Here is a 72,089-nt window from a genome sequence, read left to right on the forward strand (position 1 = left end):
CACACATTAAATGGGGAAATTCAATATCCTTGACTACGCATGGTATTGCAAACTTCCCAGGATCACTCTTCTTCGTCAATGTGATCCTGTGTTTCATCTTCTCTCTGACTTGATGAAACATTCTCCTAATGTCCTCCTCAGTTACCTTTGTTTCTCTGAAGAACATCCACAACCGGTGTGTGAAGTAAGCTTCATCAAAAGGTTTTTCGATTGGGATTCTGAGGACTCGTTTAGTGAAACCATCCATCTCCTTATCGTTAGCTTCCCTCTTAAGGTTTTTAGGAATCTTCTCCTTTCTTTTCCTTAAACTTCTCCCTTCAGATTCTTGTTCTTCTTGAACAGATTCTGGTGAACTATTTAAAGGGTTGGGTTTTGGTTTGGGTGGGTTTGCTAATGGTTTAGGTGGTGGTCTGAGTGCATTGATGTAATCATTATCGATTGAGGGTAACCGCACTCGGTATGTCAGAGGTGTCTGCCGATCGATGGGAGGTATGTTTTGACGATCGACGTCTGACTCACTCTGTCGATCGATGGTTGGTTCAACCGATCGATCGATTTTTTCATAGAAAGGGGAGGGTGGGTGAGGATGCTTAGCTGCGAATTCTTCATGAGTTAGAATTCGAACCGCATTGCATTCAGTCGATTTGGCAGATGACGTCGATCGATGACTGGAGTAATCCGTTTCATCGATCTTCATCATAGTCTGTCGATCGATGCAAGTTCTTCGACATCGGTCGACACCATTGGGATCCGCCGAGACTCATGGAGCTTTCAATTTCGAAATCTCCTTCCTCAAGGTTTTCATTTCTCACCACTTGCCAGAATTCATCATCTATGATGGCATTTACATGGTGTTTTCCTTTGTCGGCTCCTGCCTCTCTAGCGAAAGCTTCTTGCCTCTTTATAGTCTCGCCCGTCTGAATTACTTGGGATTCAAGTTTTCTCACCTGAGTCCCTAAGGTCTCGATTTTGGAGTTCAGATTGTTGTAGGCGGAGTCTATCTTACCGTTGAAATCCACGGTGATTTGTTGTTGTCCCAACAGTACTCGATCAAGCATTTCTTCGATCTTGCTTTCCTGAGTCTGGGGTGGTGGATTTTGGTAGTAAGAGTTCGAGTAGCTCTTGCTGTTGTTGAAGGGTTTTTGAAATTGTGAAGTTTGGTTACTTCTCTGGCTATTTCCAAAGAAGTTTCTGTTTCCACCCTGGTTTCCAAATTTTTGGAATCCGGTACCTCCGATGTAGTTCACATTTTCTTCTCCTTCCGTATCTGCTGCTTCTCCTTCAGCTGAACAGACTTGCTTCCTAAGAAGCTCGTGCACCACATATAACTTAGCTCTTACTTCGTGCATCTGTTCCTTCCCGATAGAGGCTACAGACTTCTTCCGTTCAGAGTCAGTGTTTTTGGTGCTGCTGCTGTTAGCAAGGTTTTCGATAAGTCTCACAGCTTCCAACAGATTCCGAGTAGTGAAGTTTCCTTCACTCGCCGTATCAAGGGCCATTTGATACTGTAAGGCGAGACCTCGGAAGAAAGTGCTTAGCAGCTGCACTTCGTTAAATCCGTGGTGTGGACAGTCTCACTGGAAGAACCTAAATCTTATCCACGCATCTTTGAAGGACTCTCCAGCCTTCTGCGAGAATGTGGAAATTTTGTTCCGAAGTTCTTCAGCGCGCGCCTCATCGAAGAAGTTTCGTAAGAAAGCATTCTTGATGTCGCTCCAGGATGTTAAAGATCCTGTGGGTTGCTGCCTAAGCCAGTGCATCGCTTCTCCATTCAGCGTGTATCTGAAGAGCTTGCACAGCAAGTAATCTTCGGGGAGTCCTTCCATCCGAATGGCTGCGATTAGATCCTCGAACCATTCCAAATGGTCCATAGGATGCTCGTGCGGTAACCCAGAGTAGGGTATCTGCGACACGAGAGTGTAGTATTGAGGCTTCATTTCAAAATTCTGCTTCTGGATCTCCGGAAGTCTAATAGTGTTAGTGATGGTTATGTCGGGTTAGAGTGTACCGGTTAGGAGATACGGTATCTTGGAGTATAAGTTAATAGATAAGAGATAAGTACGAAGTAGTTGTGACAAGTATAGATCTAATATGTTGAGATCTCGATTGTAACTAATATATATGTACATTGTACGTGATCAATACAACTCAGAACATTCACAACATCTTCTTCCTTAGTTTACATGGTATCAGAGCCTCTCAGAAATAAAATATCCATCGGAAGAAAGTGTTGAAAAAAAAAAAATACAAACATGTCCAAAGAAGTTGTTAAAGTTTCTAGTGGTGAAAACAACGTGAGTGTATTGTCACCGTATTTCCTCTCTCACTCAGATAATCCGGGAGTGTCCATATCTCCGGTCTTGTTGCCAGGAGAAAACTATGGCGAGTGGTCGTCTGAGTTGGAGAACGCGCTTCGTGCAAAGCGCAAGATTGGTTTCATTGATGGTACCCTGAAGATGCCAAGTGAGATCGATCAACCAATTGAAGCGGAGATGTGGAAGACCGTGAACTCTATGATTGTGGGGTGGATCCGAGCTTCCATTTCACCCGCGGTTCGCTCTACCGTGACTTTCACGCCAGATGCTCATAAGATGTGGGGTGATCTGAAGAGAAGGTTTTCAGTTGGTAACGCGGTGCGAGTACACCAACTGAGGTCAGAGCTGTCAGCATGTAAACAAGGTGGTTCTAGTGTTATGGACTACTTTGGTCGTCTCGTTCTGAAGTGGGAAAAACTTCACAATTACAAACCAGTTCCGAGATGTTCGTGTGGAGCATCAGAGAAGTTTGTAGCAGAGTATGAAAAAGAGAAGGTACATACATTTCTGATGGGACTAGATGACGCACGCTTTGGCAATGTGTGCACTAATATCACTGGAATGGAGCCGCTACCTGATCTCGACTCAGTTTATCAAAGAGTCGTTAGAGAAGAGAGACGTCTTCTGTCTTCTCGTGTGGAAACTAAGCAAGACGCGGTGGGTTTTGTTTCGAAGACAGAAGCTGGAACTGATGAGAGTGCAACAATGAATGGTCTGATCGCAGCAGTGGCTCGCAGTCGTGGAGGATCATTGGTGTGCTCTCACTGTGGACGTTCTGGTCATGACAAGAAGGACTGCTGGCAACTTGTTGGCTTTCCATAATGGTGGACAGAGCGTAATCAAGGTGGCGACCGTGGTGGTCAGGGCAAGGGAAGAGGACGAGGTCGGAGTCCTCAGGCTCGTTCTAATGTGGCACAGGCTGCGGCTGGTACGGGGGTTCCTGGCTTCTCTGCTGAGCAGTGGGCGTCTTTGAGTGCTCTACTCCAGCAACAAAAGCCAACGCCGATACCTGATAAGCTGAATGGTAAGCGACAAACGGGTGAGGTGATCCTTGACACTGGTGCATCTCACCATATGACTGGTGAACTTGGTTTACTCACTGATACAGTGGACATAGTGTATTGTCCGGTTAGCTTTGCTGACGGAAGCCAAGTAAAGGCTTCAAAGAGTGGTTTATTGCGACTTTTAGATACACTTACTTTAAAAAATGTGTTGTTTGTGCCTAACTTGAACTGCACGCTTCTGTCAGTTGCGAAACTGCTTTAGCAAACCGGGTGTCTAGCCATGTTCACTGACACTCTTTGTATCTTGTAGGACCGTTTTACGAGGACCCTGATTGGAGCCGGTGAAGAACGGGATGGAGTTTATGTTTATCGGGATGTTACTTTAGCACGAGGATACAGAGTTAAGGCCGCTGAGGACAAGACACTGTGGCATCGGAGATTAGGGCATCCCGCCTTTGGTGTTTTAAGTTCTTTACCTTTCGTTTCTGGTGTTTTTGACAATAAGGAGAAATTTGGTGGTTGTGACATTTGTTTTAAATCCAAACAAACTCGAGGAGTGTTTTCTGAGAGTATTAATAAAGCTTCCGTTGCATTTGAATTGATACATGTTGATCTTTGGGGTCCTTACCGCGAACCATCGTCATGTGGGGCTGTCTATTTCCTTACAATCGTCGACGACTTCTCTCGGGCGGTCTGGATACATTTGCTTCTTGAGAAGTCAGAGGTCAAAACGGTTTTACCCAACTTTTGTGCCTTGGTGCAAAGACAATTTGGACGATCAGTTCAAACTGTTCGAAGTGATAACGGAACAGAGTTTATGTGTCTTTCGAAGTACTTCTCAGCCAATGGAATCATTCACCAGACGTCTTGCGTGTCCACTCCACATAAAAATGGTAGGGTTGAACGCAAACATCGACACATACTTAACATGTCGAGATCGTTGATGTTTCAAGCAAATCTCCCCATCAAGTTCTGGGGCGAGTGTGTTCTTGCAGCTGCGCATGTGATCAACAGGACGCCGTCAAGCCTGCTGCATGGGAAGACTCCGTACGAGTGTCTGTATGGCAAATCTCCACGGTATGAAGACATCAAGGTCTTCGGGTGCTTGTGTTTCGCACACAAGACATCTCGTGACAAAGATAAATTCAAAGAGAGAAGCAGAAAGTGTGTCTTCGTGGGATATCCGTTTGGAAAACGTGGCTGGAAGTTGTATGATTTAGACAGTTGTGAGTTCTTTGTCTCACGTGATGTCGTCTTCACTAAGACATCATTTCCGTATGATGATATCGGAGCAGTTGCCTCCGGTGACGACACCACTCTGCCGGTGGCTCAAGAGACAAATATCATATGTTGTGAGCCGCCGCTGTTGGAGCCAAGGGGGAGTGTTGTTGTCGAACTAGACGTTGATGTGACTCCAACAGTGGAGCATCCAACTGAGGTCGAGACCACTGAAGCAGCAGCCAAGCCTTCTGATGTTGTCGTCGATGCAGAGAGAGAGGTTCAGTGACAGAGAGTGTTCAGGTGGAACAACTGGGGGAGAGGACATCGAGTCTCACAACCGTCCACAAGACTCAGAGAATATGTAGCGTACAACTCCCAATGTCTCGATAAACATAACACCACTCCTGCTTCGCCTGCAACACCAACAAGGTCCTCAGCGACGGTCCAAGGTACGTCTTCATATCCCATTTCTGCGTATGTCTCTGATGCAGTGTTCTCTGAGAAACATCAAGTGTTCCTTGCAGCCACATCCTCAGAGAAAGAACCAAGAAACTTCAAAGAGGCTATGCAAGATCCACGCTTCAGAGAAGCAATGTCAACTGAGATCGTAGCCCTGGAAGAACAGAGGACTTGGGATGTGACAGACTTGCCGTGAGGAAAGAAAGCGTTGTCTTGCATGTGGATATATAAGTACAAGTTTAACGCTGACGGTACGGTAGAAAGGCCCAAGGCTAGACTTGTAGTTTGTGGTAACAGACAAGTAGAGGGGGTAGATTACGACGAGACATTTGCTCCTGTCGCGAAGTTAACGACGGTTCGAACTTTGTTGGAGGTTGCTGCGGCTAAGAACTGGGAGGTTCATCAGATGGACGTGCATAATGCATTTCTCCATGGAGACTTAGAGGAGGAAGTTTAGATGCAGATGCCTCCTGGATTCGAGTCAGGTGAGTCTGGTCAGGTGTGTCGCTTGAAGAAGTCTCTGTACGGACTGAAACATGCGCCGAGATGTTGGTTTTCAAAGTTGACGGATGCGTTGAAGAGGTTTGGGTTTAAGCAGTCATACTCTGACTATTCTCTCTTCACATACATCAAAGGAGATAGATCACTTCGAGTACTTGTGTATGTAGACGATCTGATTATAGCGGGGAACGATGTGAAGATGGTGACAAAGTTCAAAGCGTATCTGAGTGACTGTTTCAAGATGAAAGACTTGGGGAAAGCCAAGTACTTCTTGGGTATTGAGATTGCGAGAGGACCACAAGGGATGTTCTTGACACAGAGGAAGTATGTACTTGACATAGTAGCGGATGCAGGCCTGCTTGGGTGCAAGCCAGTTGCGACTCCAATGGAGAAAAATCACAAACTCCTGTCGGACAAAGGACCGTTCTGTAAGGATCCAGCTCGTTATAGAAGGTTTGTGGGAAAATTGGTCTATCTGGTTATAACGAGACCAGAGTTGAGCTACGCAGTGCACGTGCTGTCTCAGGTTATGCAACACCCGAGAGAGGTGCACTGGGATGCTGTTGTACGAGTGATAAGATATCTGAAGGGGTGTCCTGGGCAAGGCATTATGTTGAAGTCAATAAGTGATATGCGTCTACGTGTGTTCTGCGATGCGGACTGGGCGGCGTGTCCTAAGTCGCGACGATCCCTGTCTTCGTTTGTTGTCTTGCTAGGTGACTCGCCTATCTCCTGGAAGACGAAGAAGCAGAACACGGTCTCTCACTCTTCAACTGAAGCAGAGTACAGGTCAATGGCAGCGGCATTGCGAGAGCTCAAATGGCTTAAGCGACTCTTGCGAGACTTGGGAGTGCAACACTCTGCTCCAATGGAAATGTTCTGCGACAGCAAATCAGCTTTGTATATTGCAGCCAATCCTGTGTTTCAAGAGCGCAGGAAACACATAGAAGCTGACTGTCATAGCGTTAGAGATGCAGTTCAAGACAAGTCGATCGTAACCCGACATGTTCGTACAACAGAACAGCTAGCAGACATCATGACTAAAGCGTTGGGAGCTCCTGCGTTTCACTACCTGATGGGCAAGTTAGGTGTTCGTAACCTCCACGCACCAACTTGAGGGGGAGTGTTAGTGATGGTTATGTCGGGTTAGAGTGTACCGGTTAGGAGATACGGTATCTTGGAGTATAAGTTAATAGATAAGAGATAAGTACGAAGTAGTTGTGATAAGTATAGATCTAATATGTTGAGATCTCGATTGTAACTAATATATATGTACATTGTACGTGATCAATACAACTCAGAACATTCACAACATCTTCTTCCTTAGTTTACAAATAGCTGATTTGTTGGAATAGTACTCATCTGGGCGATTGTAGTCGGCCAGTGGTTTCGATCGAGCGTCCTCATCTACAGGTTGAGCAGCTCTTGAGCATCAGCATCAGGGATTACAGTTCCCTGAGCATCTATTTTCTGACCTGTTGCATTACGCAGATGACCGGCCTGGTCATACAGGTTTCCGTTCTCATCCTGAGTTAGAATAATAATGTTTACCATTTTTGACGACACGGTATCGATCGACGTACGCGGTGTAGTATCGGTCGTTGTCGAACGATTGGGATCGATCGATCGACGATGATGGTCTGGTGTCGGTCGACGGTTGATTGTGCGTAACGTTGACCTCTACGGATGGTGCGTTCCAGATGAGCAGGATTGTCTGAGAACAGCAAGTCTTTCTCCTTGTTGCTTCTGGTACCGCTGGGCATGCACCTGAAAAGACAAGAAAAAAGATTATTAGAAAAGGGGGTAAAGAAAAGAATAAGAATTAATAAAACTAAATCTAATGGCGATCAAAGCTCCCCGGCAACGGCGCCAAATTTGATACCACTCAAATTACCCTAAGGAGTGTTACTCTCATCAAAAGAGGTTCAGATGTAGTACTTAGGGATCGAATCCACAAAGAGCTAGGGAACAATTAAATCTAGTGTTTATTAATTCTAAAGGTTGTAAATGTTTAAATGAAATAGCAATAGTAACAAGCGAGTAAATAATAAATGTAACTTAGGTTGGAAATGATATTAGATGCAGGGCCACTATTCAGGTGTTGGAGATTATAATTCCTATAGATGCCTAACTTTTGCATGCATGATATATTAGACCTCATTCGCTTAACTCAGTGATCAGCTGTCGCATGTACCACTGGTTAACAGACTAGATCTTGTGTCTCACCGGTTAGATGCAGACACAAGAGAGTGTCGATCGATAGTCTATTAAGACGTCGACCGATACACCTTTGCCAACATCGATCGATTGTCAGTTGAGGACATCGATCGACGGGTTCTAGCCAGGCCTATGCGCGAGTATGAAATGCCCTACTAAGATTCTAAATTGGCGGTTAGCCCTCTCTAGCAATCCTAATATAAAAGATAGATTTCAGGATGGGATAACAAGGGTGCTTGAATATGCAATCCTATGATCAAGTTCTAGTTAGCAAGGCTAAAACAAGCAATGAATACAAATCTATCATGAATATCACAACAAGGCAGATCTATAGTTTGGGGCTAATCCCACAAACCTATCTGAACCCTGGATCTAACAGTTGAACTACTCAAACATAGCAAAGCAATTCATATCAATAGAGAAATAAGAACTCGTAGAATAGATGAAAAGAAAATAGAAACAAGGAGTTCCAATCATAAGTGATCTTCTCTCCAAATGAAACTTGTAACAAAACTAGGTCTAGAAAGAAAAGCTCTCTTTGCCGTCAAAACACTTGCAGTATATATTCTACTAGGTTAAAAACTCGTCAGGGCATTTTGGTAATTTGGCTTGGCCTTGGTTTTTAAGTCTGCTGAATCCAAAATGTCGCGTCTGGTGTCTCGACATCGATCGATGGTACTTGTGTACATCGATCGATATTAATCTTCATCTATCGAGGCATTTCCTGATATCGATCGTCAGCAATGATGCGCATCGATCTATTATTCTTCCTCTCGTCGACCTCTAAGTGGTCAGCTCGGGTGAAATGTCCTTTAAGCTCCAAAATGCTCCAAAGTCATAGCTTTACTCCGAAATGCACCTGAACCTGAAAACATACCTAGAAGAGTAGAAAACATAGATATATATATATATATATAGTAAAATACTAATATACCTTGGATAAAAATGGGTCAAATCCAAGGTTTATCAACTATATAAGAGCTACAAAATCCCTCAAGCAAAGGATCGACTTCTCCAAGGCTTAGAGACTAGAACTAGACAGCTAGAATTAGGGTTCTTACTCAATACCTTGTAATCTTGTTTGTTCCATCTAATAAAAGTATCTCCAAGCCTATTTCTTCATTATCATCTCTGAATCCTAACGAAATACATACAAACGCCATCGGTTTACTAGCTTATCCATTGTTCCGTAGTACTCACAAAAGCCTACACAAAAATCACCTAACAGTTTGGCGCTAGAAGGAGGGGAGTAATCTAAGCTACGTGACGATGGGGGTGGATGAGCAAGACAATCCATCAGAATTTACCCTAAGAGAAGCCGAGCTTCAACGACAGATCGACGGACTGCAGAGCCAAGTAACCGACTTGCCCAAGGCTCAGAAAACAACCGAAAATCCAGAGCTTTCCTCCGAGGTTCAGAACCTGAAGGAAAAACTTGGTGACCACTCCAAACAGCTGGAGTTAAGTGTCGAGAAACTCAACCAACTACAGACGTAGAACGCTGCACTCCGAGAACAGAACAAAGCTCCCAACACGGCGAGCAACAAGAAGCGTCGCTTCAACACTCGGGTTCGACCTATGGGAAGCCTGAGCACTCCCAACACCGGAGAAGGCACCACTAACGCGACTCTTGCATCCGGGGCGGCCAGGGCAACACGAGAAGGGATCGAGGATCACCAGATCTACGAACTAGAGGAAAGTGATTCTGAACCTGAACCCGAGAAAGAAGAACTCGAGAAGACGGCAGCCGAGTCTTCCATAACCGCCCATCTGGAGAAGATGTTTTCCAAGAGGCTCGACACCATGCAATCCATGGTGGAACGTCTACCAGGAGTAGCTCCCCTAATCCAGAGGAGCAACTCCGACTCGTACACAGATACTCCCTTCAGGGAGGAGATCGCCTCAATCGAGATGCCTCGAAAATTCTCCTTCCCCAGCATCAAGATGTACGATGGTACTGGAGACCCCGACGATCATATCGCACAATATAAACAGAGGATGCTAGCGGTTGCACTCCCCCAAGGAGTCCCGTGAAGCTACAACGTGTAAAAGGTTCGGCTCCACTCTAATTGGACCCGCCTTGCAATGGTACATAAATCTCCCTACCAGGTCCATCTCTTCCTTTGTCTGCCTGGGCGACAAGTTCGAAGAACAATTCGCGAGTAGCAGGAGACTGGAGAAGACTTCAGACGGTCTCTACGAGATCCTCCAGAATCGAGCAGAACCCCTGCGGGACTACATAGCCCGTTTCAATCAAGAGAAGGTAGGGGTCCCCGAATGCAGCATCCCTACCGCAATCTCTGCCTTCAAGAGAGGCCTACTTCTAGACGGAGGGCTCTACAAAGAGCTAACCATGTACCCTTGCAAAACCATGGAGGATGTGCTATCCCGAGCGTGGGCAAAGGTTAAGTGGGAGGAAGACGTCGCTAGCCGCTCCAAGGCTCAACCCAAACATGATCAAAGGTTCACCCGATCAGACTGGGGAGACCGATAAGAAAGATCCTCCCAAAAGGGATCCAAGGACTCCAGAAGCAGGAACCAGGGCAGGTTCCAATACCGGCCATTAGATAAAGAAGAGGGGATGTCTGTGTCTTCTTGGCCCGATATCTGCCATCTCTCAATATCCACACCAGATCTGGTAAACACGCTGAGGTAAATGGGCCAACAGGTCAAGTGGCCCCCAAAGATGAAAGCACCTGACGCATTCCGGAACCCGAGACTCTGGTGCGACGTCCATCGCGATATCGGCCACAAAACTGAAGACTGCGTCGCCCTGAAGATTGAGGTCAACGAACTGCTCCAAAAGGGGCATCTCCGAGAATTCCTTTCAGAGAAAGCCAAGGCTCATCCTAACAAAGAAGCATCAGGGAAACCCAAAGAAGACGCACCAAGTTCACCACCTCGCCAAGACCGGGTGATTCATGTCATCTCAGGAGGCTTTGAAGTAAGTGGCGTGAGTCATGCAGCTGCGAAGAAGAGAACCCGTAATGCTAAACACGGCCTACTTCTAGGTACCGACGAGATAAGCTTCACAGCGAAGGAGCAAGAGAAGATATTAGCTCCCCACCATGACGCTCTAGTTGTCTCTCTCACCATAGCAAACTGTTTGGTGAAAAGAATACTAGTAGACAACGGGTCCTCCAACAATATCATCTTCCTGACGGCGTACCAAGACCTAGGGTTAGAGGAGAATACCCTGACGCGCAAAGTAACCCCACTCATCGGGTTCAGCGGCGAAGTCAAGCAAACCACTGGGGAGGTTGTTTTGCCAATATATGCTGAAGGGATCAACCTATCTACCAAATTCCTGGTCGTGGACTGCCAATCGGCATACAACATGATCTTAGGACGACCCTGGATTAACGACATGGGAGCAGTCCCCTCAACCCTCCATCAAATAGTGAAGTTCCCTACACCCTGGGGCATCAGAGCAATCCAATGAGACCAGGAGAATTCTAGGTCCTGCTACCATACCACCTTAAAGGGGAAAACCAAGGTCTTATAGCAATTACAGAGGAGACCTCAGATCCCGCCGAATCGGGAATCAGGGGTCAACAGTAGGGGCAATTTAGGAACCCTCTACAGAGTCTAGACCCTACATCCAAAACGCTTACAGAGAGCTTATGTCGACCGCTTCGCATGGTCTCCCCTAAAAACATGCAAGGTGGCACCTGCTCATAGAGTCTGGTCCCTGCAGGACCCTCGTCCTCCGCCCACATAGATAAGATAGCCAGAAGCTTCAACAGTTATCAACCGGTGATCTCACAGATAAACAAGCGGGGCACGAACACCTCGACAAAACCCCCTTGGAAGAGAGCTCCCAGCAGGCACCAGACGGATATAGGAGACCTCCGAACACATTTGCTCTAGTGGATGAATGCGACAACATGCTTCATGGAATCGCTGAAAACCTCCATCGATAGGAGACAGTGGCCCTCGAACGTCAACAACATAGAGATCCGCAAGGGCTGGGGCATGAAACAGCTCCCAAACGAGGTCCCTAGATTCAAAAAGATGCAGAACTTTACAGAGGATGAAAGAATCCTCCAGCGAAGACGTTCGTCTCAAAAGCAAATCGAACCCCACGGGTCACACAGCAATAAGAGGTAAAACATGGCCTAACCACCGAGGTATCTCGCAAGCTGATATCCTGTACGGTCTCCGGACCATGATTTATATATAATTATTTTATCTTTTATTTTAAGCATTATGTTATTCTACTCATATGTACGCTGAAAGTCTGCGGACATAGCCTATATAATAAAATAGTTCCGACTATAAGAGAGAGTACGAATACCATAATACTGAAAGGGGCAAACGAGCTGGATCAGGTCAGAGAGACCTCCGATCCTGGCTAACCCTCAATGATAAGTGGCACGACCACACAAAAACAAAACGAGTATGAGACATAAGGTAGGAACGGGTCTGCGCAAGCCCGAGTATGCCGTCAATACTACCTAAAACCTTTGTATAGCCTCAAGCATATTGGGGTCCCAAACTAAAATACCAAAAAAGTGAAAGATACATGTATTAAAACGCTACGTGCTAAATTAATACAGGGGACACGAGGTATAATATAGGGGACACAAGGTACAAGTGCAAAAGTCCGGGAGCACCTCAAAAGTATCATGTTTCTCCAGACGTGGAAAACAGCGTAAGTCTGGCACTTGGGTGTTTACCCACACCAGCACCCTCTAAGACTGATAGTGGCTTTCTGCAGAAAGCAGAGTGCAGTACGGGAACTCGATAGTGACTAGCTTCCGAGCAGTAGAATACGAAATCCCCATAGGTACCGGTAGAGGCCTCACCTAGGGTGGCAGCATATGGTCCCTTTAAAATACAAACAGAATGCCCCAAGGTTATCGAGAACTTTTGGGTCCCCATGAAGTCTCCGGGTCGTGAACAAATTTCTTCAGGACCTGGAAAAGGTAAACCTCCAAGTTCTTTATAATGCTCGGGCCCAACTCCAATACAAAGACGAAACCCACGGGTTAGATCAAATTTTAAGAAGACCTCAGGGTCCAAAGACCATGAGTCTAAAACAAGACCTCAGGGTCAGGAACTTATCCGTTCTCTTTACAACTTAATTCCGGATTCTGAGAGTTCCGGGCTCAGATAGGCTTTAAAGGTCAGAAACCTACGGATTCCCTAAAAAGAACCTCAGGGTCCAAGGGCCATGAGTCCAATTCAATACCTCAGGGTCCAGAATCTACGGGTTCTTAAAAAAGGGACCTCCGGGTCCCAACGTCATTTAAAGTCTCTAAGCGATCCCAGGGGCTTCGAAAGAGATTCAACCCGATGAGACCTATGAGGTCCGATCGTCATAAAATCCAGAGGTTCTAAGGAATCTATACTCTCAAGATCCCTGAATCCATATCTAAAAAGCATAGAAAGGCTCAAGGTTGACAAACGATTGGATCAACGCTTGACTCTCCAGTTCTTCGAAGACGATCCAAAATCCTAAGATCATCAGACCACCTGCATTTTTTCCAAAAGAAGAGACGTGCAAACAGAAGCAGAAAATCTCAAAAGGAAAAAAATGCGAGTCCAAAAGAAAACACTTCAAAACACCACAGCAGGGCCGTTGTTCAGAACGATAAGATAAAAAGGCACGAAGGCCCGATCCAAAAGTTTTAAAGCCCCCATCAGAGATAAATACAAAAAGATATCCCTTCACGGAGTTAAAAACGCAACTAGCAGAAATATGGATCAGTTGATAGGAGGATCATCGGCAGGAGGTTCTGATCCCCCCTTCATCTCATCACTACCAGGAACCTAAGGCTTATACTCGAAGGAAGGAGGTGGAAGTCCAAGGAACTCGGCTTCACTGATCTTCACCACCTTATATTGCCCAAAGGAAGTTATAGGATCCCAACGGTCGGTCTGACTCCCGCATCAGTTCCCAACGAACTACAACCTTAGCGTCATTCACGGCCTTCATCTTCTCAGCATCAAAGACTTCAGCGGCATACCTAAGTTCGCATATCTCCTCCTCCTTATCCTCTAGCCGTCGCCGTAAGGAAACATCCTCCGCTTCCAGACGTTCCCTTTCCTCATCCAAATTCTGCACTCTGAGCTTCCAAGCCTCAATTTCCTCATCCTTGGCCAGGATAGCGTCCTTCTCTTCACAAAGCCGGAGAGCCAACGCATCCCTTTCAGCCTTAGTAGCGCTTCTGATTTTCTTCCTCCCCTTAAGGTGGAACAGTTGAGACGCCACCTGCACCAACAAAACTCAGCTCTGAGCTCAAAAAGAAAGGAGTCGCGAGAGCAATAGGAAGATTATTACCTGGAGAACATCACCCTGAAGGGAGCGGACAACCTTGCAGGTATCCTCATCTAATAACGGACGTGTGAGACTCATAGGGAACACCTCCGAGTTCAAACTAGCCAGAGCCTTAGAGCAGCTGCGAGAGGCGGAGAAGCTGCTCTAAGGCGGAGAGGGAAGGCTTGAAAACAGAGGCTCTAGACCTCTTCTTAGAAGACAAAGGAGCCACAATAGGAGCTGCTTTGGGCTTACCACTTCGGGTAAACTGAATATTACTGCCCCCGGCAGAAACTGCCCGATGAATCACAGCCTTCCTCGCAGCCGTCACCTCGAGAGCTCTCTTATACTCCTCCAACGCCTCTGCACCCCTAGGGTCCGATATCATGCCTGAGGGACAAGAATCATTCAACAAAGAACGAGAAGGAAACAGGGAAGTTACAGATATGAAGCTTACCTCTGCTACTACACTGATCTAATGCTTCTTCACTCATAAGAAACAAAATCTCACGGCGATCAACAAGAATCCCCAACAACTGCTTACGTGCCTCCCTGAAGAGAAATCCGCGCGAGAAATATCTATGGAAGGAAATTCCGAATTTGTGTATGAGCATTACAACAAGGTAAGAGCCTCGGCTATGAGAGCTGTAGGCGAGATACCTAGTTGAGTCACAGCTCAAAATAACATAAACAGAAAGTTGCCTAATTGCCTAACATAAACATAAACAGAAAGTTCCTTCATGCTTCTCGCCTAGGACTCCTTATATACTCGCTCCTAGGTCGGTTTACGCTTTTCCTCTTCTGCCGTTAAGCCGTCATAGCCTAAAAATGGAGATATTCCATTTTTCCTGACCTTCGTAATTATCTTCGGAAACTTCGTATTTATCCACGGAAACTTGGCATTTATCTTCCCTTGCGAACCAAGCATAAACCATTCTACGGTTTATGAACTTTTGGTTAAGAAATCGTAAATGGGCTTCGAGTCACGTCTTTGGTCTCTTTGGGCCGTCATTTGACTCAAGGCGTTTATTACGGCTTCTTTCGATAAAAACGAACTTTCTACGGTTTTTATCGTAAAGTTCGATAGATGACTTCAAATGACGAGAAACATGAAGTGGGTTTGCTACGGTCTTCGGGGGATAGCACTAAAGAGTAGACGAGAATGCATGGATTCGTGTCGTATCGACATTTTGTGAAAGCTCGATCGCTTCGTAACGATCAAAACATGCTCGTGCTCGGTCGCTACGTAGCGACCGAGTGGGACGCACGCTCAGTCGCTACGTAGCGACCGAGCAGTACGTATGTTGGGGAAAAATATTCCATAAAGAGATTACTCCAGCTTCCTGCCTCTGGGTCCTGGGTCCTGCCTCTGGGTCCTGGGTCCTGCCTCCGGTCACGGGTCCCTGTCCCCGAGTCTGGAACCTTCCTCCGTCTTCCAGGCTAAGTGATTTCTCCTGCCTTAAGATAAATGGAAAGCTTCCATTGATCAGGTAACCAGCTTAGAGAAGAAAGAATCTTCCTAAATCCAAGAGAACGAGGAAGTATTCCAATATGATAAGCCGCCCTTGAAAAGAATGGAAATATTCTATTATCTAAGGATATATGGAATATTTCCAAACCCTAAGAGAAAGGCACGACTTCCACTATAAAGATAGGTTTCTAAACCTAAAGAAGGGGGAACACGTCCATCATCTATGAGAGAAAACATCCAGCTCTAGAGCTCACGAATTCGACAGCCGCCAAGGCTATATTTCACCCCGAGAAGAACTTCTCCTACGAGAAGTCTATGACAGGCTGATCCCGGCGATTACTACCATGAAGATGATGTCCTATGCTCTCTGTAGCACATCTACAACTCCACATTGATGTGTTGTGATTTTGCATAGTTTTAGCTTTGTTATTTCATATATATTCATGCATTAACCTTACATTTATTTGCATTTAGAGTCTATTGCATGTACATTTTCATCTTGTAGGTGTTGGATGAATTGTTTGGAGTTTTGAAGGTGATTAGAGCACAAAAGGAGCTTTCGAGGAGTCTTGAACCGAACGTGTGAAAGACAGGCATGGATGAAGGTCTTAAAGATATCTTTTGAAACTTGTCTTTTGGGAAGACATGGTAAATTGAGTTAGCTTTACAATGGAGGTGGTTTCAAGTCGTTTGGAGCTGTATTGAGGGATTTATGATCAAAATACTACACACATATCAGTATGACATTCCTAGCGGCCACCCTAGCAACATCAACAATAGCCTTCGAATTTTAAGCCTTTAGACTCATTTTTATTCACTTAAAACCTATAAAACTCATTACTATTCATTATTCTTCTTATTTTTGGTATTCTAAAGGTGTGTGCAACATGGAGAAAGTGGAGAAAACTTTAATGAGTGAGTTTTATCTCTTTAAAGCTTGCAACATGGGGGATGGGTTGTCTATCATGAGTTTGGTGGCTCTTTTGGCCTAACTTTCTCTACCTTTTCTGAAGAGGCAAGACTACTTTGGCCATATGAAGGGGCAAAAGGTGTTCTATAATGGAAGAAAGTGGAGAATAACTTTTATGAGTGTGTTTTATGCTTTATGCTTTCACATGATGGATGTGTTGTCATCCTCCTTTACTTAGGCTATAAAAGAGACTGCAAGGGGAAGGAGGAAGACACACAATACACAGAGTACAATACAACAAAGAGTAGAGAGTGAAAGTTTTATAGTTTCATATTTTGTATTTTGAGAGTTTGAGAGAAAACATTTGTTCTTGAGCTGTTCTTCATTGTTCATCATCTATTCTTGAGTTTTAATTTCGTTTTGCTTGTTTAATCCTTGTTTATCTTTATTCTCTGTTGTATCTACTTGAATATGCTTCAATCTATTATGAGATTAAGTGTTTTCATGGAGATTAGTGAGTAGTTTCCTTAAGAATTCATGGGTTAGGGAGATTAGAGTAACTTAGTGAAGATCTATGGTGTTATTGTATTAGATCCTTGTATGAACTTGCTTGTTGAGTATTTTTAATGCTTGTTTAGTCTTGATCACTCTAAACCTGATTTCTAAACACTTCTCATCAGACATGATTAGATGAAGTGTTTGAATCAACTCAACTAAGCTCTAGTGAGATTAGCCAAGGACACTTGATGTTAAAATTGCTAGATAGTTATTAAACTTGAACTTAAAGATTGCTTGATTGAATTAAGCCAAAGACATTTGATGTTTAATGATTTCTAAGCAAATGGACATTTACCTAGACATAGGACTTGTCTAAAATTGTGTTTAGACTTAAGAGATTACTTTGATTGAAAGCTTGTCACCTAGATTGGATCTTAGTTACTTGAAGTCAATTCCCAATACCCATGGATTCACTTGTCTAAATTGATTAAAACCTTGTTGTATTGCTCTGTTTGCTATTGTTACTTGTCACACACTCACCACTATTGAATCTGCTTAGCTTAAGAAATGACTTGTACTCTCACTGATTCACATCACTAGGACTGGTTCGACATTCACCCCACTATACTACAACATTTGCAATAGGCAGAAAAACCTATTATCAAATTGGCGCCGTTGCCAATCCTAGTCTGATTGTGACATTGAGTTTGAGTCTTTGCTTGAGACTGAGTTTTACTTTGTTTTAAAGTTACTAATTCTACTTCTTCATCTACTTGTGATCGCAGGTGCATGAACCTAAGAAGTAGAGGCACTACACATCTTACTCCCTTGACAGATATCAAAACACTTGAAAGAGAGAACAGGAGAAGGTTAAGACAAGAAGAGCAAGAGGCTCAGATACAAAGATCAGAACCTATGATGGAACCAGTTCCAGAACAACCTCAAGCTGAAGAGGGCAATGGTCAAGGAGCTGCCAACCTTCGACCTAGACAACCACAACGCCAAGCTAGGGCCATCGGTACATATGATCAACCTAACATAAATGGGAATAGGTTGGGCATTAGGGCACCGCCAGTTGCCAACAACAATTTCGAGATCAAGTCCAGCCTCATCAACATGATTGAAAACAACAAGTACCATGGACTTGCCTTGGAAGACCCACTAGATCACCTTGACAGATTTGATAAGTACTGTGGCTTGTCAAAAACAAATGGAGTTTCAGAGGATGCTTTCAAGCTCAGATTGTTTCCCTTCTCTTTGGGAGACAAGGCTCACACTTGGGAGAAAAACATCTCAAGTGATACTATCACCACTTGGGATGAATGCAAGAAGGCCTTCCTCAACAAGTTCTTCTCTGCTACAAGGACTGCCAACCTTAGAAATCAGATCTCTGGTTTTCAACAAAGAGGACTTGAAGGATTTTCAGAGGCATGGGAGAGATTCAGAAGCTACTTGTCTCAATGTCCCCACCATGGCTTCAACAATGAGAGCTTGCTAAGCACTTTCTACAGAGGAGTCTTGCCTAAATTCAAAAGCCAGCTTGACACTGCAAGCAATGGAAACTTCTTGGGGAGGACTGTCGAAGATGCATTAGAACTCTTGGAGAACATGGCACAGAGTGACTCTGTCTACAATGATGAATATGATAGAAGAGACAGAGGTGGTGGAGGAGAAGATATGACCACAAAGAGAGAGCTGAAAGCACTTCAAGACAAGATTGACATGCTACTATCAGAAAAGACCAAGAAAGAGGAGTTACATATGGTTGCTGAAGTTGATGGAGTAGAATGCCAAGAAGATATGTACTATGTCAATGCTCAGGGTACATGGTACAAGAAGGAGCCTGACTATCAATACCAGAACAACTACCAACAGAAACCCTTCTACAACAACCAACAGAAGCCATTCAACAACTACCAGCCAAGACCATTCTACAACAATCAGCCTAAGCCATTCTACAACAACAACCAAGGTGGTTACCAACCCAAACAGAACTTCCCTCCGGGATTCTCACCAAAACCAAGTCAACCTGCACAAGACCAAGCTGGATCATCAACACAACCTCCACAAGAGAGTAGTACTGAAGCTATGCTGAAACAATTATTGGAGGGACAAGCAAGAAGTGAGAAACAATTAGGGTATGAGCTGAAAAATCTCCACAACAAGATTGATGGGAATTACCATGATCTAAACAACAAGTTCAAAGCCTTGGAGAACCAGTTTGTCTCTATGACAGCCAGCTCAAGTCGCCAACAAGGTTCCCTACCTGGAAAGCCTGAACAAAACCCAAAGGAGACAATGAAGGCAATCACCCTAAGGAGTGGAAGAGAGTTGCCTCCTAAAGTTCTCATTAAGGATAATGAGAAACAAGGTGGGGAGGTGGTCATCAATGTAGATGATGATGTGGTGATTGTGGATGAGAAGACTAATGAGGAAATCTTGGAGAAGATAGTTGAAGCTAAGGGCAAGAGAAAGATTGGAGAGGAGAAAGTTGAGAACAAAAATGAGGCTGCTACATCAACAAAAGAGAAATTGTTCACTCCTCCTCCCTATGAGCCAAAGCTTCCCTTTCCTGGAAGATTCAAGAAGCAACTCCTAGAGAAGTACAAAGCCTTGTTTGACAAGCAAATGAGTGAAGTTCAACTCACCATGCCCATAATTGATGCATTTATGCTGGTTCCACAATACAGCAAGTTCTTGAAAGATGCTGTAGAACAAAAGAAGAAAGAGATGGAAGGGATGGTGATTCTTACTCATGAGTGCAGTGCCATTATTCAGAGACTGACTGTCCCAAGGAAGCTAGAAGACCCTGGTAGTTTCACCCTGCCATGCGCCATTGGACCTTTGACATTTGAGAGATGTCTATGTGATTTGGGAGCAAGTGTCAGCCTCATGCCACTATCCATTGCCAAGAAGCTTGGGTTTACACAATATAAAAAGTGCAAGATCTCTTTGGTGCTAGCTGATCGATCTGTCAAGCTCCCCATTGGCATCCTAGAAGATCTTCCTGTCAAGATAGGAAATTGTGAAGTGCCTACTGACTTTGTAGTGCTTGAGATGGATGAAGAGCCTAGAGATCCTTTGATCTTTGGAAGACCTTTCTTGGCAACTGCTGGAGCAATGGTGAATGTGAGAGATGGCACAATTGATCTCCACCTTGGAAAAGATCACATTCTCCATTTTGATATCAAGGAGATGATGAAGAAGCCCACAACTCAAGGAGAAATATTCTACATTGATGAGATGGATGCCTTGGCTGATAATTTCCTTGAGGAGTTAGCGATTGAGGACTCTCTTCAACATGCCCTGACCATTGAAAGAGAGACCCAAATGATTGAAAACAAGGATAGTGATGAGCTAGTAAGAAGGCTAGATGTTCACCTTGAGAAGGATGGAGAAGATGAGTTCATGGAGTTGCCACAAATGACTCAACATGCTGCCTCAGCAGACATTCAAGAGAACCTCCATGAAGCTGATTGGAGTGAGCTCAAGGCACCAAAAGTGGAGCTTAAACCTCTTCCCCATGGTGTAAGGTACGCTTTCCTTGGACCTAATGAGACATATCCTGTCATTGTGAGTAGTGAGCTGACTGAGAATGAATTGTCTATGCTTTTAAATGAACTTAAAAAGTATAGAAAAGCACTAGGATACTCACTTGATGACATTAAAGGAATCTCACCATCTTTGTGCATGCATAGGATACATCTAGAGGATGAATCTAAAACTTCAATTGAACACCAAAGAAGATTAAATCCTAATTTGAAAGATGTTGTTAAAAAAGAGATAATCAAATTGTTAGATGCTGGTGTGATCTATCCTATCTCTGATAGCAATTGGGTTTCACCTGTGCATGTAGTTCCTAAAAAAGGTGGCATAACAGTTGTTAAGAACGAAAATGATGAGTTAATACCAACAAGAACAATAACTGGACATAGGATGTGCATTGACTATCGAAAACTGAATGCAGCCTCTAGAAAGGATCATTTCCCTTTACCATTCATTGATCAGATGTTAGAGAGGCTAGCTAACCATCCCTATTATTGTTTCCTTGATGGATACTCTGGATTTTTCCAAATCCCTATACACCCAAATGACCAAGAGAAAACGACATTCACTTGTCCTTATGGTACCTTTGCATATCGAAGGATGCCATTTGGACTGTGCAATGCACCAGCAACATTCCAAAGAGCAATGATGTCGATTTTCTCTGATCTTATTGAGGATGTAATGGAGGTGTTTATGGATGATTTTTCTGTATACGGTTCTTCGTTTGCTACTTGTTTGTCAAATTTGTGCAGGGTCCTACAGAGATGTGAAGATACCAACCTTGTGCTGAATTGGGAGAAGTGCCACTTCATGGTTAAAGAAGGGATTGTGCTTGGGCACAAGATTTCAGAGAGAGGCATTGAAGTGGACCAAGCCAAGATCGAGGTGATGGCGAGGTTGGCTCCACCAAAAACAGTGAAAGACATTAGAAGCTTCCTTGGCCATGCTGGTTTCTACAGAAGGTTCATCAAAGACTTCTCCAAAATAGCTAGACCATTGACCAAGCTGCTGTGCAAGGAGATCATCTTCAACTTTGATGAAGAATGCCTAGAAGCCTTTAAGAAGCTGAAGGAGGAGCTCACCAGTGCCCCAATAGTTCAACCACCAGATTGGAGTCTACCCTTCGAAATCATGTGCGACGCCAGTGACTATGCTGTGGGGGCAGTCTTGGGGCAAAAGAAGGACAAGAAGACACATGTGATCTACTATGCAAGTAGAACCCTTGATGAAGCTCAAGCTAAATACTCTACAACTGAGAAGGAGCTATTGGCCATTGTCTTTGCATTTGAGAAGTTCAGAAGCTACTTGGTTGGGTCAAAGGTGACTGTCTACACTGATCATGCTGCATTGAGACACCTCTTAGCCAAGAAAGATGCAAAACCAAGACTGTTGAGGTGGATTCTGCTGCTACAAGAGTTTGATCTTGAGATCAAGGACAGGCCTGGAGTTGAGAATGGAGTAGCTGATCACCTGTCCAGGTTGAAGGTGGAGTGTGGAATCCCTATTGATGACAGACTTCCAGAAGAGCAAATGATGGCTATTCATGCAGTGGTAGCTGTTTGTGAGACAGGAAAGAAACTTGAAGAGGTGAAGGCAGCTGATGAGAAGGGTCCTTGGTATGCTGATATAGTCAACTACTTAGCTAGTGGAAAAGAGCCATTGAACCTTGAAGGTTATGCAAGAAGAAGTTCTATAAGGATGTGAAGAGATATTATTGGGATGAGCCTTACCTCTACATACTTTGTAGAGATCAACTCTATAGAAGGGCAGTGGCTGAAGAAGAAATTGATGGGATCCTTACACATTGTCATGGATCATCCTATGGAGGCCACTTTGCTACATTTAAGACAGTTGCAAAGGTGCTACAAGCTGGATTTTGGTGGCCTCACATGTTTAAAGACACCCAAGACTTTGTCTCAAGGTGTGACTCTTGTCAAAGAAGAGGAAACATCACCAAGAGGAATGAAATGCCTCAAAACCCCATCCTAGAAGTTGAAGTGTTTGATGTCTGGGGTATTGACTTCATGGGGCCTTTTCCTTCATCTTATAGCAACAAGTACATACTGGTGGCTGTAGATTATGTCTCTAAGTGGGTTGAAGCAATTGCAAGTCCAACCAATGATGCAAAGGTGGTTCTAAAAATGTTCAAGAGCATAATCTTTCCAAGGTTTGGGATTCCAAGAGTTGTGATCAGTGATGGAGGGTCTCACTTCATCAACAAACTGTTTGCAAACCTCCTTAAGAAGAATGGTGTGAAGCACAAGGTTGCAACTCCTTACCACCCCCAAACAAGTGGTCAGGTTGAGATTTCCAACAGGGAGATCAAGTCCATTTTGGAGAAGACTGTGGGGACAACAAGGAAGGATTGGTCTACAAAGCTTGATGATGCACTTTGGGCCTATAGGACTGCTTTCAAGACACCCTTGGGAACCACTCCCTTCAATCTTGTCTATGGGAAAGCTTGCCATCTGCCAGTGGAGCTTGAGTACAAGGCATTATGGGCTGTTAAGATGCTGAACTTTGACATCAAGAGTGCCAAAGAGAAAAGACTTTTCCAACTCCATGAGCTTGATGAGATTCGACTTGATGCTTTTGAGAACTCAAGAATTTACAAAGAAAAGACCAAGGCATTCCATGACAAGAAGATCCTGAAGAGGGAGTTCAACATTGGAGATCAAGTGTTGCTCTTCAACTCTCGATTGAAGTTGTTCCCTGGAAAACTTAAGTCAAGATGGTCCGGCCCTTTCAAGATCAAAGAAGTGAGGCCATATGGAGCAATTGTGCTTTGGAACAAGACTGGTGAGGAATTTGCAGTGAATGGGCAAAGAGTCAAGCTGTACATGGCGGCCACACCTGAGAAGGAAGGAACCTCGGTTCCACTTTCCGATCCCAAACCAGCCTAAACCAAAAAGGGGTAGTCAAGCTAGAGACTTAAAACAAGCTCACTTGGGAGGAAGTCCCATGTCTATCCCTATATATATTATTGTTTTACTTGTGTGGTTTTTCTTTTGTGTGTTTGATAAGTGTGTTTAAAATTTTCAGGTGATTCTCCACTTAATCAAAGAGAAAGATGGCCATCCAGCAAAGCTACAAGTGTTAAAATTATTCAACTCCATCTAGCAACTCCAAGCTAAGTGTCTCTACAACCATTGTAAATATATAGTTTTCTTGTTTGTTTCTTCTAGACCTCTTCTTTCACCTTGCTCTCACACAAGAGACTGTGTGAAGTAAGTGTGGGGGGAGAGTCTACTTATCTCACATGTTTTCTGTTTTGTTTACTTGTCATAAGCATTGCATATCCATTTGCATAGAAAATCCATAAAAATTTGCAAAATTCCAAAAAAAAAAAAAAAAAAAACATTTAGTTATATCATTTGCATCTTTAGGTTTGAGTCTAGATCATATAGAATGCATAGGTAAAATCCCTACAAAGGACTCATGCAATGAACTCATTGTTGATACCCTTTTGAATCATAATAAGTAGCTTGAGCTTCTTCTGAATTTCTTGTAGACTTCGAGCCTTGAAAACTCCTCTTAAGACTCATTGAATCTTACTCTTTGAAACCAACTCCGATCTTAATTGACTAAAATGAACTTAATGCTTCTTGCTTATGGTCTCTTGAGTACTAAATCATGGCTTTACACACACTTGAGCTTGTATAAACCGTTTTACCAATCTTTTTGACAACTCAAGTGGTAGTCCATACCCTAAACCCTTCCCTTCTTTCAAACCATCATTAATTGTTGAGTGAGGTCTTTTTGTGAAAGCTTGTCATGTGCAAAATCTTGAGAGTATTAGGAGCGACATTGATTTGTTCTCATCTCTTGCTAGCATTAGGACCTCTTTTGGGCTAGAATCTAGGATGGTGGTTGGAATGATGTGCTTTAATTATTTTGATCTTGAGGATTGAATTGGGAAAGATTATGTAAAGGAAATGAATCAAAAAAGTGTGTCTTAAAAAAAAAAAAAAAAAAAAAAGCTCAGATTGTGTCAATAAAAACCCAAAAAAAAAAAGAAAAAAAAAAGAAAAAAAATAAGAGAATGGGGATAACAAATTTTTGAGCTAAGATACATAGTTGTTAAGATATGAAAATGGGTGTACATTTGGGATTTGAGATGAAGAAAAGAAAGGGTAGAACTTAAAAATTGTCTAGGAAAAGGGTACAATGATGAGAACCGATTTATGTATGCATTAATTGCTCCTTTTCTTAGATAAATTTTGCATAATGATCAAACTCCTATTCTTGAGTGTAAGTCACCATAGCAAAATGTATTTGGACCCTTCTCATTCTTCACATTAAGCCATTTTTTCTCACCAAACCAAATGATTTGGACCAATTGGCAATTTGCGAGAATTCACTTATGATATTTCTTATTGAATGTGAGAGTTGGTTGATTTGAGGATTCATGATAATGAGTTAAAAGATCAAAGGAATTGATAGGCCTAGAGAAGTTAGAGCTAATAAAAACATCTTGATCTTGCTATTTGGTATGATTTTGTAAGGATATCACAACGATGGCATTGAAGAGTTTCTTAAGGTCATGAATTTCCATTTGTGTATTGAAACATCACTTCCCATGTTCTTGAAAGTTTACTTGAGGACAAGTAAAGGACTAGTGTGGGGGAGTTGATGTGTTGTGATTTTGCATAGTTTTAGCTTTGTTATTTCATATATATTCATGCATTAACCTTACATTTATTTGCATTTAGAGTCTATTGCATGTACATTTGCATCTTGTAGGTGTTGGATGAATTGTTTGGAGTTTTGGAGGTGATTAGAGCACAAAAGGAGCTTTCGAGGAGTCTTGAACCGAACGTGTGAAAGACAAGCATGGATGAAGGTCTTAAAGATATCTTTTGAAACTTGTCTTTTGGGAAGACATGGTAAATTGAGTTAGCTTTACAATGGAGGTGGTTTCAAGTCGTTTGGAGCTGTATTGAGGGATTTATGATCAAAATACTACACACATATCAGTATGACATTCCTAGCGGCCACCCTAGCAACATCAACAATAGCCTTCGAATTTTAAGCCTTTAGACTCATTTTTATTCACTTAAAACCTATAAAACTCATTACTATTCATTATTCTTCTTATTTTTGGTATTCTAAAGGTGTGTGCAACATGGAGAAAGTGGAGAAAACTTTAATGAGTGAGTTTTATCTCTTTAAAGCTTGCAACATGGGGGATGGGTTGTCTATCATGAGTTTGGTGGCTCTTTTGGCCTAACTTTCTCTACCTTTTCTGAAGAGGCAAGACTACTTTGGCCATATGAAGGGGCAAAAGGTGTTCTATAATGGAAGAAAGTGGAGAATAACTTTTATGAGTGTGTTTTATGCTTTATGCTTTCACATGATGGATGTGTTGTCATCCTCCTTTACTTAGGCTATAAAAGAGACTGCAAGGGGAAGGAGGAAGACACACAATACACAGAGTACAATACAACAAAGAGTAGAGAGTGAAAGTTTTATAGTTTCATATTTTGTATTTTGAGAGTTTGAGAGAAAACATTTGTTCTTGAGCTGTTCTTCATTGTTCATCATCTATTCTTGAGTTTTAATTTCGTTTTGCTTGTTTAATCCTTGTTTATCTTTATTCTCTGTTGTATCTACTTGAATATGCTTCAATCTATTATGAGATTAAGTGTTTTCATGGAGATTAGTGAGTAGTTTCCTTAAGAATTCATGGGTTAGGGAGATTAGAGTAACTTAGTGAAGATCTATGGTGTTATTGTATTAGATCCTTGTATGAACTTGCTTGTTGAGTATTTTTAATGCTTGTTTAGTCTTGATCACTCTAAACCTGATTTCTAAACACTTCTCATCAGACATGATTAGATGAAGTGTTTGAATCAACTCAACTAAGCTCTAGTGAGATTAGCCAAGGACACTTGATGTTAAAATTGCTAGATAGTTATTAAACTTGAACTTAAAGATTGCTTGATTGAATTAAGCCAAAGACATTTGATGTTTAATGATTTCTAAGCAAATGGACATTTACCTAGACATAGGACTTGTCTAAAATTGTGTTTAGACTTAAGAGATTACTTTGATTGAAAGCTTGTCACCTAGATTGGATCTTAGTTACTTGAAGTCAATTCCCAATACCCATGGATTCACTTGTCTAAATTGATTAAAACCTTGTTGCATTGCTCTGTTTGCCATTGTTACTTGTCACACACTCACCACTATTGAATCTGCTTAGCTTAAGAAATGACTTGTACTCTCACTGATTCACATCACTAGGACTGGTTCGACATTCACCCCACTATACTACAACATTTGCAATAGGCAGAAAAACCTATTATCACACATACTGGCCCAGGCCACAATCTCCAGCTCACCGACAGGGACACTCCATGCTCATCAAAGCATATCAAAGATCCATGCTCCATACAGCATATCAACTACTCCACCATCTAATCCGACCATGCACCCCCTAGAACAGATGGTTCCTATCACCTACGGAGCCACGTGCTCATAAGGCCATGGGCCCAACAAGGCCACGTGCCCCATCCAGGCTCCACGCCTCCATCAGAGCTACATGCTCCTAAGGCCATGTGCCCACTAGGCTACGCGCCCACTTAGGCTCCGCGCCCACTTAGTCTCCGCGCCACCATCAATACATGAACTATGAACGGCTTGATCCCTTCCTTAAGGGTACATAGGCAATCCCCCCTGAAGGATGCAACTATAAATCCCAAACAACTTCCACGGTTCCTCAAGGACCGGCCTCTGATAGGCGGGACCATCAACCGTAGATCCAGAAGACCCTGTGGCCTTCACCATGGATAGGCAGTCCCTGCCTAACGATCAATCTTCCCCGTGGATAGTAAGACACCGACAACATATACTGGCCCATACCCGTATGGCAGTATCCTGAGAGAAAGACATCCGGGTTCATCAACCACCTAAGCCGGAGAAAGCACTACGAAAACCAGTCTCTTCCCTCCTATCATTCCGTAGAACTGAGCACGAATCGCTTGTACATTAAAATCCCCTAACAGTTTGGCGCTAGAAGGAGAGGCAGCCATATACTACGTGACGATGTGATAGGTAGGAGTAACATTACATGTATCCTCTAAAAAAATCTCTCAACCCCAGCCACCTGGGGGCAAGAAATGACTTACTCTCATCAAATCTAAAGCTCGCGCAAGTGGGACCCCATAACACTTCTCTAAGGGAGTGTGCAACCATGCTACCAGCTATAGCACAATTCGACACATGAATTAGCTCTGGGTCCCTGCAGGTTCCAGGTCCCCGCCTGGAATCGCCCTTCAACAACATTTGGTTCGCCCCGCCTCCAAGTCTTAACCTCAAAGCCAGCCTCTACATTCTTTGGTCACTGCTGGTCTCGGATCTCAACTCCAAAGCATGCCTCTACAACCGTCGGATTCAATATTCCCAACCAGGGGCAGTGTAATAACCCTCACGAGCAGATAGAATTTTGGTCGAGAAAATTCTTTAAGATCAGTTTGAAGATTGATCGATCAGAATTTAAATAAAAATTGACACGGTGAATTAATCTCTCGACGGGGTTGTCTTTTGGTCGAAAGACCATCTCTTGATGGTTCTAGTCGATTGTTAATTATTTTTGTCGATTTTTATTCATTCTGGGCGAGTTTATTCAGATCAGGATGAGATTCGAAGGATGAAAAATATATAGTCGAAACAGTCCGAAAAATATCGAGAAAACTCTTAAAATTATTTCTGAACAATCACATGCCTTGCACCTTCTAGCCTAATTGCTTCTTCAGTAATTAGCTCACATGACATGCACCTACTTGCTTACCTGCTTTCTCATTAGAAGTCACATGCTGGTCACAAGCTGTGTGCTTCAGCTGCTTGTATCTTTCTTCATGGAAGAGAAATGTTCAGCTGCTTGTGCTGCTTGGTGTGCTGAAGCATGTCACCAGCTGACTAACCTCATCTTTTTCTTTTGTGGGAGCAAACCCTCATCTGAAGCAACTCCTTATGATATAAAATACCCTCTTCTCTCCTCTGGACGTCCTGAAGCAGATAGAAAACCAGAGAAAAGTTCAGAGAGAAAGAGAGAAAGAGGAGAGAAAAATCTGTTAGAAAAATTGGTTGAAAAATTCAGAAAAAATCAGGGAAGAGAAGAGAGCTTGGACGACCCTTTCTCACCATCTTGGGACTTTAATCAGTGAGTATTTGTGTGGTAAAGAGTTGGAGATTTGGTGTCCTGAATTTGAGAATCACCTATGTTCTTCAGCCTTTGATTTTAATCGGTAAAGATGTAAGTTGTTGTGTGGATCAGTTTTATGTGAGTATTTCTGTTGGACTGACTGCGATTAAGCTTTGTTCTGATTGTGTCCGACCTTTTCTTGATGTGGTACTAATCAGGTTTGGTGTGGCTTCATCTTAAAGTGGAGTATCAGTTGAGTTCAGACAGTGTTTGATTTGAACCGGTCAACTGTTTTGCCTTTGGAGCCAAATCAGTTTAGATTGTAACCAGCTGGCTGAGTTGTTGTTCTTCCTCTCTGGATTAATTTCTTAATCCATTTTGTGGATTTATATTAGTTCAGTTCATGGTCCCCTAGCATCTAGACAAATTAGTTGAAACGATTTATGTTTGAACCGAACTAAAGCTGCCTTGAACTTGCCTTAGTAGCTGTCCTGAATCTTGAACTGTGGGGTTGAACCAGACTGATTAACCTTTGTTCCAACCGTTCTGTTATTGGTACAGATGGTCAAGGATAGTGTTCGGATCAGCCGGATCCTTGTGGTGGTTTTAAATCGAGAATATTCCAGAAGCCGAGTGTGATTAGCTTGACCTCGAGTATAGTCTTCCTTAGCCAATCTCATGGATTTAAAGGTAAGTCTAGATAGATGGTTGATCAATACTGAATGTAGATGATTGTAGATGATTGATAGTCTTTGTCTCTTGATCAATATTTAATTGGTGAGGTGTTTACTTAGTGTAAACACTTAATAAATATTTATGAATGATCATAGAGGTTTATTCCAAACCTAAGTACTAATACATATGCATAGTATTAATATATGAGTATAAATCATGTGAAGTCTTATTGTATACTCACTCTCCCGAAAGTTCCCGCATTACCGTGAATTGTTCCTCCGATATGGAACAAGATCACGAAGACACGATGATGGGGTCGCACCCTGGAGACCGTGTAACTGCATGTATCGTTAGATGTTCGATCTTGGAATATCTAATGGACATGATGGTTATATTTATTTCCCCGCTAGGCTCGGTTAGCCTTGGTGGTTTTCCGGGTTTAGTCTATATATATATATATATATATATATTATAAGTATGAGTGTATGGAGGGTGTCGTTGAGATGATATTTAAGATAAGATTCACATCGATGGAATGATAGGCCTTATATATGCATTCTTATTAGTTATGGAATATATTTCCACTGCTTACAAATGGAGTTGATTGCTCGAGCTATTACTAATATACGTTGGGGTGCGGGACTTGGCTCACTGAGTAAACTAGTTACTCATGACTCATTTGTGATGCAGGTAACCAGTAGACGGGAGACCTTACTCTAGGACGGGAAGGAACAGAATTAGCCAGCAGTAGTTTTATTATCCTTGCAAAGTCATTTTGATATATCTTATGTATACGATTTGTTGACCAAAAACCTCGAGGTTAATATATAACAAATTTTGTAAGATGATTTTGATTGATATAGAAAGAATGTTTTTTTAAAGTACGGGTTCCATATGATATTAGTCCTTCTCCGGACGAACTAACTATCGGGCATTGCTTTGTTGGGTTGAAAAGCCTAGAGTTCTATCCGATAGGAGCGTTGGTGTTCTTTGGTTGTTGGTCTAAGGCGATCGGAAGTATTCTGAGAACCTCAGATCGACAATCGAGGATCATCGACCGTGTCATTTCCGGTCATCTATGGTCGGGGTTGTCACAAAAGTGGTATCAGAGCATGGTTATACGATGCTAGAACGAGACTTGTTTCAAATGTTTTATAAGTCAAAATGAGTCGCAAGGATAACTAGGATATGCTGGCTTGTTCCTTCATTTTAGGATAGATAGTCATGGGTAGTTACCTAACAGTGATATTTCATAGCAGAAGCACCGAGACAAGCTTGAACGGGTGGACCGTACTTACCGATGTTAGTATCATCAGGCTCGAGTTTGCTACCCTCATGGTGGGGTTCCCTACCGCCCTGTTAAGAGTCAGTAACGTCATGCCTTCAAGTCGTTCTTTTGAATTCTAGTGGGGGATACCAATTCATTAGAGAGATATATGGGACATATGTTATACATCGAATACATCTCTAGACTCGTGTGTTATCGATGTCAAGGTGGGTGTTGTTTGTGGTCCGATTCAGAGCGATGCGACTGCACATGATCACCTAGATGCACTTATTTTTCCAGCTTCTCAAGTCTCCAGCTTATGCTGAGACGTACAAGAAACAGAGCCGTACAAGCCTGAATTGTTCAACATTTGTTTGGAGCTTAGCGTTGGAGGAAGAGATGGTTCAACTGTAGTACAAGACGATGGACACCCATGCACCATTCTGTTGGCAACAAGACATCTTAAAGCTTATGATGGAATGAAGTAGTCGGACCACAAGATACAGAAGAAGGACTAAACCGTTCGAGGTATACTATGGCTTGACGAAGATTTGGGATGCAACACTCTGAGAAAAATATTTTCTTTAGAGAGGTGAGATTGATTTGGACAGATTTCAAGAGTTCACGAAGTAGTATTTTATACACAAGGTATGGAACCGATTGAAGATTTAGTTTATGGAGTTGGTACAGTAGGATGTTTCCGCCAGGAAGTTCAGGTCGAGTTAATCATATACAACAATTTCAGCATCGAGATATGTGGTCGAGTGAATTTCATTCATCGATTATGGTTTGGAGAATAAGCCAAAGATCCTATGGAAAATCTTTGGAAACTTAGCCAAGAATTTTGGAGTAGATAAAAGACCATGGAGTTTCAAAGCTTCGAGGAGATGTTAGAGTATGACGTGAATGTTAAAAAAGCTATTATTTCTGATGAAGTTAACCATGTCATGCAAACTGTTTATTTTCCAACCGCTGCAGATCAAAGGTCAAATTCAAGAAGTGAGTTAAGTAAGTCGTTGGGGGTGATTTTGGGTGTACATTTCATCAGATCAAGATCGAGGACCTTGAGCCGTTATGGTTGTGACTAGCAAGGACAGAATGGTCGTGATTGTCAAAGTTTGGGAAATCCTGGAACGTTTGCATCATTCGCGCTTTGGTGGTTCTTGTGAAGAGTTAGGATTTTAGGTTACCCTTCCTCATGAAGTTACCCGAACCTAGGATAACACTTTTTGAACTTGTTCATGTTTCCTTACCGTTAGTCCACATCCAAGTGTTAGGCTATTTGGATAGAGCCTACACTTTATTGTTGCCTGGACCGTCAAAACCCCTGAAAGGTCCAATCACATGTTTGCTTCTTATCCCATTCTGTGTTGTGTGCATTTTAAATTTTTTATAAATGATTGAAATAAAAAATATATATATATATATGTGAATTGTGATCAAGGTGTCGTAAGAGACCTTGCCTATGGATGGAATTTTCCGCCCATATTGTGTTTTATTCGGGAACAACACATAGTTGTAGTTCCCGAGCACTGTCATAGTAATAGAAGGGATTCACTTTTGTGAATTCAAGTCTATGATTCTTATTCTTGGAAGTATGGACTTCCAGTTAAATTAATGGCTTCCCCCATTCCTTAGTACTTCCGTTAGAGCGGTATGTTTATATCTAGAGTGAGATTGGCTATCTAGTTACCGAGCTCAATTAGGATGTCGAGGAAATAAGTATTACAAAGAAGACCCGTCACTGTTGGCCTACAATGTTACTCTACCAAGTGTTTGAGCATCGCTCATATCAGTCTGGCAAGTTGAAAACCTTTTGGGAAAACAGTGAAGAAGTGTAATATAGTAACTGGATCGTTTAGAAAGTAGAAGATGAAAAGGAGCATAGTAGAAGACATTCTGATAATCAGGAAAGAAGAAGATGTGGTTAAGGAATTGAAAGGATGGTCGACATCTAAAAGTAACATGTTCAGTATTCTTGTTGAACCTGGATTCGCTGCAATAGCCTAGGGATCTCACCAAGTTGTTCTTGCCGAGTTCTAGTAGTAGTTAGAAGATTATGAAGAGTGTCTCAGATATATCAGAAGTGTAAAGAATGCTGTAAGTGAAATCATTCTTGGAATGGGTGAGTGTGTTTATTTGAGAGTAGCACCCCTGGTCCGAATCATGTTGGCGTGATTGATCGTGCATGTTCTTGTTTTATTGTTGCACGGTTAATCAAGTTAACATTGACCAGACTGGAGATGTTACATTCACGTATGTCACATCACCTCATGTTCCAAATTTATGCTGCTGTTATGGGGAAACGTCAGATAGAAAAGGTTGAGAAGTGATAGTCGAAAGATACAAGATTGTTAGAAAAAGTATGCAGACCGCAGTTGACAAGAGTTGTGCAGAGTAAAAAATTGGGTTATCTTGAAAGTGGCTGCTCAAAAAAGAAAGGATTGGTTGGGGGAATCAAGGAAGATTAAGATAAGGTAAGAGCTAATATCTAGAACTCATTTCCTAGACTGTTCAGTAAACAGTGTACAGCTACGTTTTCAGAATTCGGGGACAAATTCTTTTGAGGGAGGAAGAATGTAATAACCCTCAGATAAAATTTTGTTCGAGAAAATTCTTTAAGATCAGTTTGAAGATTGATCGATCAGAATTTAAATAAAAATTGACACGGTGAATTAATCTCTCGACGGAGTTGTCTTTTGGTCGAAAGACCATCTCTTGATGGTTCTAGTCGATTGTTAATTATTATTGTCGATTTTTATTCATACTGGAAAGTTTATTCAGATCAGGACGAGATTCAGAGGATGAAAAATATATAGTCGAAACAGTCCGAAAAATATCGAGAAAACTCTTAAAATTATTTTTGACCAATCACATGCCTTGCATCTTCTAGCCTACTTGCTTCTTCGGTAATTAGCTCACATGACATGCACCTACTTGCTTACCTGCTTGCTCATTAGAAATCACATGCTGGTCACAAGCTGTTTGCTTCAGCTGCTTGTATCTTTCTTCATGGAAGGGAAATGTTCAGCTGCTTGTGCTGCTCGGTGTGCTGAAGCATGTCACCAGCTGTCTAACCTCATCTTTGTCTTTTCTGGGAGCAAACCCTCATCTGAAGCAACTCCTTATGATATAAAATACCCTATTTTCTCCTCTGGACGTCCTGAAATAGATAGAAAACCAGATAAAAGTTCAGAGAGAAAGAGAGAAAGAAGAGAGAAAAATCTGTTAGAAAAATTGGTTGAAAAATTCAGAAAAAAATCAGAGAAGAGAAGTGAGCTTGGATGACCCTTTCTCACCATCTTATGACTTTAATCAGTGATTATTTGTGTGCTAAAGAGTTGGAGATTTGGTGTCCTGAAGTTGAGAATCACCCATGTTCTTCAGCCTTTGATTTTAATCGGTAAAGATGTAAGTTGTTGTGTGGATCAGTTTTATGTGAGCATTTCTGTTGGATTGACTGTGATTAAGCTTTGTTATGATTGAGTCTGACCTTTTCTTGATGTGGTACTAATCAGGTTTGGCGTGGCTTCATCTTAAAGTGGAGTATCAGTTGAGTTCAGACAGTGTTTGATTTGATCCGGTAAACTGTTTTGCCTTTTGATCCAGATCAGTTTAGATTGTAACCAGCTGGCTGAGTTGTTGTTCTTCCTCTCTGGATTAATTTCTTAATCCCTTGTGTGGATTTATATTAGTTCAGTTCATGGTCCCCTAGCATCTAGACAACTTAGCTGAAACCATTTATGTTTGAACCAAACTGAAGCTGCCTTGAACTTGCCTTAGTAGCTACCCTGAATCTTGAATGTGTGGTTGAACCGGACTGATTAACCATTGTTCCAACCGTTCTGTTATTGGTACAGATGGTCAAGGATAGTGTTCGGATCAGCCGGATCCTTGTGGTTGTTTTAAATCGAGAATATTCCAGAAGCCGAGTGTGATTAGCTTGAGCTCGAGTATAGTATTCCTTAGCCAATCTCATGGATTTAAAGGTGATTCTAGATATATGGTTGATCAATACTGAATGTAGATGATTGTAGATGATTGATAGGCTTTGTCTCTTGATCAATATTTAATTGGTGAGGTGTTTACTTAGTGTAAACACTTAATAAATATTTATGAATGATCATAGAAATTTATTCCAAACCTAAGTACTTGTTCTCAAGTACTAATACATATGTATAGTATTAAATATATGAGTATAAATCATGTGAAGTCTTATTGTATACTCACTCTCCCGAAAGTTCCCGCATTACTGTGAATTGTTCCTGCGATTCGTAACAAGATCACGAAGACACGATGATGGGGTCACACCCTGGAGACCGCGTAACTGCATGCAGCGTTAGATGTTCGATCTTGGAATATCTAATGGAGATGATGGTTATATTTGTTTCCCCGCTAGGCTCGGTTAGCCTTGGTGGTTTTTCGGGTTTAGTCTATATATATATATTACAAGTATAAGTGTATGGCGGGTGTCCTGGAGATGATGTTTAAGATAAGATTCACATCGATGGAATGATAGGCCTTATATATGCATTCTTATTAGTTATGGAATATAATTCCACTGCATACAAATGGAGTTGATTGATCTAGATATTACTACTATACGTTGGGGTGCGGGAATAGGCTAACTGAGTAAACTAGTTACTCATGACTCATTTGTGATGAAGATAACCAGTAGACGGGAGACCTTACTCTAGGATGGGAAGGAACAGCATTAGCCAGCGGTAGTTTTATTATCCTTGCAAAGTCATTTTGATATATCTTATGTATAAGATTTGTTGATCGAAAACCCCGAGGTTAATTTATAACAAATTTTGTATTATGATTTTGATTGATATATAAAGAATGTTTTTTTAAAAGTATGGGTTCCATATGATATTAGTCCGTCTACGGACGAACTAACTATCGGGTATTGCTTTGTCGGGTTGAAAAGCCTAGAGTTATATCCGATAGGAGCGTTGGTGTTCTTTGGTTGTTGGTCTAAGGCGATTGGAAGTATTGTGAGAACCTCAGATCGACAATCGAGGAACATCGACCGTGTCATTTCCGGTCATCTACGATCCGGGGTGTCACAAGCAGTCACCACCAACATCAGGATTAGTGGATAGCAAGCCCTAGACGCCGCCAATGCGTCCAGGCTCATAACTCCACCCCATAGGAGAAAGACAAGACGTCCTCAAGTAGGGCACAACATCTTTCGGCCAGGTTCACAGCTTTGGTAAGTTACATAAGTAGGAGAGTGATATACCTTGGATTTGACCCGTTTTCATCCATGGTATATAAGTGTTTTACTATATATATATCTATGTTTTCTACTCTTCTAGGTATGTTTTCAGGTTCAGGTGCATTTCAGAGTAAAGCTATAACTTTGGAGCATTTTGGAGCTTAAAGGACATTTCACCCGAGCTGACCATGTAGAGGTCGACGAGAGGAAGAACAATCGATCGATGCGCATCCAGTGCTGTCGATCGACACCAGGAGATGCCTCGACAGATGAAGATTAATATCGATCGATGTACACAAGTACCATCGATCGATGTCGAGACATTGGACACGCGACATTTTGGATCCATCGGACTTAAAACCCAAGGCCAAGCAAAATTACGAAAATGCCCTGACGAGTTTTTAACCTAGTAGATTATATACTGCCTAAGTGTTTTGACGGCAGAGGGAGAGCTTTTTGTTACAGTTTTACTTTGAGAGAGAAGAGAGAGCTTTTTGTTACATTTTTACTTTGAGAGAGAAGAGAGAGCTTTTTGTTACAGTTTTACTTTGAGAGAGAATAGAGAGTTTGGGAGAGAAGATCACTTGTGATTGGAACTCCTTGTTTCTATACTATGAATTTCTATTTCTTCATTGTTATGAATTGCTTTGCTATGTCTGAGTAGTTCAATTATTAGATCCATGGTTCATATAGGTTTGTGGGATTAGCCCCAAACTATAGATCTGCCTTGTTGTGATAATCATGATAGATTTGTATTCATTGCGTGTTTTAGCCTTGCTAACTAGAACTTGATCATAGGATTGCATACTCAAGCACCCCTGTTATCCCATCCTGACATCTATCTATCATATTAGGACTGCTAGAGAGGGCTAACCGCCAATTTAGTATCTTAATAGGGCATATCATACTCGCGCATAGGCCTGGCTAGAACCCGTCGATCGATGTCCTCAACTGACTATCGGTCGACGTAGGCAAAGGTGTATCGGTCGACGTCCCAATAGGACCATCGATCGACACTCTTTTGTTGTCAACATACTAACCGTTGAGACACGAGATCTAGTTTGTTAACCAGTGAAACATGCGACAGCTGATCACTGAGTTAAGCGATTGAGCTCTAACATATCATGCATACAACAAATACGCATCTATAGGTATTATAATCTCCAACACCTGAATAGTGGCACTGCATCTAATATCATTTTCAACCAAGTTACATTTACTATTTACTTCGCTTGTTACTATTGCTACTTCATTTAAACATTTACAACTCTTAGAATTAATAAACACTAGATTTAATTGTTTCCTTGCTCCTTGTGGATTCGATCCCTAAGTACTACATCTGAACCTCTTTTGATGAGAGTAACACTCCTTAGGGTAATTTGAGTGGTACCAAATTTGGCGCCGTTACCGGAGAGCTTTGATCGCCATTAGATTTAGTTTTATTGATTCTTATTCTTTTCTCTACCCCCTTTCTAACATAATCGTTTTCTTGTTTTTTCAGGTGCATGCCCAGCGGTACCAGAAGCAACAAGGAGAAAGACTTGCTGTTCTCAGACGATCCTGCTCACTTGGAACGCACCATCCGTAGAGGTCAACGTTCTACATCGCTCGATGCAACAACTTCGTCGTCGATCAATACTCACAACCAACCGTCGACTGACACCAGACCATCATGGTCTATCGATCCCAGTCGTACGACAACCATCGATACTACATCGCGTACGTCGATCGATACCGTGTCGTCAAAAATGGTAAACATTAATATTCTAACACAGGACAAGAACGGAAACCTGTATGACCAGAACGGTCATCTGCGTAATGCAACATGTCAGAAAATAGACGCTCAGGGGACTGTAATCCCTGATGCTGATGCTACAGGAGCTGCTCAACCTGTAGATGAGGACGCTCGATCGAAACCACTGCCCGACTACAATTGCCCAGATGAGTACTATTCCAACAGATCAGCTATTCGACTTCCGGAGATCCAGAAGAAGAATTTCGAGCTGAAGCCTCAATACTACACTCTTGTGTCGCAGATACCCTACTCTGGGTTACTGGACGAGCATCCTATGGACCATCTAGAACGGTTCGAGGATCTAATCGCTGCTATTCGAATGGAAGGAGTCCCCGAAGATTACCTGCTGTGCAAGCTCTTCAGATACACGCTGAATGGAGAAGCGATGCACTGGCTTAGGCAGCAACCCACAGGATCCTTAACATCCTGGGTTGACATCAAGAATGCTTTCTTACGAAACTTCTTCGATGAGGCGCGCACTGAAGAACTTTGGAACAAAATTTTCACATTCTCACAGGAGGCTGGAGAGTCCTTCAAAGATGCGTGGATTAGATTTAGGTTCTTCCAGCGAGACTATCCACACCACGGATTTAACAAAGTGCAGCTACTAAGCACTTTCTTCCGAGGTCTCGCCTTACAGTATCAAATGGCTCTTGATACGGCGAGTGAAGGAAACTTCACTACTCGGAATCCGTTGGAAGCTGTGAGACTTATCGAAAACCTTGCTAACAGCAGCATCACCAAAAACACTGACTCTGAACGGAAGAAGTCTGTAGCCTCTATCGGGAAGGAACAGATGGACGAAGTAAGAGCTAAGTTAGATGTGGTGCACGAGCTTCTTAGGAAGCAAGTCTGTTCAGCTGAAGGAGAAGTAGCAGATACGGAAGGAAAAGAAAATGTGAACTACATCGGAGGTACCGGATTCCAGAAATTTGGAAACCAGTGCAAAAACAGAAACTTCTTTGGAAATGGTCAAAGAAGTAACCAGAGTTCACAATTTAAAAAACCCTTCAACAACAGCAAAAGCTACTCGAACTCCTACTACCAGAATCCACCACCCCAGACTCAAGAAAGCAAGATCAAAGAGATGCTTGATCGAGTACTGTTGGGACAACAACAAATCACCATGGATTTCAACGGTAAAATAGACTCCGCCTACAACAATCTGAAAACCAAAATCGAGACCTTAGGGACTCAGGTGAGAAAACTTGAAACGCAAGTAATTCAGACTGGCGAGACTATAAAGAGGCAAGAAGCTTTCGCTAGAGAGGAAGGAGCCGACAAAGGAAAACACCACGTAAATGCCATCATAGATGATGATTTCTGGCAAGTGGTGAGAAATGAAAAGCTTGAGGAAGGAGACTTCAAAATCGAAAGCTCCATGAGTCTCGGCGGATCCCAATGGTGTCGACCGATGTCGATGAACGCACATTGATCGACAGACCATGACAAAGATCGATGGACGGATTACTCCGGTCATCGATCGACATCGTTCGCTAAACCGACTGAATGCAATGCAGTTCGAATTCTAACTCATGAGGAATTCGCAGGTAAGCATCCTCACCCATCCTCCCCTTTCTATGATAAAATCGATCGATCGGTTGAGCCAACCATCGATCGACAGAGTGAGTCCGACGTCGATCGTCACACCCCACCTCCCATCGATCGATGGGCACCTCTGACATACCGAGTGCGGTTACCCTCAACGATAATGATTATATCAACGCACTCAGACCACCACCTAAACCATTAGCTAGCCCACTCGAACCAAAACCCAACCCTTTAAATAGTTCACCAGAACCAGTTCAAGAAGATCAGGAAACTGAAGGGAGAACGTTAAGGAAAAGAAATGAGAAAATTCCTAAGAACCGTAAGAGGGAAGCTAATGAGAAGGAGATGGATGGTTTCACTAAAAGAGTCCTCAGAATCCCAATCGAAAAAGCTTTTGATGAAGCTTACTTCACACACCGGTTGTGGATGTTCTTCAGAGAAACAAAGGTAACTGAGGAGGACATTACGAGAATGTTTCATCAAGTCAGATAGAAGATGAAACACATGATCACATTGACGAAGAAGAGTGATCCTGGGAAGTTTGCAATACGATGCGTAGTCAAGGGTGTTGAATTTCCCCATTCAATGTGTGACACAGGAGCATCAGTTAGTATCCTCCCTAGGATCATGGCAGACCAGCTTGGTTTGACCATCGAACCTTCAACATAATCCTTCACCTTCGTGGATCTTTCAGAAAAACGATCAGGAGGTATTATAAGAGATCTGCAGGTACAGATTTGTAATGCCCTTGTCCCGGTAGATTTTAATGTCCTAGACATCAAGCTTAACTGGAACTCTTCACTTCTGCTTGGAAGATCTTTCCTAGCTACAGTAGGAGCTGTATGTGACATGAACAAAAACAAATTGTGTCTGACGCTGATAGACCCCAACATCCACTACGACCCTATCCAACTTAAGATAAACGTTATTAATTTTGTGGATTACGGGAAAGAACTTGGCTTCATTGGCGCATGCCATTGTGGAGCAGAGTACGAATCGGAGTACGAAACAGAGTACTCAGAATCGATCGACACACTTTTCCATCGATCGATTCCAATGAGTCAACGGTGACTGATAACCATAACAACACGTCGCTCGATGTTGATCAGTCGGTTGACCATTTCGCTCCACCTAATCATTGTTACCCACAGTTTGCCTTCCAACCTCCAAGCAAGAGAGGACGTGATGATTATTCCATAGGAAGTTGGGCAGACAGTGGTTTCCATGAAAGTTTTGCAGTTGACACTGTAATTACTTCACCTAACGAGAAACATACAGAGGAATACAATGAGGATTATTGGAATGAACGTGCAATAGAAATATCTTTGCAGGATGAAAGATTTGAAACACATACGTTCACCAACACGTTTCCAACATCGATCAACGATGTGCACTCCACATCGGTCGATACCCACCTTCGTCCAGCAAAACAACCGCTCACATCGATCGACACCCATACAGGAACATCGATCGATATTCGCGCCGCAGCGAAAATTTAGGAGCAGGAGAATATTCCCTCTCCAACTAAGTTTATAGATACCTATATAAAACGTTTTGCACACCTAAAACCACCTCCACACACCAGAGCAGACACACAAGCAGTAAAGATGAACACTCTTCCATCTACATCAACAGAAAAATCCATGAAGAGCAATCATCTCAAGAACACAAGTTCTACAGAAATTACTCTGCCCTCGATCGATGCATCTGTATCAACATCGATCGATACTACTCTAAACCCTAATTTTTCTATTTCTAAATTGAATGATAATGCAAACATTGATTATGGTTTTCTAATACCTGATGAATTTGGTATTTTCAGGGACCCAGACGGCAACGCACGTGCAATAGATGGAAGGATCTTACAAGTGTCCAGAGAGGACATAGCAGATATCCTTCAAGTGGCCAATCGACCTGACAACCTATTCTAACAGCAACGTGGCACTCCAGACGTCATTCAAACCGATCCAAACAACCACGTAGGAGTCACCACAACAGAAATCAATCCAGATCTTTCATACCAACCAAAAGGTCAAGCATCGATCGACGGGGCAACTGAGACATCGATCGACAGGGTAACACCAACGTCGATCGATAAGGCTGACCCGACGTCGATCGACAGACGTTATGAATTTGGAAACCGCGCTTTTGACATGTACGGTGCCAGAAAGTTCACTTGGGAACGAAGGGACGAGTATGGATTCTACAGAGATGAGTGTGGACACGCACGAGGCGTAGCTGGTGAGATGATACCTCTCACAAAGGGCGACATCAGGAAATTACTAGAAAGAGCATCTCTTTTTGATGAAAGCCACATCTGTCTTCCAGAACATGCCACTTCTTTCACACTCACAAGACTGGCACCAAAACTCTACACCAAAGATGAAATCAACGAGATGGTGACTATTATTTGTGGAGCTCAGGAAAATCTGGGAGAGGAGCTCAAATCATTGGTAGAAGATACACATCAACCTTTGGATAGAGGCTACAATGAGCTTTTCAGAAGTATGGTAGAAATGAGGACAGAAATGGAGAGTTTACGTCGGCAACTTGAGAAGGAAGCCACGACCTCAGCATTGATCGACGCACCACATGCACCATCGATCGACGTCAGTGTTCCTACAGCCCAGATCCCTGCAGAACCTCGATGTTCAGCAAAACACAAGGATGAATGGGAAGTCTCATACATCGACACGAGGATAAACGACATGTACTACCCTCTCAACAACAACGTGGACTGGCTGAGCACTAAAATCGAGCTACTACAGCAAGATCTGGACACCATTCGCAAGAAAGACCAACAACCAGCCACATCGATCGACGTGTGTACTATCACATCTCTCGACGCTAAGATCCCAGCCATGAATGAGAGGCTGAGGACTTACGAGGACATGCATGACTGCTTCATATCACCAGTCATGATAGATTTACACAAATTGTCTAGTCATATACTTCATGCCCAAAGGGATATTGATAACATTACTAATCAAAATTTTTTGCAGGCAAACTCATCTTCGATCGACAGGCTACGAGGGCCTTGGATCGATGGCAAGAATCCTGAGGAGTTTCTTCCCTACACAACAGCAGAGGTTGACAAGATCACATCCAAGATCTACACTGCTATAGACACCATGGAGGAACGACTTGACAAACGCTGCGATGACATCTACTTTCCATTCGACAACAGAATCAGTGGACTAGACAGCCACGCAGAATGGCTACAGAAAGAAGTCAAAGACATTCAGAGGAAACTCACAGCTCAACACCAGATATCAGCATCGATCGACAGGAAGCGAGCGAAATCGCTCGATGGTAAGTCGCCGAGATCGACCGACGAACACATAATCGCATCGATCGACGCCGAGTCTACACCAACCGGCGAGTAGCTGATACACAAGACGATAGAGTCAATGCGCAAGGAACTGACAGAACTTTCAGCATACTCCTATGACAACATAGGCTGGCACAAGGTCAGCATTGACAACGTTCAAGATAGGCTACAGAACATCTCCAATGTACTTGAAAAGATGGAAGACAAATGGACAAGAAATGATGAGGCCACAAGAAGTTTCATTGCATATTGGTCCAGAATGTGCAGAGATGACGTGGATGCTTGTTTTCCAACAAGCAGCTGTTTCTCCACCAAATTGCCAATCACTACCACAGTCAAGCTAAATGACTATAACCAAGCGCTGAGTGGGAGGCAACCAACTATTAGGTATTTTATTTTGGTTTTATTAGCTAGAATTAATTTACTTTCGTTTTATTTCTTTCAGATTTAGGAGACCCAAGTAGGAGGACCTGAATATCGACCGCCGACGAGACGTCGACATCGCTCGACATAGACAACCACACGACGATCGATGTAACATTTTCCCATCGATCGATATCTAATCCGGTTAGATGTATCTTCCCTACTTGTTACATTTCGTACATCATGAACTATTCCATCTTAACTCCGGCTGAGTTACACTGGGACAGTGTAATTTAAATAAGGGGGGAGATTTACTGATATAATTTATTTTATTCTTATACAAAAGGAATTTTAATAAATTATGCTTAGCTATTGAAAATAGGGACTATAATCTTATATTGATTTAAAACATGAATATCTAATCAATCTTTAGCACCATTTTAGATTTACTGATTGCAGATAGCACTATAGATGCTAAAGCAGATCAACCTATCAACTACACACTTGCCTTGAAACGTATGAAGTAACCAAAGCTGATTTCCAACACTAAACCTGACATAACAGCTTGTCTTGGGGCTTGGTATACATGGGATTGGATTCTTCAGACAGGTCTGGAAGGTAACACCTTGTGTAGATTATTTATCATATTTTCTCTCTCTAAATTTCGACCCTCGAATAGTTAGTAATTTCTATCTATTAAAAAAAATAATATATATATATATATAAATAAGATCTATTGTTTACTTAGGATGAGTCTGAACAGGACTTGGTGGCTAAAACCATTAAGGCTTGATTCATAAATACTCCAGTAAAAGAGTTTGAAACGGGACTTGGAGGCGGCAATCTTCAAGGCTCGCTTTCGCAAAGAACTCTTGGATATATGTCAAAAAGAAGTGAACAGAGCTTGGTGGCAACCACCATTAAGTTTTGATTCATTGAAGCCTGTCCAATCTTGGTCACTGATCCTGCAATGGAAGCAGACTTTGACTCAAGAGAGAAAATTAGAGAGAGAGAAACTAGGAATTAACTTTTACCTGCAGCTCCAGATACCTGTCATCCTTGCATCCTATGATCGATACTCCCAAGGTAAAACATTCACTTTATATTTATGCTAAGAAATGAAGTCAGTAGAGGGGATGTCAGACGTGAATTGATGAGTTGTGTTATGTTAGAAATGGTTGCTAAGTTAGGATATTGCATAGTGTGCTTCTGTGATTAGGACTTTTTAAATCTGGTTGCAAAATTGTTGAGGAAAGGATTTCTATGGTTTAAAATCTTAAGTCTCTAATATTTTCAAACCTCTTTCAGAGAGACTGCCTGTATGTTTTGATTGAGGACAAGCAAAAGGGTAAGTCTGGGGGAGTTGATATACCCTGGATTTGACCCGTTTTCATCCATGGTATATAAGTGTTTTACTATATATATATATATATATATATATATATATATCTATGTTTTCTACTCTTCTAGGTATGTTTTCAGGTTCAGGTGCATTTCGACAGATGAAGATTAATATCGATAGATGTACACAAGTACCATCGATCGATGTCGAGACATTGGACACGCGACATTTTGGATCAAGCGGACTTAAAACCCAAGGCCAAGCCAAATTACAAAAATGCCCTGACGAGTTTTTATCCTAGTAGATTATATACTGCCTAAGTGTTTTGACGGCAGAGGGAGAGCTTTTTGTTACAGTTTTACTTTGAGAGAGAAGAGAGAGCTTTTTGTTATAGTTTTACTTTGAGAGAGAAGAGAGAGTTTGGGAGAGAAGATCACTTGTGATTGGAACTCCTTGTTTCCATTTCTTTTCATCTATACTATGAATTTCTATTTCTTCATTGTTATGAATTGCTTTGATCCAGGGTTCAGATAGGTTTGTGGGATTAGCCCCAAACTATAGATCTGCCTTGTTGTGATATTCATGATAGATTTGTATTCATTGCTTGTTTTAGCCTTGCTAACTAGAACTTGATCATAGGATTGCATACTCAAGCACCCTTGTTATCCCATCCTGACATCTATTTATCATATTAGGACTGCTAGAGAGGGCTAACCGCCAATTTAGTATCTTAATAGGGCATATCATACTCGCGCATAGGCCTGGCTAGAACCCATCGATCGATGTCCTCAACTGACTATCGGTCGACGTAGGCAAAGGTGTATCGGTCGACGTCCCAATAGGACCATCGATCGACACTCTTTCGTTGTCAACATACTAACCGTTGAGACACGAGATCTAGTTTGTTAGCCAGTGAAACATGCGACAGCTGATCACTGAGTTAAGCGATTGAGCTCTAACATATCATGCATACAACAAATAGGCATCTATAGGTATTATAATCTCCAACACCTGAATTGTGGCCCTGCATCTAATATCATTTCCAACCAAGTTACATTTACTATTTACTTCGCTTGTTACTATTGCCATTTCATTTAAACATTTACAACTCTTAGAATTAATAAACACTAGATTTAATTCTTCCCTAGCTCCTTGTGGATTCGATCCCTAAGTACTACATCTGAACCTCTTTTGATGAGAGTAACACTCCTTAGGGTAATTGAGTGGTATCAGGGAGTCAAAAGAAGAGTTCCTAGGAACACTGCATGCATACCAGGCAACCACTAAGAGGTAACTTGATTCTCTTCAGGTTCTAGAATCTAAGTGGTAGTGGAATCCTATATAAGGTTGATAGCTAGGTGGATACAACGCCTTTGAGTACTCGTCAAGTTCCATTGGAGTTGTTCCACAGAAGGAACCATGCCCAAGCACCGAGAACACTGCTGCTCCACCTCCTAAGAAGACAGAGAAAATGCTAACTATACATCATGGAATGCTGGTCTCCATATCCTATACTCAATTGAAGCAAATGGGAGTAAAAGGAGCCAGAGAACACTTGTTCCCATTACTGTTCATCCAGAAGAAAAAAGACAAACTTCTGGGTTCCAGCTTCCAGGTTCAGTTTCTAGCTTCCAGGTTCCAATTTCCAGCTTCCAGCTTCCAGATCCCAGGTTCTAGGTTCCGGATCTTAGGCTGTTCACCTTATTAGGATGCCAAACCCAATGACCCAACGAAATGGCCAGCTCCGACCACCATACTACCACTTTTTCTTGCAATGTACCCTGATATACTTCTAAAGGAAGCTAAGGCCACATGCTTCTTAAGATTTCCATGGCTATGGGCCTCTACATGCTTACAAGGGAAGAAACAACCAAGAGGAAAGCAGGGGCAAATGAGCTAAGCGTTAAACCAAGGGTCAACACACATCAACACATCCCACAACAGTTCTGGAACAAGTAAGCTGCCCTATAAGGGCTTGAAGACATCCTGAACGGATCCGCAAAAGGGCAACCAAGCGCAATCTCAACATTGGCCCTCATCCAGTCGACATCGAGAGTGGTCCACCTTCGGAGGACAGAGTGCGATGCCGCATTAAGTCGATACAGCCTCCGGGTTCGAGACAGCAAGATAAAGACTTACCTCTTGGCAAGAAAAAGGAATTCTCGTAACCTTAGGGTTCTTAAAGAGAATATCTACTGATCCTCTCGTGTCAGAGCGCTAGTTCCTTCGAGTAGAAACGACCAAGATCTCCATTCATCTGAGATACCGCTACAGATCTACATCCGACAGACGAATGTCAATGCTCCACTAAGATCAGAAAGCTAGGTCGCCAACCAAGCCTACTTGTCTTATCATCCGCTAAAACGTGAGAACAGGGTCCCAAAGTCTGCAAAATCATTTCCAGACGAGTCCAGAGCCAGGGAATATCCACTAGACCCCGGTCTACCATAGGAAAGCCAATCTCCTCAAGGTTCTAACACGGTCCATGCCTAAGAAGAGCTTAGAAAAAGGGAAGCAGAGTCCTGCCCATTATAAGCATGCTGAGATGGAACGACTCCGGTTGGCCAAAGTAAACATATTATCTCCCGAATTCACCCATGAAATCGAAAGATAAGGGGCAAACTGTTGGGAGTAAATAATTTTGGAAAATACTACTCCTGTTTCCGGGCAAGACCCTGGCCTCCATACACCCGCATGAAGAAGCTCTGACTCCGGCTCCGACCTCTGCTTCTATCCTTAACACCAGGTAAAAATGAAAGGTAAAAACTTTTCAAACTCTTACGCAAACGCAATGTATTGTATTCAAACTCAGAGTTTGTACACGGAAGGACAATAACAACGGGTGTGGGAACCGAAATTCGCACTGTCGATTTCCGTTTAAATAAGGAAATTAGGAAAACCCTAATTTCCTAGAGGACCCGGAAATCTGCTAATTACCACACGTCAAGCAATCAGAACACGAGATTAATAACGATAAAGTATAAGAAATTGAAAAGAGAGCAAAGTAGATCTTATTCCGAATCTGCGTATGAGCGTTACAACAAGGTTAAGCCTGGGCTCGAAAGCTGTCGGCGAGATTCCTAGTTCTATCAACCCTAAGACGGCTAAACCTAATTGAGTCACAACTCGAAATAACAAAAACGGAAAATTGCATAAATGCTCTAAGTGCTAAGTTTTGCCCTGAAAAAGTCTCTCCACATGCCTCTCGCCTAGGACTCCTTATATACTTGCTCCAAGGTCAGTTTACGCTTTTACTCTTCTGCCCTTAAGCCGTCGTAGCATAAAATGGAGATATTCCATTTATTCTGATCTTCGTAATTATCCTCAAAATTTCGTATTTATCCGCAAAAACTTGACATTTATCCTTCCTTTCTCGCCAAGCGTAAACCGTGCTACGGTTTACGGGCTTTTGGTTAAGAAATCATAGAGTGGGCCTCAAGTCGTGTTTTAGGTCCCTTTGGGCCGTTTTCCGACTGGAAGTGTTTACTATGAATTCTTTCGATAAAGAACAAACTTTCCGCGGTTTTAATCGGCAAAGTTTGATCGATGATTTAGAATAGCAGAAAACAGGAGCCGAGTTCGCTACGGTCTTCGGGAGATAGTATCGAAGGTTCCGCGAGAATGCATGGACTGGTGTCGTATCGATTTTTCGGAAGAGCTCGGTCGTTTCGTAGCGACCGAGCTGGGCTGAGCTCGGTCGCTATTGGGTGAGCTCGGTCGCTACGTAGCGACCGAGCGGGACGAACGCTCGATCGCTACGTAGCGATCGAGTTGGGCTGAGCTCGGTCGCTACGTAGCGACCGAGCTTGGCTGACTCGGTCGCTTTTGATGAACGCTCGGTCGCTACGTAGCGACCAAGCTTGGCTGAGCTCGGTCGCTACGTAGCGACCGATCTTTGGCTCGAGCTCGGTCGCTGCATAGCGACCTTTTTTCGAGCTCTCGTCGGATGTCTCGTTTTTCCTCCGCAAAGCTTTTTCGTAAGAAAGAATCTATTTCAAAAAAGTATTTATCGGAGAAATTCTCGTTTTCTTCCTCGGAAGTTTTGAATGTTAACTTCGTCGCAACCGTTTTTGAGACAGTATGTGCGTTAAAGATATGAACGTTAAAGATATGAATTCCGAACCCATACTTCTATAAGTAGTGAGCTCTTCTCATTCATTTTCTTCACACCTCCCCCTCCTCATACCTTCAAAAACCTCTCTAGCTCCAATATTTTTTCTTTCAACATGTCTTCCTCCCAAGGTGACAAGAGAGATTCCGACGTCGAGATGGGCGAGGCCACCTCTCCGGCTCCGGTTCCGACTTCTCCGGCTCCGGTTCCGACTTCTCCGGCTGAAGCGCCAGCTTGTGTTGCTGGTCACTTCTCCTTCCGAGAGAAACTAGTTCGTCGCCAAGCCGAGAAGGAACTGGTTCAAGCTGGTTCCGAATTCCCGTCTTCTTCTAAGCGGGTTGTTGCCACATGTCATGGGACCGAGGTCGTGGCTCCTCTTCCGCAAGCTCTGCCTGCCGGATCGTCCACGACTCCGATCCTTGTTGAGGACAAGGAGAGGGCCGCTGACTCTATGCCTCCTCCTCCGGCCAGGAAAGAAATCGTTCTAGTGGTGCATGCTCCTAGTGCTGTTCTGGTTGCCCAGCCTAAGAGCCGGAAGAGGAAGCTTGCCAAGAGTGGTGACGGGGAATCTTCGCAGCAAGGAGGATCGAGCCAGGCGTCAGGACTTCGCGTAAAGGTTTGTCGCTCACTTGAATTCTTGATCGTTTTATGTACATTCTTTTTCGGACTTCGTCTTTTAAAAAAAAAATTTCTGTTCGCAGTTCATGTCGTTGATCGATAGGATGATCAGCGAGTGCGGTTCTGAGACCAGTCGTCTTGCCGGGGGGTTGGTGGAGCTTCAGGGTAGATGGTCTGAAACCGAGGCCATGCTGACGGCTGTCAAGGATTCTCATCCCGCGAAAGTGTCGAAGCTCGAGGTCGCGATAGGAGAGCTCGAGAGAGACCTCGGGAAGACGGCGAGTTCCTTGCTCAAGGAGAAGAAAGCCACGAAGGCCAAATCCTCGGAGGTGCGTCGGCTTCAGCGTCAGATCGAGGGTGATGCGGGACTAGTGAGCCGCGGGATCCAGGAGGCCACCGACGCTCTTCGCGCAGAGTTTCAGGCTCGCTTGGCGAAGATTTCTGCTTCCCTGGGTTCCCTCGAGTGTATCCGGAGAAGGGACTTAGCTTTGGCGACGATTGAGGGCGGGATGGTCATGGTTCGGTCGTTCCAAAGTGAGGCTCCCCCGACCTTGGAGGCTGACGAGGCCCGACTTTCCGGCTGTAAGGGAGATATGGCGGCCGTGGATGGAGATTTCGATCTCATCCTAGCCGACATGAAATCCACGTGCTTCCTTCCGACGTGTTCAGAAGACCCAGAGGGGAAAGACCCGATGGTTGGAGAAAACGGAGGCGACGTGGCTCCAAGTTCGGACGAGGCGATGGGTGAAGAGGGGGCGTGAGTTCTGAGCGTGACTTGGGTTAGATCTCTTGCGAGAGATTTGTTTTTATGTTTTTATGTTTCGGCCTTAAACGGTCTTATTTCGTATTTCGGGACTGGCCTTGTGTGGCTTTGAATCCCTGCTGCTCTGCGGCTTTTTTTTTATGATAAGATAATTAAATGCCGCTTTTTTTTATGAGTTAGTGTATAGTGTGAAGGAAGGTGATGAGTTGTCGTCTCATATCCTTCTTCGATTGTGAAATGTTTCATTCGAGATCTGTTTCGAGAGTTCTTCCGCGAGATGTGGGCTTCGCGGGGGCGCTGAAGATGTCAAATATAAACATAGAGGCATGGTTTAGGGATCTCGTATCTTTGGATATCATGCCTTGAGATGTTAGAGACCAGTGCGCTGGTTTAGGGCGTGACCTAGGTTTATTTTCGGTTTAAGGTTTGTGCGGTGACTAGCCGCCTATCGTTTTTCCTGTTGCAATTTCTTCCTGATTCGTACCGATTTAAAGTCTGCGATAGGTTCTCGGCTTATACGACTTGTCTGATACGAATCGAGCATCTCCCTGAAGACAATTTTTAAGCCAACCGGAAGTGCTGGAGCAAAATTTCGGATTTCTTTTATAGCGCTATTATCCTAGTGTCGGATGTACGAGAGTCATATTTTCGAGATGACTATGTCTGTTTAGGACGGTCACGAGTTCGATGTGATCAGCATCGGACTTGGCGACAGATGTCGCTGTTTTGATTTTTTGCGCAAAATATGTTGTTAAAGTGTACCTTGTACATAAAAAATTTTGTTGACAGAAGTTCCGTTTTTCGTTGTTCGGAAGAAATAACTCTTTGGGGCATCTCTTGCGACGTCTCGTGATGCTAAAGGTTGCTTTTTCCTAACGGCCGAGTGCTCTGCGAGTAAGTAGTTTGCTTGGTTAGGATGAGTCAGAAACATCGGGGGTGTGGTTGGATGTTTTCGAATTTGAGAGTATACGAGTATACGTATCCACTCCCCCCCCCTTTTTAATGAGGGGGGACGGCTGAATTTGTCTTTTGACAAACTGCCTACGTACTCCTTATGGAGATCAAGCCGTCTCGTAGTTCGGTGATTGCGAGTTGATTTGTTTAGTGATAGTATTTTTTGAGATGCATCGCGTTCCAGGTTCTAGGAATTTTTACGCCTTGCATGTTGGCTATTTCGTAGGAGCCTGGTCGTACGACTTTTCGATTTTATAGGGACCTTCCCAGTTTGCTCCAAGTTTTCCTGCGTTTTGTTCAGCGGTGTTTTGGAAGACTTTGCGAAGGACCAGATCTCCTTGATTAAACCTACGATTCCGTACATTGGAATTATAGTATTATGCAGCGGCGTGCTGGTAATTTTGAATTCGGATGAGCACTCGATCTCGGCGCTCGTTAATGAGATCGAGATCATCCAGGAGCATGGCATCGTTGAGTTCCTCCCGTTCGGGTAGTAACCTTCTTCGAACGCAGGGGATCTCTACTTCTGCGGGAATCATGCATTCCGTGCTGTATACCAGAGCGAAGGGAGTTTCTCCCGTTGCTCGCCTTGGGGTGGTACGGTGAGACTAGAGGACTCCCTCGAGTTCGTCGGCCCACCTGCCCTTTTTGACCTCTAAGCATTTCTTCAGTCCGTCGAGAATGGTCTTGTTGATTGTTTCAGCTTGTCCGTTGCATTTCGGATATCTGGGAGTTGACTTGTTGAGTCGTATCTTCGATTTTTTGCAGAATGCTTCGAACCGGGTGGAGATAAACTGAGACCCGTTATCGGTTACGATCTCGTAAGGAACTCCATGCCTACAGATGATGTTTTTCCATACGAAATTTTTGACCTGGACATCTTTTATACTTGCGTATGAGTCCGCCTCTACCCATTTTGAGAAAAAATCGGTGAGGACTAGAAGGAAACGCTTTTGCTTTGAATTATGAAGAGGTCCGACAATATCCATGGCCCAGCGCATAAAGGGGTAGGGCGATGTGATGGAGGAAAGGACTTCGGCCGGTTGTCGGATGGTTGGCGCATGCCTTTGGCATTTTTCGCATTTCCGTGCAAATTTCTCGCAATCTCAGATCATCGTTGGCCAGTAGTATCCATGGCGTTTGATTTTCACGGCTAGCAATCTTCCACTGGAATGGTTTCTGCAGGAACCGGAATGTACTTCCTCCATTACTTTTCTTGCTTTTTCCCTTCCAGACACGTCATAAGTGGTCCAGAGAATCTCCATTTGTAAATTTCGCCGTCCACTGTTGCGTAGCGTGCAGCCTGTGTTCGGACTTTACGGTCTGCCCATTTTTTGGTGGGCAGTTGCCCGTCGAGAATGTAGTCTCGAATCGTCTGAAGCCATGGGGCATCGCAGCCGTAATCTGATTGATCCGACTGTGGTTGAATCGTAATTTCTTCTTCCTCGTCATCTTGACCTTCGATGAGATTGACGACGATTGGTGGTCCGATGCTCGGATGTTCGATGAACTCGACTGGTATTACCCTTTTAAGTCCTGGGTCAGAACTTGATGCTAGGGCTGCGACGTCGTGTGCCTGGATGTTCTCGGAACGAGGAATTCGCGTAAGGGCAAAACAGTCAAAATTTTGAGCTAGACTTTGGACCAGTTTGAGGTACGCGTCCATCAGTTCGTCTCTGGCTTCATACTCTCCGCTGAATTGACTGGCCACTAACTGGGAGTCGCAGTAAGCGTGGAGATTACATATTTTTAAGTTGTGAGCCAAACGTAGCCCTGCGATGAGTGCTTTGTATTCGGCCTCGTTGTTTGGGGCGTGAAATTCCAGCCTGAACGATTGTTCCAAGATCTCGCTCGTTGGAGATGTGAGACGGATTCCGATGCCCGATCCTTGCTTGGATGAGGATCCGTCGACGTGGAGGAGCCAGGTGGAATTTGGTTCCTCGTTGGTTATGGTCCCCGTTGGAAGTTCGACCAAGAAGTCTGCGAGCACTTGTGATTTTGCGCTCGTCCTTGGTCGGTACTCGTTGTCGAACTCGCTCAATTCGACCGCCCACTTGGCCAGTCGGCCTGACTGACTTGGGCTATGGAGAATTGTCCGTAGGGGAAAGGTCGTGAGGATGACGATCGTGTGGGATTGGAAATATGGTCTTAGTTTTTGGGCCGATGTTACGACCGCGCATGCCAATTTTTACATTAATGGGTACCTAGACTCGGCATCCAGCAAGGTTTTGCTTGTGTAGAAAATAGGTTTCTGCTCCCGGCGTTCTTCCCTGATCAGGACTCCACTTACGGCCGTTGCCGACACAGCGATGTATAAGAATAAAGGCTCCCCTTCCACGGGTTTTGCGAGGACTGGAGGAGTAGCTAAATAACGCTTCAGTTGTTTGAAGGCGTTTTCGCATTCTTCCGACCATTCGAATTTTTTATTTCCTCGCAAGACATCGTAGAAGGGCAGGCACTTGTCTGTTGATCGTGAAATAAATCGGTTAAGCGCTGCAATCCTGCCGGTCAGCCTTTTAACTTCCCGCTTATTCTTTGGAGAAGCCATCTCGATTAATGCGTTGATCTATTTTGGATTTGCTTCGATGCCGCGGTATGTGACCAAGTAGCCAAGGAATTCCCCTGATGCCACGGCGAATCTACATTTTGTCGGGTTGAGCTTCATGTTATGGGAATTTAACTGAGCAAAACATTCCTCGAGATGTGACACGTGATCTTTTTCTTTAAGGGAGTTGACGAGGATGTCGTCGATATAAACCTCCATCGTTTTTCCGAGCTGTTTGGAGAACATTCGGTTTACGAGTCGTTGGTAAGTCGCGCCAGCGTTTTTGAGGCCGAAGGGCATTACTTTATAGCAATAAGTTCCGCGATCGGTGATGAACGCCATCTTCTCGCGATCGTCGGGATTCATCCTAATTTGATTATAACCTAAGAAGGCGTCCATGAAGGACAAGAGCTCGTTGCCCACTGTCGCCTCTACCAATCGATCGATATGTGGTAGAGGGAAACTATCCTTTGGACATGCTTTGTTTAGGTCGGTAAAGTCTACGCAAACTCGCCATTTTCGGTTTTTCTTTTTGACTACTACAGGGTTGGCGAGTCAGTCTGGGTATCTTACTTCTGTTATCGACCCGACTTTAAGCAACTTTTCGACCTCGTCGTTTACTGCGGAAGCACGTTCGGGACCTAGCTTCCGTCTTTCTTGTTTGACGGGTTTGAACGTTGGGTCGATATTCAGCTCGTGACTTGTTATGTTAATGTCGATCGCTGGCATATCTTCCGCAGGCCATGTGAAAGTATTGAGATTCTTTTTAAGACAGGCTACGAGTTCTGTCCTCAAAGGTTCGCGGAGATTGGATCCGATATCGATGCAGCGTTCCGGGAATGCTTCGTCGAGACAGATTGTTACGACGGGTTCCCAAGTTGGCTCGCGTTTTTCGTCTAGGGCCGCGATGTTACGAGATTGCCAGAAGAGTTCCGCCGAATCCTGACTTCGCGTATCTTTGTTGGAGATCTTTTTCTCCACTTTTCTATGAGTGATCTCGAGGAACGGTCTTTTTCGTTTCAGTTATGCGGCGAAGAACACCTGTGATACTCTCGGATTTCCCCATATTACCTCGATTCCGTTAGGGGTCGGGAATTTGAGGCAAAGATGGTACGTTGATGGGATTGCACGCATGGCGTTCAACCATGGCGTCCCCATGATAATGTTGTAAGACGTGGGATGGTCAACGACTAGAAACTCTATGACTTTCGTCACGGTTCTGGCTTTGACAGCGACATTAATTGACCCGTAGGCCATGGTCGTTTCCCCCGAAAGTCCCAGCAGTGGGCTAGGGTATCTTGTGACTTCGGATTGATTTATCCCCATTTTTTCGAGAGTATTTTTGAAGATGATATCGGCCGAACTTCCGGTATCGATTAGCACCCTAGCGACATCGATATCTCGAATCGTTAACTCGATAACATGGAGGTCGTTTCGAGGTTTGGCTCGATCGACCGTTGCTCCCCCCTTGAATGAGATGACGTTCGCGCACGTCGAGTCTTGCATATCGTTCCTGATCGTTGAGTGGCTCTGCGGGTTAGATTGATCCTAAGCCCCCCTCCTTCTAGCGCCAAAATGTGGGAACCAAAATTCGCACTGTTGATTTCCGTTTAAATAAGGAAACTAGGAAAACCCTAATTTCCCAGAGGACCCGGATATCTGCTAATTACCAAACGTCAAGCAATCAGAACACGAGAATAATAACGATAAAGAATAAGAAATTGAAAGGAGAGCAAAATAGATCTTATTCCGAATCTGCGTATGAGCGTTACAACAAGGTATAAGCCTGGGCTCGAGAGCCGTCAGCGAGATTCCTAGTTCTAGCAACCCTAAGACGGCTAAACCTAATTGAGTCACAGCTCGAAATAACAAAAACGGAAAATTGCCTAAATGCCCTAAGTGCTAAGTTTTGCCCTGAAGAAGTCTCTCCACATGCCTCTCGCCTAGGACTCCTTATATACTTGCTCCAAGGTCGGTTTACGCCTTTGCTCTTCTGCCCGTAAGCAGTCGTAGTATAAAATGGAGATATTCCATTTATTCCGATCTTCGTAATTATCCTGAAAATTTCGTATTTATCCGCGGAAACTTGACATTTATCCTTCCTCGCTCGCCAAGCGTAAACCGTGCTAGGGTTTACGGGCTTTTGGTTAAGAAATCGTAGAGTGGGCCCCAAGTCGTGTTTAAGGTTCCTTTGGGCCGTTTTTCGACTCGAAGCGTTTACTATGACTTCTTTCGATAAAGAACGAACTTTCCGCGGTTTTAAACCGCAAAGTTTGATCGATGATTTAGAATAGCGGAAATCATGAGCCGAATTTGCTTCGGTCTTCGGGAGATAGTATCGAAGGTTCGACGAGAATGCATGGACTGGTGTCGTATCAATGTTTCGGAAGAGCTCGGTTGTTTCGTAGCGACCGAGTCGTTTCGTAGCGACCGAGCTTGGCTGAGCTCGGTCGCTACATAGCGACCGAGCGGGACCAACGCTCAGTCGCTACGTAGCGACCGAGCTGGGCTGAGCTCGGTCGCTACATAGCGACCAAGCGGGACGGACACTCAGTCGCTATGTAACGACCGAGCTGGGCTGAGCTCGGTCGCTACGTAGAGACCGAGCTTGGCTGAGCTCGATCGCTACCTAGCGACCGAGCGGGACGGATGCTCGGTCGCTGCGTAGCGACCAAGCTTTGGCTCGAGCTCGGTCGCTGCGTAGCGACCTTTTTTCGAGCTCTCGTCGGATGTCTCGTTTTTCCTCCGCAAAGCTTTTTCGTAGGAAAGAATCTATTTCGAATAAGTATTTATCGGAAATATTCTTGTTTTCTTCCTCGGACGTTTTGAATGTTAACTTCGTCGCAACCGTTTTTGACCCCAACAACGGGTATGAGACGTAAGGTAGGAATGGGTCAGCGGAAGCCCGACTATGCTGTCAATACTACTTAAAACCCCTCTATAGCTTCAGGCATATCAGGATCCTAAATGTGAAAAGTACATGTATTAAAACGCTACGTGCTAAATAATACAGGGGACACAAGGTATAATCGCAAAAAGTGCAAAAGTCAGGGAGCACCCTATAATATCCTGCTTCTCCAGACGTGGAAAGCAGCAAAGCCTGGCAATTGGGTTTTCACCCATACCAGCGCCTTCTACGTCTGATAGTGGCTTCCTGCAAAAGGTGCATGCAGCACGGGAACTCGATAGTGGCCAGCTTCCGAGCGGCAGAATACGAAATCCCAACAGGTACCGGTAGTGGCCTCACCTAGGAAGGCATAATACGGTTCCTCAAACTAGAACTCAAAGCCCCCGGGTTATTAAGAACCTTCGGGTCCCCAAGCAGTCTCCGGGCCCTGAACAAATTTCTTCAGGGCCTGGAAGAGGTAAACCTCCAGGCTCTTTATAACCCATGGGCCCAAAATCAACCTCCGGGTCCCTAAACGACCTTCGGGTCCTAAATACGACCTCATGGTCTAGAGGAACCTCCGGGTTCCCAAACAACCTCCGACTCCCCAAACGACATCGGGGTCCTAAATACGACCTCAGGGTCTAGAGGAACCTCTGGTTTTCCCAAACGACCTCTGGGTCCCTAAATGATCTCCGGGTCCTAAATACGACCTCATGGTCTAGAGGAACCTCCGGGTTCCTAAATGACCTCCGGGTCCTTACTGAACCTCTGGGTTCTAAGTGGGACCTTCGGGTCTAGGGCAGCTTCCGGACTCCAGAAATGACCTTCGGGTCCAAACAACATCTCCAGATTCTGAAGCAATTTCGCGTCTTCCCAAAGGGTAGGTGTACCCCGCAAAGGAAGACACTGCTCCAAAAAGCCTACCTAGGAATCAACAGGAGTCTACCCGGCGAAGACGACTTCGAGTCGAAAGGATATACGAGAAGGTCCCCTTGAAGGTCCACAAAACCAACAGATTCCTTGACGACAGTCCATCCAGCCTCCGGGTTCCTGGACGAAAATCTATATAACCTCTAGTTTGAGAACAATCATGTCCCTGAACCTATGGGTTTCAGAAGAATGTACCTCTCAACCTTCAGATTTTGGGAGAGTATGCCCGGGATCCTCCGGATTCCATGAGAGTGCAACGCAAGGTTATCCCAGCATTGATTGTGGCTTACCTCCGGGGGCAGATTGCAATACTACATAGTTGAAAGTGGCCAAGAATCAATGGCAGAGTTCAACTAGTATCTCCACCTTCCTTAGTCTGCGTGGAAATTACTGATCGCCGCAAACAACAAATCCAAGAGATCTACTCCGGTACCAAGAATCAAATAGGTTATCTCCAGGCACCAAGACAAACATGCTGAACGTCCCCACCATGGGGGCAACGTCTCATCTTTATAAAGCATAAGAAGAAAGTGTTACAAGTCATCCGAATCAAAGGTCATACTTCTCCAACAAGGCTGCAAATCCTTTTACACCGAGCGCAAGTGCATCTGAGAAAGACCAACAAGGCAGCGTGATACTACGGTGCAACTTATAAAAGTCCTATGAAGAAAGTCATGTTATCTCCTGCCTTCAAATATGAAGCCAGAAAATAAGGGGAAAACTGTTGAGGAAAATATTCCATGAAGAGATTACTCCAGCTTCCGTCTTTCAAGTCCCTGCCCCCAGGGTCCGGGTTCCTGCCTCTGGGTCCCGGGTCCCTGCCCCCAGGTCTGGGTCCTGCCTCCGGTCACGGGTCCCTGTCCCCGAGTCTGGGACCTTTCTCCGTCTTCCAGGCCTAGTGATTTCTCATGCCTTAAGATAAATGGAAATCTTCCATTTATCAGGTAACTAGCTTAGAGAAGAAGGAATCTTCCAAAATCCAAGAGAAAGAGGAAGTATTCCAATATGATAAGCCGCTCTTGAGAAGAATGAAAATATTCTATTATCTAAGGATATATGGAATATTTCCAAACCCTAAGAGAAAGGGACGACTTCCACTATAAAGATAGGTTTTAAACCTAAAGAAGGGGGAGCATGTCCATCTAGGGGGGACACATCCATCTATGAGAGAAAACATCCAGCTCCAGATCTCACGAATTCGACAGCCGTGAAGGCTATATTTAACCCCGAGAAGACCTTCTTCTACGAGAGGTCTATGACAGGCTGATCCCGGCGATTACTACCATGAAGATGACGTCCTATGCTCTCTGTAGCACGTCTACAACTCCACATACTTGCCCAGGCCACGATCTCCAGCTCACCGACAGGGACACTCCATGCTCATCAAAGCATATCAAAGCTCCATGCTCCATGCAGCATATCGACTACTCCACCATCTGTTCCGGAAATGTGTCCCCTAGAACAGATGGTTCCTATCACCTACGGAGCCACGTGCTCATAAGGCCATGCGCCCAACAAGGCCATGTGCCCATCTCGGCTCCACGCCTCCATCAGAGCTACATGCTCCTTAGGCCATGTGCCCACAAGGCTACGCACCCACTTAGGCTTCGCGCCTCCATCAATACATGAACTACGAACGGCTTGATCCCTCCCTGAAGGGTACGTAGGCAATCCCCCCTGAAGGATGCAGCTATAAATCCCAAACACCCTCCATGGTTCCTCAGTGACCGCCCTCTGATAGGCGGGACCATCAACTGTAGATCCATAAGACCATGTGGCCTTCACCATGGATAGGCAGTCCCTGCCTAACGATCAATCTTCCCCGCCCATACCCGTATGGCTGTATCCTGAGAGCAAGACCTCCGGATTCATCAACCACCTAAGCCGGAGAAAGCACTACGAAAACCAGTCTCTTCCCTCCTATCATTCCGTAGAACTGACATGGATCGCTTGTACACAAAAATCCCTAACAGTTTGGCGCTAGAAGGAGGGGCAGTCATATACTACATGACGATGTGATAGGTAGGAGGAACATTACATGTATCCTATCAAAAAATCTCTCAACCCCAGCCACCTGAGAGCAAGAAATGACTTACTCTCATCAGATCTAAAGCTCGCGCAACTGGGACCCCAGAACACTTCTCTAGGGGAGTATGCAACCATGCTACCAGCTGTAGCACAATTCGACACAGGAATTAGCGCTGGGTCCCTGGAGGTTCCAGGTCCCCGCCTGGAATCGCCCTTCAACAACATTTGGTTCCCCCCGGCTCCAAGTCTCAACCTCAAAGCCAGCCTCTACATTCTTTGGTCACTGCTGGTCTCGGGTCTCAACTGCAAAGCATGCCTCTACAACAGTCGGATTTAATATTCCCAACCAGGGGCAGTGACAATCAACATCAGGATTAGTGTATAGCAAGCCCTAGACGCCACCAATGCGTCCAGGCTCATAATTCCGCCCCATAGGAGAAAGACAATACATCCTCAAGTAGGGCACAACATCTTTCGGCCGAGCTCACAGCTTTGATAAGTTACATAAGCAGGGGAGTCAAAACAAGAGTTCCTAGGAACACCACATGCATACCAGGCAACCACTAAGAGGTAACTGGAGAACCACCTTTCTCTTCAGGTTCTAGAATCTAAGTGGTAGTGTAATCCTATATAAGCTTGATAGCTAGGTGGATAGAACGCCTTTGAGTACTCGTCAAGTTCCGTTCGAGTTGTTCGACGGAAGGAACCCTGCCCAAGCACCGGGAACACTGCTGCTCCACCTCCTAAGAAGACAGAGAAAATGCTAACTCTACATCAAGGAATTCTGGCTTCCATATCCTCTACTCATTTGAAACAATGCGTAGCTTAGCTTGAGCTCAGTCGCTACATAGCGACTGAGACGTGTGCGTGTTCGATCGTTACGCGACGACCTTATTCGGGTCTTTCTCCGATGTTTCGCAAACGTGTTTTCTCCGCATCGGCCCTTTGTAAAACAAATCTTTTTCGAAAGAATATTTGTCGTAGAAATATTCTCGCTTACTTCTTCGGACATTTGAATGTTAACTTCGTTGTAACCATTTTTGACCCTGAATTTTACCCATTTTCACCCATGGTATATAAGTATTTTACTATCGATATACTATATGTTCTATCCTATTAGGTATGTTTTCAGGTTCAGAAGTATCTTGGACTAAAGTGATGATTATGGAGCATTTAGGAGCTTAAATGAGTATTCATCCGAGCTGACCATTAGAGGTCGATACGAAGAAGACACAATCGATCGATGCACAACCAGTGTCGTCTATCAATACAGAAGAGAAGCCTCGACAATCAAAGATTAAGATCGATCGATGTACAGCCTGTACCATCGCTCGATGTCGAGACGCGGAAGGACGACTTGGTTCCAGCCAACTTTAAACCCAAGACTTCACCAAATTACAAGATTACCCCTGACAAGTTTTTAACCTAATAGATATATACTTGCCTAAGTGTTAGGAGGCAGGAGAGCTGGAAGCCACCTTTGTATTCTTATTTTCAGCAGAGAGTTTTAGGAGAGAAGATCATAGAGAGATTTGTGATAGGAACTCCATTGATTCATTTGTTCTATTCTATGCAGTTTTCAATTACATTTTGTGTCATGAATTGCTTAGCTATGTCTGAGTAGTTTACTTGTTAGATTCAGGGTTCAAATAGGTTAGAGGGATTAGCCCCAACTATAGATTGCTAATTTGTGTTATTCATTGATTGATTGTTCTTAATATTTGTTCTAGATTTGCTACCTAGGATATTGAATCTAGGAATCTGCATGAGTCAAGCATCCTTGACCATCCAGTACTGAACTTAATTTGTCATACTAGACAACTGGAAAAAGGCTACCGCTGAACTAGTGATATACCATGATTTTCACCCGTTTTTATACATGGTATATAAAGGTTTTAAGATGTATTAATCATGTTTTAGAGTCTTTTCAAAGCAAATACAGGTTTATTCACCTGATGGAAGGAAATGATACTTTTTGGACATTTTGGAATGCTTTTACGCAAGGAAAATCGATCGACGCTTGAAGAGCAACATCGGTCGATCATAATCACTTATCATCGATCGACATACATACATGTGCATCGATCGATGCCCAGTCACACGAATGAAATCGCAAATTAAAAGATTTCATTTCCCAGAAGATCTATTATCTACAACTTAAGTCCCTGGCCGCCTGTTAGGCTATATGTACTAGGGTTTTGTATCAATTCTAGGAGACACTTGCAAAGACCTAGTTTTGGAGAAGGAGCTTTTGGCTACCATTAGGAGGGCTTAGGATTGGAGAGATAGATCTGAGACTGCAAAACAGAGAAGATCTTGAACTCCTTTATTTCTATTACTCTATCTATTTGTGTTCTATGTTTCATTTGAGTTTATTTCACACCATCATGACTTTGTCTCTCATGAATATGTTTGAGTAAACCAATTGTTAGATTTAGGTTTCTCACCATGGTTGAAATTATGTACTACTAATATGACTATTAAAAAGGTGTTTTGATTGTTCTTTCATTGCTTATGAACTTAATGCTAAAATTGAGATTGATCACCTTCATTTTAGATCTTAGGATTAATTGAGTCCAACTAACCGTTTCCCCTCAATACCTGAACCCATTTGTGTGATCTAACTAACTCAGGCGCAACGATAGTTGGTCTGAGAAGGTTAGAGAACAAGTTAAACCCGTTCGCAAAGCTTGCTAGAATAACCGTCGATCGACGCAACTATCATTCTGTCGGTCGATCGTTACAAAGGTGTATTGGTCGATGAACATCAAGTCACATCGATCGACACTCTCTCGAGATCAAAATACGACAGTTGAGATCCGAGATCTAGCGAAGATAACCTATCCGGTTAAATCAATGTTTAGTTCAAGAACCATCAAACCCTTTAGTCTAAACTAAGTGCATACATTTTATACCTGAGAATTTCCTGAATCTAGCTGCTTTCCCAATCTTGAAACCACTTCAATTCAATCTATTGAATCACTATTGTTTTCGATTTATCATTTACTGCTTTTAAAACTATTAAAATCTTTTAGTCTATCTTCATTTCTTATTATTTAAGTCTGTTGAGTAATCCTAGAGTCTCTGTGGATTCGATCCCTAAGTACTACATCTGAACCTCTTTTGATGAGAGTAACACTCTTTAGGGTAATTTGAGTGATATCAAATTTGGCGCCGTTGTCGGGGACTCTTTCTTATTACCATTAGATTTAATTTTGAATTTAGTATAGACTTGTTACGAAAAAACTTGCTAAAGTTTTCTTTCTTAATCTGTTACGCAGACACGAAGAATGGAGAACACAGAGCGCGACCAACCATCGATCGACGGAGACACGTTTCCATCGAGCGACGTTGAGTCAGAAGAATTGACCGATACGGAGCTGCCAACATCGATCGATACCGCCCAGCCGGAAGCAGGTAAGTTTTCTCTTTCCAAGCCCGCTAATGAGAAAGTAGTCCAAACTGAACTAAATAGTCAAACGAGCAATGAAGCTAGCCAAACTGAACAGGGGACTGAAATCCTTGTTAAGGAAAATTCCACCTTAGCTAAAGGTGAAGATAAAGAATTGTCCATACAAGACTACCTTGATCCTGGTAGGACCTATTCCAATAGGTCTGCTATTAAAATACCAGGAGACGATACCAAGAAATCTAAGTTTAACGTAGATTACTACCGTATGGTTCGTCAAAACCCATTATGTGGATCTCTCCCATAACACCCACAAGATCACATTTAAACTTTGGAAGAATTAATACCAGATGAATATGATCGTTGCAAACTATTCTCAATCTCCCTAGAAGGAGAAGCCCTCAGGTGGTTAAACTGTTTAGCAACAGGACCACTCACTTGTTGGGAAGAGATTAGAAGAGCCTTCCTTAGAGAATTTTTCACTGATACGCTACTGGGAGCTATAAAACCACACTCGATACAGCGAGTGATGGAAATTTCATCACTAGGAATCCCGAAGGAGCTAGACGTCTTATCAAGAATATGACAACGGGAAGATCCTATGAAAAATTGGATGAAGAGATCGAAAAAACCACAAGTCCAAAAGACAATTCTGATTTAATAGAAATTAAGAATTCCCTTCATTCCTCTCTTCAAAACAAACACCGATCTGATATAGCCCAAATCGACGACAACGCTTTGTCTGACACCGATGATTATTCGGATGATGGAACGAACTGCTCTGATCCCTACTCTGTGCTTCATATCGATAACTTTACCCAAGCTTATGACACTGCTGTAAAATCACGTACCGGAAGAGAGAGGTTCAATATCAGACAAGCTCTTACTGGCAACCGTAAGACAAAATCGGAGTTTTACGGAAAGATAAATATGGTTTACGGAGAATTATTGGAGAAAGCAGATTCTTTAGGAGAACTAATCCGAAAATTAGAAGGTCAAGTAGCTTAGATTGCAACTGCCATAAAAATAGATGCTGGATTTCTTCTCAGAAGAACTGATTTAAACCCGAGACGTCAAGTCAGTGCCGTAATGCTGCGCAGCGGGAAAAACCTCGCAGCAGATACGAGGAATAACTCAGATGTTGGAAAGCCTGACGACGCCGACAAGACCGGGAAAAGCAACCCTCAATCTATTTTTATTAACGATCTTGACCCAAATCCATCTCAAGAGAACCGGAAAACCACCGCTGAAAAGGCTAAGGAAAAGGCAATAGACTTAGAACTAGAAAAAGATACGAAGATTGAGGATGAAATCGATCGACAGTACGGAACTGACGTCGATCGACCCAAAACACCTACCATCGATCGACAACCTGAAAAATCCGTCGATCGATGGTCTACTCAACCCATGCCCGTAATTGAAAGAGTCTATAGAACTTTACACCCTTTTCCTCCTAAAACGCAAACTAAGAAATCATTAGAAAACGCAATCTGCAGGAAAGCCTTAGATAAGATTACTGTCGAGATATCCCTTAGTGATGCTATAAAAATACCACCTTCAATCAAGAAGTATATAAAGGATATGACATCTCTGTTGGGGTCAAAATTGGTCACAACAGAATCAATGTCTGAAAGTCCGTAAAAATCAGCATGAACATTTTTACGAAAACTAATCTTCGTAAAGATATCTTTACGAAGAGCCTTGCGGTAAAATCTTGTTCAAATCTCAATCGAACCACTAAATACCGATTGTCTGAAGGCAACGGACATGTATCCAAATCGGCCGCGGGCAAGCTCGGGTATGGAAATCGGACCGCGGACAAGCCAAGCTCGATCGATACGCGGCGACCAAGCATGCACACGTAGCGACCGAGAGTCCGTCCCGCTCGGTCGCTACGCAGCGACCGAGCTCGACTCAAGCTCGGTCGCTAAGCGTCCGTCCTGCTCGGTAGCTACGTAGCAACCGACTCGACTCAAGCTCGGTCGCTAAGCGTCCGTCCTGCTCGGTAGCTACGTAGCAACCGAGCTCGAGCCAAGCTCGGTCGCTACAAAGCGACCGAGCTCGAGCCAAGCTTGGTTGCTACGTAGCGACCGAGCTCGAGCCAAGCTCGGTCGCTACATAGCGACCGAGCGTCCGTTCCGCTTGGTTGCTATGTAGCGACCGAGCTCGTCCAAAACATCGATTCGACACCAGTCCATGCACCCTCGTCTATCCTTCGATGCTATCTCCTGAAGTCTGTAGCAAACTCAGTTCATGTTTTCCGCAATTCTAAATCATTGATCAAACTTTGCGGATAAAACCACGGAAAGTTCGTTCTTTATCGAAAGAAGTCACAGTAAACGCTTCGAGTCGGAAGACGGCCCAAAGGGACCTAAAACACGATTCGAGGCCCATCCTACGACTCCTTAACCAAAAGCTCGTAAACTGTAGCACGGTTTACGCTTGGCATGCAAGGAAGGATAAATATTAGTTTCCGCGGATAAATATTAGTTTCCGCGGATAAATACGAAATTTTGAGGATAATTACTAAGATCGGAAAAAATGGAGCTTAAGGGCAGAAGAGTAAAAGCGCAAACCGACCTTGGAGCTAATATATAAGGAGTCCTAGGCGAGAGGCATGGGAGACGACTTTTTAGACTCGGAATTCTTTGCACCTAGAAACTTTAGGCTTTATTCTCGACAAGTTTGGTTTCTATGTCTGGCACTCAATTACTAGACGAACTCGCCCAAGCAGTTCGATCTCTTGTCCAGCTCTATCAATTGAACTACGTTCGGCTTGATCCTCGAAAGGGGTACGTAGGCAGCCTTTAACAAGGTTCAGTCCGAAATCAATCAAAAACCTTTTATGTATCTTTTTCGTCTTTTGTTATCGAGCTGCGACTCAACTAGGTTTGAGCTTTTGGGCCGCTAGAACTAAGTAACTTGCTGACAGCCTTTGCGGCCAAAGCTTTTGTGATCTCTTGTAATGATCGCAACGCTCTTACGCGGACTCGAAATAATATCTACATTTCTCTCTAAACTCGTTTGTTATCGTTTCATGATTTCCGCATATATTTGGTCACTTGTCGTTGGCTCTCGCAGAGATCCGGAACCTCTGGGAAATTAGGGTTTTCTTAGTTTCCTAATTTAAACGTAAATCGATAGTGCGAATTTTGGTTCCCACAACCTCCAAACTATCCAATTGCAGAACATAGCGTGATGATGATTTCAGAAGAAGTAAGTGCTATGATTAAAGGAGAAACTCCAACGAAGAGATCAGATCATGGTAGTTTCGTCCTAGATTGTAAAATAGAAAACACGCGTTTCCCTAGATCATTATGTGACCACGGCTCTAGCGTGAACCTTATGCCTTACTCTGTTGCAGTGACGTTAGGATATAAAGACTTTATGCCAACTCCGATCACCCTTGTTTTAGCTGATAGATCTATTAGGGTCCCCAAAGGAATTCTCGAAGATGTTCCCATAAAGATTAACGATTGCATCGTGCCTACGGATTTTGTTGTGTTGAAATACAGACAAGAACCCAAAGACCCCCTAATTCTGGGTCGGCCATTCCTAGCTACAGCTGGAGCAATCATTGACGTCAAAGAAGGACAAACTAATTTGAACATAGGGGATATCTCGATGACTTTTGATATGGAGAAATTGATTAAGCGACCCCTAATAGATGACCAGGCCTTCTACGTGGAAAAGATTTCTGAGAATGAAAGAGACTCTTTCATAAACATGTGTTCGGACAACCCCTTAGAAGACACCCTTAACCACGTGGGAAACGAAGTTTTCAGCATATCAGATAGGACAGACGATTACATGCGACTAATGGACGCTAGCATCGAAGTTGCAAACGTAGAAGGAAATGACAATTCCGGAGTTGTCATCGATCGATACCTTCAAGATACTGTCGATCGACAACCTCCCTCGCAATCAAATTGGTCTAAAGATAAAGCACCAAAGGTAGAATTAAAACCTCTACCCAGCGGTCTTAAGTACGCTTACCTTTATGACCAGTCCTACCCTGTTATTGTCAACGCCAATCTCACTAGCAGAGAACTTGCTTTATTGCTGAATAAATTACGCTAGTACAGGAAAGCGATCGGGTATTCTCTCGATGACATTCCTGGAATCTCTCCCGATCTTTGCATGCATCGAATTAACTTGGAAGATGACGCTAAAACGTCAATAGAACAGCAAAGGAGATTGGATCCGAATCTAAAGGAAGTAGTTAAAAAGGAAATTATAAAACTCCTTGATGTTGGAGTTATTTACCCTATTTCGGATAGCAAATGGGTAAGCCCCGTACATGTTGTACCCAAAAAGGGAGGTATCACTGTAGTAAAGAATGAAAAGGACGAACTCATTCAGACTCGTACCGTTACTGGTCATCGGATGTGTATTAATTATAGGAAATTGAATGCCACTACTAGGAAAGACCATTTTCCCCTTCCCTTTATTGATCAGATGCTGGAGAGATTAGCTAATCACCAGTATTACTGTTTTCTTGATGGATATTCCGGATTTTTCCAAATTCCTATACACCCGGATGATCACGAAAAGACAACGTTTACATGCCCCTATGAAACTTTCGCATATCGCAGAATGCCATTTGGTCTATGTAACGCCCCCGCCACTTTCCAACGTTGTATGATGTCAATCTTTACGGATATGATCGAGGACTTCATGGAGGTATTCATGGATGACTTTTCTGTCTATGGATCAGATTTTAAGAGTTGCCTCGACAATTTATGCAAGGTATTTGAAAGATGCGAAGAAAAGAACCTTGTCCTATACTGGGAAAAATGCCATTTCATGGTTAACGATGGAATAGTGTTAGGACATAGGGTTTCTGCCGCTGGAATAGAGGTCGATAGAGCTAAGATTGAAGTAATGACCAGCTTACCTCCACCCAAAACTGTTAAGGACGTGCAAAGTTTTCTCGGACAAGCCGCATTTTACAGGAGATTTATACTGGACTTCAGCAAAATCGCTAGACCTTTAAATAACCTATTATGCAAGGATATTAAATTCAATTTTACCCCTGAATGCATGAAAGCTTTTGAAGATTTAAAGAAATCCCTTATCACTGCCCCCGTCGTACAAGCCCCCGACTGGAGTCTTCCTTTCGAAATCATGTGCGATGCGAGCGATTTCGCAATTGGAGCAGTTCTAGGCCAAAGGAAAGATAAAAAGCTACATGCCATTTACTACGCCAGCCGCACGCTTGATGAAGCACAACGGAATTACGCAACAACAGAAAAGGAACTATTAGCTGTAGTATACGCTTTTGAAAAATTCCGTCAATACTTGATTGGCTCACGAGTGATAGTTCACACTGATCACGCTGCCATCAAATATTTAATGCAAAAGAAAGATGCTAAACCTCGACTCATACGCTGGATTCTACTACTCCAAGAGTTTGACATTGTGATTAAGGATAAGAGAGGAGTAGATAATGGAGTCGCTGAACATCTTTCCCAGATAAGGATAGAGGATGATGTCCCTATAGACGATTTCTTTCCCACAGAGAATGTTGCACACATAGATACATCCTTCGTCGGTCAAATATCTCTCACATCTGAAGATCTATCGATCGATGAGAGAGATGGCATATCGGTCGATTCACGTAGTGATACATCGATCGATGACGAGACTGATGTAATTTCTCATCTCCCCGATAACCAAAATCACGAACCCCCGTCTATTAAAATCAACTTCGGTTTACAAGTTAATGTTTCCGGTGATGAGATTAATCTCACACCTGAGGAATTATCACGACGGGAGGTAAACACGATTGGAAGAAACTCGGATAACCGACCCTGGTATGCCGACATAGTTAACTATTTGGCAGCTGAAGTTGAGCCAGACGAACTCAAGGGATATAATGAGGAAGAAATTTTTCAGAGAAGTAAGACGCTATCATTGGGATGAACCTTACCTCTATAAGCATTGTTCTAATGGCATATACAGACGATGCGTATCCGAAGCTGAAATTCCGGACATTATTTACCAATGTCATGGAGCTGATTATGCAGGACATTTTGCTACCTTTAAAACGGTTTCGAAAATTCTCCAAGCAGGATTTTGGTGGCCGACCACTTTTCGCGATGTCCATGCATGTGACAGATGCCAAAGACGTGGAAAAAACAGCAAAAGACACGAAATGAAACAAAAGTTCATTCTTGAAGTTGAAGTCTTTGATTGCTGGGGCATCGATTTTATGGGACCTTTCCCGTCTTCATATGGAAACAAATATATACTAGTCGCTGTAGACTACGTATCCAAATTGGTCGAAGCAGTAGCTTCTCCTACCAATGACGCATCTGTGGTTATTAAACTCTTCAAGAGTATAATCTTTCCAAGATTTGGAGTTCCAAGAGTAGTCATTAGTGACAGTGGAACTCATTTCATTAACAAAATCTTTGATAGATTGCTTAAAAATAATTGTGTTCATCATAGAGTAGCTACACCCTACCACCCACAAACTAGTGGACAAGTAGAAGTCTCTAACCGGTAAATTAAGGAAATCTTAGAGAAAACAGTAGGAACCTCCAGAAAAGATTGGTCTAGGAAACTAGATAATGCACTTTGGGCCTACAGGACCGCCTACAAAACGCCGTTAGGAACAACACCATTCCACCTCCTTTATGGCAAATCATGTCATCTACCAGTCGAACTGGAACATAAAGCAGCTTGTGCTACCAAACTTTTGAACTTTGATATAAAACCAGCTGCAGAAAGGAGACTCATCCAACTTAACGAGCTTGATGAAATCAGACATTTAGCTTTCGAAAATTCAAAAATCTATAAAGAAAGGACTAAAGCTTATCACAATAAAAAGATCATATCCCGACACTTCGAACCGGATGATCAAGTCCTCCTTTATAACTCTTGATTAACTTTATTTCCTGGAAAGCTAAAATCCCGTTGGTCTGGACCCTTCACCGTAACGAACGTTCAACCCTCCGGAGCTATCACCTTACAAAATGATAAAGGCCATAAATTTACAGTGAATGGCCAACGAGTTAAGTATTATTGGGCAAAACCACCAGCGAAAGTGCCCATGGTGCTGTATGAACCTGATAATTAGTTTAATCAGGAAGTCGAGCTAAAGACTTAAAAATTAAGCGCTGAATGGGAGGCAACCCATTTCATAAAAAAAAAAAAAAAAAATTTAAAAATCATTATTTAAAATTAATAAATTTTATTAAATAGTAATTAATAGTAATTTCCGTATTTTTTTTTAATATTAGCATTATTTAGGAAATTTAGAAATTAGGATTTGTCTTTAAAGAGCACATCGATCGACGAGGCATTACTGCCATCGATCGATGCGGGCATATCGACGGTTAAAACGCTTATTTCACTCGATATCAGCCCTCTTCCACTCTCACAAACGAACCGAAAACAAAAACACCCCTTTTCTCTCTCGATTCTTGATGGATTTCTTCCGTTCTTCACCTAAATCCACTCGATTTTTCACTCTGTAACTATTAAATCCACTCCTGAAATCAACATTCAAGGTATGCACTCAAAATTTTCAATTTTTCGAAAAATTAGGGTTTTCGTTTTGAGTTGGACTAGAACGCTTGATTTAGTGTGATTGAGAGATGTTTTTGTAGTTCATATTGCTTATCTAGAGTTTGGTTTTTGATTTCTATGCCTTTGGATTCGTATAAACGCGATTTGGAGTTGAGTGATTTTGCAGGTTTCGCGATTCGACATTGGTCGATATGAACTCATTCGCATCGACCGAAGCTCTCTTGTCCGATTGTTCCGACACGACAATATCGATCGATGTTCTGTATAACCCATCGATCGATATTACATTTTATCGACAATGCTAACTGTCTTCTCTTCTTGATTTCAAATGAGCAGATCAGAGACAAACGCACGAAACAGAGAACTCAGGTCGAAAAGGAAGTTCGACGAGACTAGCAACTCCTCCAACCCACAGCGTCATCCATGGCCTCGCGCCGAAAACACACCATTCGATGTCCCGGGCTATGATGATCCTAAGGCAGTGATCAACAGCAACGAGTGCCGTCAGCGTCCTCTGTCCGATAACTGGAAAACTACGACAGCCTCTTCTACAATGCCTGGCTGGGAGTCTCTATCGAGCCCACCAAATTCCTCGACCGACCCATCCTGAAGAAGCTCAGGATCGAGGGAGATATTAAGGACATGATCACACAGCTAGGACTCGGTACCATGCCCTCTCGCACTTACGACCTCTACCCCGATCTCGTCCGCCAGTTCATGGCCACTGTCGAGGTCACCTACAAGACTTCAGCTGCGAGGGTAGCGGGAGATGGCACTTTGACCTTCTTCGCCAGAGGGACACGCTATTGGATCACTATCACCGAGCTCTGCCGCATCTACGGTTTCAATGAGAGCATCGCCTCCTACACGGTCCCACCCTTCTCACACCTCGAGGGATTCTGGGACGCCGTCGGCACTGGAGTTTGGGACACAAACAGGGCCGTGCTATCAGACATCTGCCATCCTGCACTTCGCTACTTCCTACGGCTCCTTGCAAACACACTGGTTTGCAAGATGGAGCCGAACAAGGTCAGGATAAAGGAGCTCACATTACTTTTCTGTGCAGTGAATGGCGTGGTGGATTTGGTTGAGTTGGACGAGGACGGCGAAGTAAGCCCGCCGAACCTCGAATCTGTCTTTGCTGCGCACTTGGTGGAGCTGAAGAAGAAGCCCTTCACCAGCAAGGGTAAGAAGAAGAAGGAGACAGCTGGGAGTCTTCTGGCCCCGATTTTCCAGTATCTTGGCATCCACCTCGACTCTCACTCTGCCGACCGCGACCACGCCTTCCTCGACAAGCAGCACTTGGTGACTCGCTATGGCTCGAGGAAGGGAAACTCTGGCGCTTCAGGATCCGCGATGAGCATCGCCTTCTACCCCTACCAGATAGGAGGATCACTAACTTTGGCAACAACGTGGAGCAGCACAGGAGCGCAGGCACCAGCGCTCCTCCGCAAAGTGGAGCAGCACAGGAACAACTTCGATGCATTCCTCCGCAACCCGCGGAACATGTCACGCCGACCTCCCAGCATTCGCCGTACCAGAGCTCAGGACGCACAGGCACCTCCTCTCCCCGACTTCCCGAACATACCGGACATCCCTATGCACGACCAGGGAGACTTTCAGAGGTTCGTGGTGGACCCTCTTCAGGCCATCTGGCCTAGAGTGTCTTGTCGGAGCAGGAGAGGCACAGGAGCGCAGGCACCAGAACCAGCAGCAGCACGTAGGGACCCTTCCCCAGAGGACGATGAGGCAACTGATGAGGACACCGACTAGTCCTCACATCTCTATCTCTTCTCCTCCTATTATGAACTTGTTTGAGGATGCTTATTGTCTAACAGAGCTAACATTAGGCAAGGAACTTCGAGTTTGACTCCAAGCACATGCGAAAATTTTTGTGCTTCGCCATCGATCTATATGGAGAGGATTACATCGATCGATTCTAGGAGAGTAACATCGATCGATATGGAGAGGATTACATCGATCGATGTGTAGTACGATAGTTACTTCATTCTTACTCTAACATTCTCAAACATCTAACTTGATTTTAACCTACCCTTGGGCACTTTGCACCGAGTCGGTGCAATTTAAGTCTGGGGGAGGTAGTTACTAACACCACTTTCTTGAGTTTTTGTCAAAAATCTTTTCAAAAATAATTTTATTGAGTCAAGAAGGGGATTATGAACTAATGATTTCTACTTGAACGTCTA

General features: G+C 43.5%; 1 protein-coding gene, 1 long non-coding RNA gene, 2 other non-coding genes and 1 pseudogene across 4 annotated transcripts; 4 read left to right on the forward strand and 1 right to left on the reverse strand.

Moving 5' to 3' along the window:
- Nucleotides 1–1,554: 1,554 nt before the first annotated feature.
- LOC125588149 lies at nt 1,555–1,660 on the forward strand. The gene has a single exon (XR_007324543.1). It is a non-coding gene; the product is annotated as a small nucleolar RNA R71 (small nucleolar RNA).
- Nucleotides 1,661–10,373: 8,713 nt separating this feature from the next.
- Nucleotides 10,374–11,159, forward strand: LOC106412615. Its single transcript, XM_013853533.2, has one exon. The coding sequence runs from the start codon at nt 10,374–10,376 to the stop codon at nt 11,157–11,159; it is 786 nt and encodes a 261-aa protein (XP_013708987.2).
- Nucleotides 11,160–15,862: 4,703 nt separating this feature from the next.
- On the forward strand, nt 15,863–16,777 carry LOC125587780. The gene is made up of 2 exons (XR_007324153.1): nt 15,863–16,188; nt 16,327–16,777. It is a non-coding gene; the product is annotated as an uncharacterized LOC125587780 (long non-coding RNA).
- A 563-nt stretch (nt 16,778–17,340) lies between these two features.
- LOC125587781 lies at nt 17,341–25,969 on the forward strand (annotated as a pseudogene).
- Nucleotides 18,230–18,336, reverse strand: LOC125588085. The gene has a single exon (XR_007324481.1). It is a non-coding gene; the product is annotated as a small nucleolar RNA R71 (small nucleolar RNA).
- Nucleotides 25,970–72,089: the final 46,120 nt, after the last annotated feature.

Source organism: Brassica napus, chromosome C5 (assembly GCF_020379485.1).
Source record: "Brassica napus cultivar Da-Ae chromosome C5, Da-Ae, whole genome shotgun sequence".
NCBI classification, from domain to species: Eukaryota; Viridiplantae; Streptophyta; class Magnoliopsida; order Brassicales; family Brassicaceae; genus Brassica; species Brassica napus.

Excerpts from the sequence above, each read along its gene's own strand:
- LOC106412615 (XM_013853533.2), top strand. The coding sequence starts at position 10,374 with ATGGGCCAACAGGTCAAGTGGCCCCCAAAGATGAAAGCACCTGACGCA.